Below are 72,089 nucleotides of genomic sequence, written 5' to 3'. Positions count from 1 at the left end.
GGGGTGGGTTTGCCTGGCTTGTGACCGCATGGACACAATCCTCGTCAGGGGCATGCACACCTATTTAGACTTACATATAGAGAGATGTGACTGGAGGGCTAAGTCACTGGACAGACCACCAAGGTCCGCAGGAGGAGGGTCAGACAGAGGGGCTGCAATGCTGGGTCTTGCCATAAGGAGGCACTCTGGGATGATTACTCTACATTATTGTTACTTTAGTAAGCGGCAAAAGACAATCCTTTGGAGCTGGACACTTACAATACGTTTCAATACAAATAATTGCAAACACTCCACTCATAATGAAAGAGACATTCCAAACAACAAGAAGGCAGTAGCTCAGGGAATAACTACTCATGAGGCTGAATCAGTGTCACCAGTTAAGTGTACTGTGAATTCTTGGTGTGCTCTGTAATATCTTATGTGGTATGTGGAATCCCCAAGAGAAAAACTGAGCCGGGTGTTGTCAACAGCTAATTTGAATAATCCTGGGATTATATGACGGGGTTGCCTGTAATAGCAGGGGACTGGACGTGATGATCCAGGAGGTTACTTTCAGTCCTGTGTCCTGCCTACCTTCTGGAAATGAAGCAACTGTGAGACTTAAGTATGTGGATACAGTGATAACCTACAATGTAATATTTAGACCTAATACGAGTGATCAGGGTAGCTTTTCACTTGAATCCTCCTGCCATGGCTGGTGGTGCTTTCCATGCTGCATTTCACCACTGTTGTGACGTATCTGATTGGTGACAGAATCAGGGACCTTCTCTGAGCTCTTAGCAAGAGTTCTGCTGCAAGGTTAATAACTTCTCTTCATTGAATGTGTAAGGGGACAATGCCCCTCACACTACCCCCTTCAATCCAGGAATCTTCTGAAATGGATTGCTGGCTTTAAGAAGTACAGTTGTCTCAATGTGCACTGGGAGAGGGCGGCAGTAATGGCAGGTGGATGTGCAAGCGCCAGCACAATGCTGTGATGTCCATTACATGAATACACTTATAGAGGAAATAAATCCAGTTTGTTTGTATCAGTTAAATTAGGTTGTTGAGATTTCGAGGTTATAAAAATTGAATGAATTGTATAAGTAGGGGCATTGCCAGCAGATCGAGGGACATGATCGTTCCCCTCTATTCAGCATTGGTGAGGCCTCATCTGGAGTACTGTGTCCAGTTTTGGGCCCCACACTACAAGAAGGATGTGGAAAAATTGGAAACAGTCCAGCTGAGGGCAACAAAAATGATTAGGGGGCTTGAACACATGACGTATGAGGAGAGGCTGAGGGAACTGGGATTGTTTAGTCTGCAGAAGAGAAGAATTGGGGGGGGGGCGGATTTGATAGCTGCTTTCAACTACCTGAAAGGGGGTTCCAAAGAGGATAGAGCCAGACTGTTCTCAATCGTAGCAGATGACAGAACAAGGAGTAATGGTGTCAAGTTGCAGTGGGGGAGGTTTAGGTTGGATATTAGGAAAAACTTTTTCACTAGGAGGGTGGTGAAGCACTGGAATGGGTTACCTAGGGAGGTGGTGGAATCTCCTTCATTTGAGGTTTTAAGGTCGGGCTTGACAAAGCCCTGGCTGGGATGATTTAGTTGGGGATTGGCCCTGCTTTGAGCAGGGGGTTGGACTAGATGACCTCCCTAAAACTCTCACTGATCAGTCAGTTTGTTAAAATTTTCTTCCTTTCCTGCCCTGCCCTCTTGTGTAGTGTTGCTACGTTCCATCCCAGAGGCAGTCAAATTGCAGTGATGGGTGAGGTGATTCACATACGTGGACCCATGCCAGCACTCATGCAAATTGTTCCAGTAACTCCAAAGGAGTACAGAGACCATTCTTAAATCATCTCTGCCTGCAATAGGATTACCACAGTATTGGTAGCATTCCCTATCGTAAGCATGGGCAATACAGTGCCAATATTGTAGCATTAACTAGTCATCACAGGCAAAATGCGAACAGTTGTAAAGGTGACCACTGGACTTGCATGCATTCGTAACTACTTGTGTAAGAAGAAAAGGAGTACTTGTGGCACCTTAGAGACTAACCAATTTATTTGAGCATGAGCTTTCGTGAGCTACAGCTCACTTCATCGGATGCATACTGTGGAAATTGCAGAAGACATTATATACACAGACACCATGAAACAATACCTCCTCCCACCCCACTCTCCTGCTGGTGAGAAAACCTGGATTTGTGCTGGAAATGGCCCAACTTGATGATCACTTTAGATAAGCTATTACCAGCAGGAGAGTGGGGTAGGAGGAGGTATTGTTTCATGGTGTCTGTGTATATAATGTCTTCTGCAATTTCCACAGTATGCATCCGATGAAGTGAGCTGTAGCTCATGAAGGCTCATGCTCAAATAAATTGGTTAGTCTCTAAGGTGCCACAAGTACTCCTTTTCTTTTTGCGAATACAGACTAACACGGCTGTTACTCTGAAACCTGTACTTGTGTAAGGAAGGGCTTGCTGGAATAGGCTTTGTTTGTAAGGCTTGTAGCACTAACGTCTCTCAAAACACTTACTCAATTTCCTTTAGTCCTGCAGCTGGGAAGCGTGTTGGGAAACTTCCAGGCTATGTTTGGCTCCTGCAATTCCCATTCACAAACTTGCATTAAATAAATGAGCCTAGCTGGGGGCTATGAGGCTAAGGGAGGAATTTACAAACTGCAACAATGAATATGTAACCCTTCTGCCCATCAGAGTTGGCAGCAACAAGGGCCGGGTTCAATATCTAGGGGATCCATTCCAATAACACAATGCAAACCGGCTCGAGCCCCCACCCAGTGACCTGGGACAAATATATACCACCCCCGCTGGGCGCCTTCAAGAGGCAATACTTCCCCTCTCGCAAACACATAGTCTGAGTGTAGCAAAAAGCCTTTTAATAACAGAGAGAAACAATGTGGCATTATGTTGGGGAGACACCACCAACAGGATTCATAAACACAACCCATGAGCAAAAAAAACCCACCCCAAGCAAATTGGGGCATGCCCCTTTCCCTCGGGTTCTTGAGTCCCAGCACCCAAACGTCTCTTGAGTCCAGCAATCCACAAATCACCCAAAGTCCAAAAAGTCCAGCCCCAGAGTTCAAAAGTTCATCTGCATAATGTTACTCCCCAGTCTGGCTAAAAGGTGCCTGTGTGTGGGGGAAAGGGGTAAGGGGCACCTTACGTGTCCTGAAGCTGGCTGCCCCACAGGGCTCTGCTCAGCTCGCCGTCTCACGAACGGCTCCGCTCCACCACGACCGGCTCTGCTCTGCACAGCTCGCTGTCTCACGAACAGCTCTGCACAGCTCGCTGTCTCACGAACGGCTCTGCTCAGCTCGCTGTCTCATGAACGGCTCCGCTCAGCTCGCCATCTCACGAACACACCGCTGTCTCACGAACGGCTCCGCTCCACCACGACCAGCTCTGCTCAGCTCGCCGTCTCACGAACACACCGCTGTCTCACGAACAGCTCCGCTCTGCCAGCCTATCCACGAACAGCACCACTGCACTCTAGATCTTCCGGCTCCCCACTACTTGACATAGTGCTCAGTGATTTCAGCTCTCAGTGATTTCAGCTCATAGTAGTGGGGGCCTTAGTGCTGGTGCACCATAAGGCCAAAGTGAATGCAGCACAGTACCTGTAGCAAGACTCTTAATAGACCCAAAATTAGCTCTGACATTCCACAGTGGAGAGAGACAGAGGTGCAATTGGTGCTTCAGGCCCTCACAAAGGGGCCCACACCACCAGGTACCAATACCTGTCTCAAGTCTCTCTCCCTTCACAGAGTTTTGGAACCCATGTCCCTTGCCTAGCGAGTGCTACTCAGTTGATGAGGCCAAGTACAGTTCCAAGCACAGTTCCCATAATCAGGGTAATAACAATTTACTCTTCCCGCCCCAATAACAAAGACACTGGGGATCCCACAACAGCCAAAGTGACCATTTGGGCAGTTATGGCCTCATTCTAGGCGGGGTGGGTGTGCCTATGCAAATTGAGATCAGCCCCTGAAGTTCTTTTCCACTACTTGCCACACCTCACCAACAGATGTCAGGGTGGAGCCCATCCTGACTCTGCTTACAAATATAAACCTACCTACCAAGCACTGCGATTAACCTCTGAAACAGGAAGGGCAAAAAATAGTAGTTGTCATTTGTAGCTGCACGAGAATAACTCTATGAAATTGTAACATGCTACAGCTGGTTTTGCTCATAGCCAGCAGCCAGCTGTTTCGTTAGCCGCAGAGTTGTCTCAGTGGTGGTTGCTTAATCAAGCAAAACCTGCTCAAAATTTACCTAGGCAGTACTCCTACAAGTAGAAGGGGCTTCTTAATGGTAATCCAGTAAAAGAAATGTGCAACTCTGGGCTTGTTTAAACAGGAAACGGTTGACAAGAGAGACTGTCAGAGGACATAGTAAATACTGCTCAGGCTGAATGCATGGCCGGGTCCAAGTGCAATGGAAATGCTCCATTTCTGCTCTGAAGGGGGAGGCAGGCAACAGACGAACTGCCAGCTCATCTCTGCGTCCTGGGGGACAGAGCTCTGCACCATGGATTCAAAACATCACATGCTCTGTGCTGTTATGATCCAGTCAATAGCAGAAGTGGGATCCCTACATCTACCACATCTGACTGGTGGGATCTGTTATCTGCACCATCCAGAGGCGACATGTGGGGGTGACTTTGGTGTATTGCATAACTTCAAATGAGACTGCTCCAGACATGATTAAATTGCCATTATTTACCGGGTCTCAGTGCAGTGGTCAGGCTTCCTCTGTTACAGACCTGGGGCCCAGCTCTGTTGCTCAGGGGGTTAGAGCAGTGGTCTTGGACTGCAGGGATCGCAGATTCAAATTGCACAGGGGTCTAGGTAGCAGTCTCTGACTTAGACTCTCCTCGTTGGTTGCTCATCTCTCATCACGTGTCCCCTCGCCCACCCCAGATTTCTGCCTTCCATTTAGCAACAGCTTTATAAGAGGTTTTCAAACTGTAGGTCGCACCTCCCTACGGGGGCATGGAGGAACTTTTGGGTGGGGGGAAACAGCAGTGCCAGGCAGCTCAGGCCAGCCCTGCGTGTCAGAGTTCAGGAAGGGTGCACCCAACCTGACTGGATTGGGGGGGGGTGGGTGCAACCAAAAGGATGGTTTTCCAACTTTTGAGCTGATCCCCCTGCACACGCTTTGAGTTATAATTTTTGGTTGCGCCTCCACTCCCCCCCCCCCCCGGCACACACACACACACATCACAGACAGGCTGAGTGGCCTGCTGAGGCGAATCAGGGGTGGAGGTGGCGCTCCCTCCCCAAGCCGCCTGGTGCCACTGCTCACCCTCCTCCCCAAACTTTCCTCTCCACCCCCCACAAGGGGACACATCCCACTGTTTGAAAACTCTATAGTAGATCCAGAGGCGAAGCATGGGGCAGTCACATGCCCCCAGAACCTTTAAATTGTGCCCCCACACTATCGACAATTACACATCGCCTCTGGCACCATCAAACAGTGCTCCAGCTGAGGGCCTGGGGGCTGTCTCAGTAGAGCAGAGATACAGACTAATAGTTGAGAATCCAGTTGTGTTTAAAGAGCAATTTGCCTTTTGACAAGCTTTAAAGTGATTGAGGCTCTTTGGGCCCAGCCAGCCTGTGTGTAAGCAGTGCACTTACACTAAAGTCAATGGAATTGTACCTGCTTATTCCAGGGCTGAAGTTGGCTCCACTCATCTTGCTGTGCAGACAGAAGAATGAATTCATCTGAAAGTAACCAAAGGAATAATGGCACTTGAAACCATGCACTTCATGGAAAAAAGCTTCATGCACAATGCTGCAAAGGCTGAAAATTCAAGCGGTGCCAGGCACAAGATTCAGGGGAGCTACTGAAATCCTAGGTTCCTAGAACTAGTGTTCAGAATGACATTGCTCTGGGTGGGGTTTCTCAGGCCCGGTCTACACTATGAGTTTATGTCGGATTTAGCAGCGTTAAATCCGAATTAACCCTGCACCAGTCCACACAACGAAGCCATTTTTTCGACATAAAGGGCTCTTAAAACTGATTTCTGAACTCCTCCCCAACAAGGGGATTAGCACTGAAATCGACATCACCATTTTGAATTAGGGTTAGTGTGGACGCAATTCGAAGGTATTGGCCGCCGGGAGCTATCCCACAGTGATCCATTGTGACCGCTCTGGACAGCACTCTGAACTCGGATGCACTGGCCAGGTATACAGGAAAAGCCCCGGGAACTTTTGAATCTCATTTCCTGTGTGGCCAGGCGAGCTCATCAGCACAGGTGACCGTGCAGTCCCAGAATCGAAAAAGAGCTCCAGGATGGACCGAACGTGAGGTACTGGATCTGATCGCTGTATGGGGAGAGGAATCCGTGCTATCAGAACTACGTGACAAAAGACGAAATGCCAAAACATTTCAAAAAATCTCCGAGGCCATGAGGGACAGAGGCTACATCAGGGAAGCAACACAGTGCCGCGTGAAACTTAAGGAGCTCAGACAGGCGTACCAGAAAACCAAAAAATCAAACGGACGCTCTGGGACAGTGCCGCAGACATGCCGCTTCTACACTGAGCTGCATGCAATTCTAGGGGGGAGCCGCCACCCCACCCCTGTCCTTGGACTCCGAGGATGGGATACTCTCTGCCATGACTGAGAATTTTGCCAATGGGGAAGATGAGGAGGAGGAGGACAAGCTTGGGGAGAGCACACAGCACACCATTCTCCCGACAGCGAGGATCTTTTTATCACCCTGACTGAAATACCCTCCTAACCCAACGAAGCCGGAGAAGGGACCTCTGGTGAGTATACCTTTTTAAATATAATACATGTTATAAAAGCAAGCGTTTTTTAATGATTAAGTAGCCCTGAGGACTTGGGATGCATTCATGGCCAGTACTGCTACTGGAAAAGTCTGTTAACGTGTCTGGGGATGGAGCTGAAATCCTCCAGGAACATCTCCATGAAGCTCTCCTGGAGGTACTCTAAAAGCCTTTGCAGAAGGTTTCTGGGGAGAGCAGCCTTATTCCGTCCTCCATGGTGGGACACTTTACCACGCCATGCTAGTAGCAAGTAATCTGGTATCATTGCATGACAAAGCCTGGCAGCGTATGGTCCCGGTGTTTGCTGGCATTCAAGCAACATCCGTTCTTTATCTCTCTGTTTTATCCTCAGGAGAGTGATATCGTTCATGGTAACCTGGTTGAAATAGGGGAATTTGATTAAGGGGACATTCAGAGGTAGCAGTTCCTACTGGGCTCTTTGCCTATGGCTGAAAAGAAATCCTCCCTGCAGTTAGCCATGCGGTGGGAGGGGGGGCCATTGGCACTGAGCTGTTTGCGTTTGGCTAGCAGGGATCTTCCCTGATACCAGCCAGGCAGTGGGGGGAGGGGAAAAGCGATCATCCCAGAGAACTGGATGGGGGTGCGGGGGTTAGTTTGGTTTCTGCTGCTGCACGTTAACAGGAAAACTCCAGCAGTAAATGGCCAACACAACGGGCTTTGCTTGGTATGGGAAAGGAGGGGGCTGCTGTTATGAAGGTTGCAGAAGCCGAAAGAGTATGGCTTACCATGGCCGCCTGCAAGCCGAATTCTGTTGCCCAGCCCTGCAGGTGTGATCTCTAACACCAAAGCCGCAGGCACTCAATATAGGATGCAAAATGCGACCTTGTACCAAAATCACATGTGCTATGTAATGTGAATAGTGTTGTTCACCATGAAAGAGTATAGCCATTGTTCTGTAAAATGTATCTTTTTTAAATACTTCACTCCCTTTTTTTCCTCCAGCAGCTGCAAATGTTTCAAGCCTCCCTCCTCTGTCCCAGAGGCTATCTCAAATAAGGCAGCGAAAAAAACGCACGCGCGATGAAATGTTCTCTGAACTCAGGCAGTCGTCCGGCACTGACAGAGCTGTGCGGAGAGACACAATAGCAGAGTACAGAGGTTTTGGGTTCTATCCTTGAGGGGGCCATTCTGTTTCTCACAAAGCCGCCCCCTGTGTAGCAATGCAGTACTGCGTCTGTCAGCACCCAGGAGACAGACGGTGACGGTTAGCTGACCGGGCTCCATGCTTGCTGTGGTATGGCGTCTGTCTGCACAGGTAACTCAAGAAAAAAGGCGCAAAACAATTGTCTGCCCTTGCTTTCACGGAGGGAGGGAGGGAACGGGGGCCTGACGATATGTACCCAGAACCACCCGCGACAATGTTTTAGCCCCATCAGGCACTGGGATTTCTACCCAGAATTCAAATGGGCGGCGGAGACTGCGGGAACTGTGGGATAGCTACCCACAGTGCAATGCTCCGGAAGTCGACGGTTGACTACATGCACTTAGAGCATTTGTGTGGGGAGACACACAATTCACTGTATAAAAACGCTTTCTACAAAACCGACTTCTATAAATTCAACCTAATTTCATAGTGTAGACCAGGCCTCAGTGTGGGCAGAGGCAAGTGAAGGGTTGGGCCATTGGCTACATCAGTAATCGGAGGAGCATGGATTAAGCAACACAAATAGCAGCCCTGAATGCCTCCCCTTCCGCCTGCAATGCTCTCTGCACCTCACCCCACAGTGCACAACCATTCTGCTCACTTCACAGTCATCAAAGGTCAAAGAAAAATCACCCTCATCAATTTGGTGTTTCTCAACATCTTTCTGCTGGGTTACATGAGTCAAAAAATGATAACTTTGCAAATAATGACTCCTATGGGAAGTCATGGAGAGGAGTAACTCTAGATTGTTTATAAATCCAGCACATTCTTTCTGAAATATTCATTCCTGTTCATGCAACTCTGTTAATACATTACATGTGTCGGTCCTCTAGAGTGGCTTTATGTCGGAACTACTAACCAGGTGTTCAGTGAGAACACACAATCTGGAGATAGTCTTGAGATGCCAACAGGTAATTCATTAATTGTTTCTCTCTGGTGGTATAAAATTCTTAGGATCCATTCAGTTATAGGGAGTCTCATGAGGAAAGCCTGTGTATTGCATTGTTGCAGAGCAATCCATGTGTTCTAAAATGAGCAGATTGCTGGGATATTCATGTGTGAAAGTTCCACATTCTTTGTGGCAAAGGCACTTATCCACTGACATTTTTGGCCTTCCAAATCCTAATGAACCCCTGAAGGATAATCCCATAATTACACATTATCCACTGAATGCCCAACAAATGGCATAATGTTATGCTTATAGCACAGCCTCCTCACATTGAAAGGCAAAGAGATTCCAAGATGTGAGACTCTCTTAATACACCCAATCAGCCATACCGAATGTCATGTTCAGTTGCTCGAGATAGCTATTTTTTAAATCCAAGAGCCACAGTAATACATCAGCAGCCCCGCATCAGCTCTCCCCCCACCCCCACTCCCAGCGCCTCCCACCCACCAGCAGCCCTCCCCACACCTCTGGATCAGCTGTTTTGTGGCGTGCAGGAGGCTCCGGGGGAGAGGGGGAAGGAGCGAGGGCACGGCAGGCTCAGGGGAGGGGGCGGGAAGGGGTGGAGTGGGGGCAGGGCCTGTGGCAGAGCCAGGGGTTGAGCACATTGGAAAGTTGGCACCTGTAGCTCCAGCCCTGGAGTCGGTGCCTATCCAAGGAGCCGCATATTAACTTCTGAGGAGCCGCATGTGGCTCCGGAACCACCGGTTGGCCACCCCTGCTCTGGAGCATGAGAGATTGGTTACAGCTAGAAATAGGATACCAGCTGGGGCGCACAGATGCTCTATGGTGATACAGAAAATCCTCTGTTTTAGATGCTTGGCTGGTGTGTCTTGCTCACATGTACAGGGTCAAACTGATCACCAAACTTGGGGCTGGGAATTTTCCTCCAGATCATATGGGTAGGAACCTTGATTTGTTTCCCCCTCCCCCACCTTCCTCTGTGTCATGGGGTGTATATACCCCATGCTGGCCCAGCAACCAAGGGGTTAAAGCAGGTAGTGCTGGCCAGTGCTGAGTGGCAGCCTCACAGGAGCTGGGAGAATAAAAGAGCTGGGATACAGAGGGGTATGGTGTCTGCCAGAGGAGCAAGCTGGCTAGAGAAGGAAACTTCTGGCCAGCAAGCTGCTGAGAAGCCTTGCAGGGACAACACCCTGAGAAGGGACTTATCGGACCTACCAGCTAGAAAAGCCTACAGCAACCAGGGGAGGTAGGAAGGAGCTCAGGGCACAGCAGGAGCTGATGAGGCCCAAATCTGCCTGTCTTGCTTAAGGGCCCTGATCTGGAGCCCAGTGGGTCTGGGTTTCCCTCTCAGTCCCTTGAGAGACTTAAGAAGTGAGGGGATTTTCAGAGCCCCAAGACCAGCTGATCCTGCCTAGCACAAGGGGAAAACCCCAGGCAAGAGGAACTCACTGGCTAATGGGGGTGCTGTTGCATTGATACACCACCTCACACTCCACAATGTTAGGTGAGAAAAATTAAATATGAAGCAGTTATGCCAACCGAGCCAAAGTCAGGCCAATAAAGGTTGCTGGGAAAGTCCCTGAACGAGATAAATAGAATAAAAGAATACTTGTTTAAGTTGCAAAGAGTAAGAAAAAAGGGGAGGCCTGCCTTTTTGTACCAAATGTGCTGGGAACAGTTTGTTGAGATAGGAGGTACTGTTTTCCACTCCCTGTTCTTGTGTTATGTCTGTTTTTAACTCCTCGTCTCCTGGTTGACACCCATACCGATAAGAAAGTTAGTGAAGCATTACGATTTGCTAAAAATTATCTACAATAAGGGGGTAGAAGTGCGTGCATAATAGAGAAAGAGGATTTTAACTAACATGGGGGGGGTGGGCTGCTTCATGAATAAATCTGTGATGCAACGGGATTGTCTATAAAAACCTATTAGTTTTACTTAGAGGCTGCTGGTTCTCTTTGGAGACGGGCTGCTCTCCATTGTTGTGTGCACTCTTCAATAAAGAGCTTGTGTTTGGACCTTGCTGGTGTTGCCTGTCTCTCTCCGGTCAGACAACGAACCGTGCCGTCTGGGGTTCGAGTCCTCGACAACAAGTGGCACAGATCACATGTGAGGATCTGGACGCATCTCCCCTAATCAATTCCCCATCATTGCAGGGCCTCCACATTGGTGGCACCTCAGTCCCACTGTTTGCTGCCTATGGCACACAACAGCTTAGGGTGAAGATTAAAAATACTTCAGTTTAACTGAGGTCATTGGGTTTGCAATAGGGATATTTGGGTGACATTTAATGACTTGTAATATGCCTGTCAGATTTCAGAGTAGCAGCCGTGTTAGTCTGTATTCGCAAAAAGAAAAGGAGGACTTGTGGCACCTTAGAGATTAACAAATTTATTTGAGCATAAGCTTTCGTGAGCTACAGCTCACTTCATCGGATGCATACTGTGGAAAATACAGTGGGGAGATTTATATACATAGAGAACATGAAACAATGGGTGTTACCATACACACTGTAACGAGAGTGATCACTTAAGGTGAGCTATTAAGCGGGGTGGGGGGGTGTGCGCGCGGGGGAAACCTTTTGTAGTGATAATCAAGGTGGGCCATTTCCAGCAGTTGACAAGAACATCTGAGGAACAGTGGGGGGTGGGGGGGACTATATGTCAGACTATATGATCTAATTGTCCCCTTCAACCTGAGACAATGGACCTCTAATGCAGTCAGTGGCAGCCCACCTGCACAGATCCAGTTGTACAATCAGGGTCTAATGAGTTAGTAATGGTGCCAGAAACACTTCTGTGTCTAGCCCTGGTGTACTTGTTTCAAATATTAACTGGAATTGGGTGAGGGCAGGAACTTGTAAATGATTTTGGTTCATTCACTGGCTTCCTCTACATCCCCCACAAACAAGCCACTTAATTTACCTATTTCATCATCTGTTAAGAAGGAATTACTTGACCCACACAGGTATGCTGGGGGTTGGTTAATATTTATATAGTCTCTGGTAGATGGAAAGCACACTAAGGGTATGTCTACACTACGGAATAAGGTCGAATTTATAGAAGTCGGTTTTTTAGAAATCGGTTTTATATATTCGAGTGTGTGTGTCCCCACAGAAAATGCTCTAAGTGCATTAAGTGCATTAACTCGGCGGAGTGCTTCCACAGTACCGAGGCAAGCGTCGACTTCCGGAGCGTTGCACTGTGGGTAGCTATCCCACAGTTCCCGCAGTCTCCGCTGCCCATTGGAATTCTGGGTTGAGATCCCAATGCCTGATGGGGCTAAAACATTGTCGCGGGTGGTTCTGGGTACATATCGTCAGGCCCCCGTTCCCTCCCTCCCTCCGTGAAAGCAAGGGCAGACAATCGTTTCGCGCCTTTTTTCCTGAGTTACCTGTGCAGACGCCATACCACGGCAAGCATGGAGCCCGCTCAGGTAACCGTCACCCTATGTCTCCTGGGTGCTGGCAGACGTGGTACTGCATTGCTACACGGTAGCAGCAACCCATTGCCTTCTGGCAGCAGATGGTGCAGTATGACTGATAGCCATCATCGTCATGTCCGAGGTGCTCCTGGCCACGTCGGCCAGGAGCGTCTGGGCAGACATGGGCGCAGGGACTAAATCTGGAGTGACTTGACCAGGTCATTCTCTTTAGTCCTGCAGTCAGTCCTATTGAACTGCAGGACTATGGTGAGCAGGCAGGCAATACGGATTGCTAGCAGTCGTACTGTACCATCTTCTGCTGGGCAGGCAAGAGATGAGGACGGATAGCAGTTATATTGCACCATCTTCTGCCGGGCAGGCAAGAGATGAGGATGGCTAGCAGTCGTATTGCACCATCTTCTGCCGAGCAGCCATGAGATGTGGATGGCATGCAGTCCTTCTGCACCGTCTGCTGCCAGCCAAAGATGTAAAAGATAGATTTGGAGTGGATCAAAACAAGAAATAGACCAGATTTGTTTTGTACTCATTGCTTCCCCCCCCTTCCCCCGTCTAGGGGACTCATTCCTCTAGGTCACACTGCAGTCACTCACAGAGAAGGTGCAGCGAGGTAAATCTAGCCATGTATCAATCAGAGGCCAGACTAACCTCCTTGTTCCAATAAGAACAATAACTTAGGTGCACCATTTCTTATTGGAACCCTCCGTGAAGTCCTGCCTGAAATACTCATTGATGTAAAGCCACCCCCTTTGTTGATTTTAGCTCCCTGAAGCCAACCCTGTAAGCCGTGTCGTCAGTCGCCCCTCCCTCCGTCAGAGCAACGGCAGACAATCGTTCCGCGCCTTTTTTCTGTGCGGACGCCATACCAAGGCAAGCATGGAGGCCGCTCAGCTCACTTTGGCAATTAGGAGCACATTAAACACCACACGCATTATCCAGCAGTATATGCAGCACCAGAACCTGACAGAGCGATACCGGGCGAGGAGGCGACGTCAGCGCGGTCACGTGAGTGATCAGGACATGGACACAGATTTCTCTGAAAGCACGGGCCCTGCAAATGCATGCATCATGGTGCTAATGGGGCAGGTTCATGCTGTGGAACGCTGATTCTGGGCTCGGGAAACAAGCGCAGACTGGTGGGACCGCATAGTGTTGCAGGTCTGGGACGATTCCCAGTGGCTGCAAAACTTTCGCATGTGTAAGGGCACTTTCATGGAACTTTGTGACTTGCTTTCCCCTGCCCTGAATCGCATGAATACCAAGATGAGAGCAGCCCTCACAGTTGAGAAGCGAGTGGCGATAGCCCTGTGGAAGCTTGCAACGCCAGACAGCTACCGGTCAGTTGGGAATCAATTTGGAGTGGGCAAATCTACTGTGGGGGCTGCTGTGATGCAAGTAGCCCACACAATCAAAAATCTGCTGATATCAAGGGTAGTGACCCTGGGAAATGTGCAGGTCATAGTGGATGGCTTTGCTGCAATGGGATTCCCTAACTGTGGTGGGGCCATAGACGGAACCCATATCCCTCTCTTGGCACCGGAGCACCAAGCTGGCGAGTACATAAACCGCAAGGGGTACTTTTCAATAGTGCTGCAAGCCCTGGTGGATCACAAGGGACGTTTCACCAACATCAACGTGGGATGGCTGGGAAAGGTACATGAAGCTCACATCTTCAGGAACTCTGGTCTGTTTCAAAAGCTGCAGGAAGGGACTTTATTCCCAGACCAGAAAATAACTGTTGGGGACATTGAAATGCCTATAGTTATCCTTGGGGACCCAGCCTACCCCTTAATGCCATGGCTCATGAAGCCGTACACAGGCAGCCTGGACAGTAGTCAGGAGCTGTTCAACTACAGGCTGAGCAAGTGCAGAATGGTGGTAGAATGTGCATTTGGATTTTTGTGCAGTTTACTGACTCAGTTAGATCTCAGCAAAACCAATATTCCCACTGTTATTACTGCTTGCTGTGTGCTGCACAATATCTGTGAGAGTAAGGGGGAGACGTTTATGGCGGGGTGGGAGGTTGAGGCAAATTGCCTGGCTGCTGGTTACGCGCAGCCAGACACCAGGGCGGTTAAAAGAGCACAGGAGGGCGCGGCACGCATCAGAGAAGCTTTGAAAACCAGTTTCATGACTGGCCAGGCTACGGTGTGAAAGTTCTCTTTGTTTCTCCTTGATGAAACCCCCTGCACCTTGGTTCACTCTACTTCCCTGCAAGCTAACCACCCTCCCCTCCTCCCTTTATTCATTGCTTGCAGAGGCAATAAAGTCATTGTTGCTTCACATTCATGCATTCTTTATTCATTCATCACACAAATAGGGGGATGACTACCAAGGTAGCCCAGGAGGGGTGGTGGAGGAGGGAAGGAAAATGCCACACAGCACTTTAAAAGTTTACAACTTTAAAACTTATTGAATGCCAGCCTTCTTTTTTTGGGGCAATCCTCTGTGATGGAGTGGCTGGTTGGCCGGTGGCCCCCCCACCGCGTTCTTGGGCGTCTGGGTGTGGAGGCTACGGAACTTGGGGAGGAGGGCGGTTGGTTACACAGGGGCTGTAGTGGCAGTCTGTGCTCCAGCTGCCTTTGCTGCAGCTCAACCATACACTGGAGCATACTGGTTTGATCCTCCAGCAGCCTCAGCATTGAATCCTGCCTCCTCTCATCACACTGCCGCCACATTTGAGCTTCAGCCCTGTCTTCAGCCCGCCACTTACTCTCTTCAGCCCGCCACCTCTCCTCCCAGTCATTTTGTGCTTTCCTGCACTCTGACATTATTTGCCTCCACGCATTCGTCTGTGCTCTGTCAGTGTGGGAGGACAGCATGAGCTCAGAGAACATTTCATCACGAGTGCGTTTTTTTTCTTTCTAATCTTCACTAATCTCTGGGAAGGAGAAGATCCTGTGATCATTGAAACACATGCAGCTGGTGGAGGAAAAAAAAAGGGACAGCGGTATTTAAAAAGACACATTTTATAAAACAGTGGCTACAGTCTTTCAGGGTAAACCTTGCTGTTAACATTACATACATAGCACATGTGCTTTCGTTCCAAGGTCGCATTTTGCCTCCCCCCACCACGTGGCTACCCCCTCAACCCTCCCCCCTCCCCGTGGCTAACAGCGGGGAACATTTCTGTTCAGCCGCAGGCAAACAGCTCAGCAGGAACGGGCTCCTCTGAATATCCCCTGAAGAAAAGCACCCTATTTCAACCAGGAGACCATGAATGATATCTCACTCTCCTGAGGATAACAGAGAGAGGTAAAGAACGGATGTTGTTTGAACGCCAGCAAACATACACTGCAATGCTTTGTTGTACAATGATTCCCGAGTACGTGTTACTGGCCTGGAGTGGTAAAGTGTCCTACCATGGTGGATGGAATAAGGCTGCCCTCCCCAGAAACCTTTTGCAAAGGCTTTGGGAGTACATCCAGGAGAGCCGCGAATGCCAGGGCAAAGTAATCCTTTCACCTGCTTGCTTTTAAACCATGTATAGTATTTTAAAAGGTACACTCACCGGAAGTCCCTTCTCCGCCTGCCGGGTCCAGGAGGCAGCCTTGGGTGGATTCAGGGGGTACTGGCTCCAGGTCCAGGGTGAGAAACTGTTCCTGGCTGTCGGGAAAACCGGTTTCTCCGCTTGCTTGCTGTGAGCTATCTACAACCTCATCATCATCATCATCTTCTTCATCCCCAAAACCTGCTTCCGTGTTGCCTCCATCTCCATTGAAGGAGTCAAACAACACGGCTGGGGTAGTGGTGGCTGAACCCCCTAAAATGGCATGCAGCTCATCATAGAAGCGGCATGTTTTGGGCTCTGATCCGGAGCGGCTGTTCGCCCCTCTGGTTTTCTGGTAGGCTTGCCTCAGCTCCTTAAGTTTCACGCGGCACTGCTTCGGGTCCCTGTTATAGCCTCTGTCCTTCATGCCCTGGGAGATTTTGACAAAGGTTTTGGCGTTTTGAAAACTGGAACAGAGTTCTGATAGCACGGATTCCTCTCCCCATACAGCGATCAGATCCCGTACCTCCCGTTCGGTCCATGCTGGAGCTCTTTTGCGATTCTGGGACTCCATCATGGTCACCTCTGCTGATGAGCTCTGCATGGTCACCTGCAGCTTGCCACGCTGGCCAAACAGGAAATGAGATTCAAAAGTTCGCAGTTCTTTTCCTGTCTACCTGGCCAGTGCATCTGAGTTGAGAGTGCTGTCCAGAGCGGTCACAACGGAGCACTCTGGGATAGCTCCCGGAGGCCAATACCATCTAATTGTGTCCACAGTACCCCAAATTCGACCCGGCAAGGCCGATTTAAGTGCTAATCCACTTGTCAGGGGTGGAGTATGGAAATCGATTTTAAGACCCTTTTAAGTCGAACTAAAGAGCTTCATCGTGTGGACGGGTGCAGGTTTACATCGATTTAACGCTGCTAAATTCGACCTAAAGTCCTAGTGTAGACCAGGGCTAAGTGTCCCTTTCCCCCCATTGTCCTATAACCTTGTATAGTGTAATAATACTAAGCCCTTCCGGTGGTCACCCTTTCAAAACTTGTTAACTTTGTTTTAGACAAGTAAGATTACCTCAGCATTTGCTATATTCCCTGTACTTCCTTATAGTTATTAGGGGAAATACTTCAAATCTAGTAAATGCTGAGGTAATAATCTTACTTTTCTGAGGCAAAGTTAAAGGGTGACCAATACAAGTGTTAACTATTGGTGGTTATTGTTTCTATTATGTAAAACATTACAGAACTGGCAAAAAGATGGACATAGAAGAATTGTGTGTATACATTTTATTTACTCCATGAAACTGAATACAGGATCACTCTCGTTACAGTGTGTATGGTAACACCCATGGTTTCATGTTCTCTGTGTATATAAATCTCCCCACTGTATTTTCCACTGAATGCATCCGATGAAGTAAGCTGTAGCTCACGAAAGCTTATGCTCAAATAAATTTGTTAGTCTCCAAGGTGCCACAAATACTCCTTTTCTTTTTGCAAATACAGACTAACACGGCTGCTACTCTGAAACCTGGCCAACATATGTGACTTCAAGATTCTGCTTTTCAGTTAATGCAGGTTAGAGAGCATTTAAAAAAAAAAAATGATTTGCTATACTGTTTGTTTTGGTTTTTTTTAACATGACTTTATTTTTTCTTTAAATCATCTGACCCATCAAATAAAAAATATATTAACACCATGGGGTTCTGACAATATTAAAGTGCTTACCCTAGAATCTGGTGTGGTCATGATGTCAGCAGCATGTATGGACTATATATCCCCTAAATCCCAGCATATAGCACCTCTGTATAAATTTAAAACTCAGCTGTGTATCCACCTCCATAATATGCAGTTATTAGATTGTTTAATCCCAACTCTACCTGCTTGCACAGCTACCTGCTTGCTGTGTGGTATTGTACAAATCACTAGCTTTTTCTCTATATCCATTCCCATCTGTAAAATGGGTATAATATGTTGTTTACCTACCTCACAAAGGGAGTTGGGACGCTTAATATTTGTAGTGATTTGGGATGCTTCTTCAAGGAAAGGCTCTGCATGATAAAGTATCAAGAATGGCTGCTGCTGCTATTATTCGAAATAACTTAGTATGGAATTATACTAAAGCCAGACTACAATCTAGAATACAGAAACCGGTCACCAGTGCTGATGAGGGGGTGGGGGAGGGGAGAGGTGAGCTCAGCGGTCCCCCAAATCTTCTAATATCAGTGTAAATAAAGTGAAAGGGGAAGGTATGGGACCCCCAGCAAACATGATGTATGGGGCCCCTAACTTTCTCTCAAAGGGCCTGCAGGCCATAATCTTTTCACTGCATTTCCCTGATTTTGTGCACCATTGTAACAAGACCATTTCATCTGTCTTGATAAATGAATGTCATTCCAGTCATGTCCTTGGGGCATAATTGACAGTCTGTTGGTGAGAATCAAGCTCATTACTTGAAACATCAGTGCTGCCAAACTAAACATCTGAAAAACACAGAGAATGATCTAGTCTTGCTGTGGAACATGAATAGAAACAGGGAGCGGCTTGATTTGACTAGATTGCTAAACTTTATCTCTACCCTTCCTCTAATTCCAGGAGTTTAGTTTGTCCTTTTCCATAATCAAAGCATGCATCTATTGGCCGTTAACAGCCTCTTAGGGCTCAGTCTGTACTTTGTCAAATCATCTCTATAGAAAGGGCAAAAAATAATCACAGGTGGGATGGTAAAGCCTGGCTAGAATTTTACCCCTTTTTATTTTTCAGTACATTTGATCAACTTCATATAAACTTTCACAAGATGGGATACAACACAAACTTGGCAAAAGAGCAGAGTCCCAAAGCTCTGTCTTACTCACACCAATAAAGTAACTCTGAGCTCACCTCTGCTTGCCTTAAATCTGCACATGCTCTCATTGAAGCAAGCTGGAGTAAAGCAAGCAGGATCTGGCCCTCACTGAGTATGTTATCAGCCCCAAATCAAGGCATCCTAGCTTGGGTATGGACTGGCTTAGGAACCAGCCCAATCCACCTGAGCAGATAGACTTTCAGAGGCAGCTCGCAAAATGCTCAGCAGGTGGGAGGTGGTTCTCAATCTGCAGGCAATGTTTCTAATCATTAAGAAAAGGATTGGTGTGCATCCAGCAGTAATGCAGGCAGTTTGCCCCTCTTCCAAAACCTAAAACAAGTGTCACCCAGTGTGCCCTTGTGGGTTAGTGGTAGAAAATACATTTTTCAGCCAGCAAACACAGCAAGTCACCAGTTTAATGAGGCTCTGGTATTTACTACCCAAAAGTGAAATACTTACTAATACGCACATCATTAATCCCTGCGTTCACTGTCCTGGCAAATGAAGTGTTTTCCCAATAAAAGCAGGCCGATTCACTAACATTCAAATGTATATTATAGGATAAATAGCTCTTCACTCAAGAGCCCCTGACCTTGTCATCTCCTTGTTCAAATCCTGCCTCAAGATTTGCTTCTTTGCAAAGCTGATCAACACTCACCCACAGCTGTCAAATGCCCTCTCCACCCTGATATGGCACGTGTGAGAAAGCTTTCCTCAATTTTCACCTGCTTCTGTGGGTAGCAGGCTGGCTGGGATTTTTCCTGGCCTTTTCACATGTTAAACTTCCCAGAGCAGTGACTGTGTCTAGTGGTGCCTTGTATAGTGCTAAGCACATAATTGGTTCTGAACCAATCACAAAGCCTAGAAACAGACCCTGCACCAAAACAATGAAAACTCCTAAATTAAGGATTGCACCTCTAGGTATTGAAAAATCATTTCTCACGTCCAGAACATCATGAGACTGAAATCACTAAATAAGCATGAGGGTGCTTTTCATTTGCCTTTTGATTTTTGAGTCTTTAGGGTGCAGTCAGGTCATGTTTTGAACTCCAGGCTCTCCTCTGCCGCTAGCAAGGCTAGAAAATGAAAGCTGAGATTCCCATGTAAGCTCAGGACTCAGAAGCTGGAGCTTTAAGAAAAACAAAATCTTGCAAGATTTGTGATAATAACAAGACTTGGCAACAGCTGACATTTGGGCAAAATGTATCCATGGTGAGGCTGAGATGCTTGTATAACAGAAATGGGGCCGACACCTGCGTTTCCTGCATACCCTGAATGTTCAGTAACTTCAGAGGGAGCTTTGGATGTTCAGCACTTCAGACAACCCAGCCCTAGGTGTTTCAGGTTAGGGACCCAAATTTGAAATACCCCAGCTAGTGGACACTTCTGAATATTTGGGCCTAACTAGAGATGTAGTTACCAGGGCCGCCCGGGGGGGTGGGGGCAAGTGGGGCAATTTGCCCTGGGCCCAGCAGGGGCCCTGTCACGGTTCCTTCCCCACTCTGAACTCTAGGGTACAGATGTGGGGACCTGCATGAAAGACCCCATAAGCTAACTCTTACCAGCTTAGGTTAAAAACTTCCTCAAGGTACAAACTTTGCCTTGTCCTTGAACCCTATGCTGCCACCACCAAGCGTGTTAAACAAAGAACAGGGAAAGAGCCCACTCGGAGATGTCTTCCCCCAAAAATATTCCCCCAAGCCCTACATCCCCTTTCTTGGGGAAGGCTTGATAAAAATCCTCACCAATTTGCATAGGTGAATACAGACCCAAACCCTTGAATCTTAAGAACAATGAAAAAACAAGCAGGTTCTTAAAAGAAGAATTTTAATTAAAGAAAAAGTAAAAGAATCACCTTTGTAAAATCAGGATGGTAAATACCTTACAGGGTAATCAGATTCAAAACATAGAGAATCCCTCTAGGCAAAACCTTAAGTTACAAAAAGACAAAAACAGGAATATACATTCCATTCAGCACAGCTATTTTACCAGCCATTAAACAAAAGAAAATCTAATGCATTTCTAGCTAGATTACTTACTAACTTAACAGGAGTTCTGAGGAGAATTCCTGATCTGTTCCCAGCAAAAGCATCACACAGACAGACAGACCCTTTGTTTCCCCCCAGCTTTGAAAGTATCTTGTCTCCTCATTGGTCATTTTGGTCAAATGCCAGCGAGGTTATCTTACCTTCTTAACCCTTTACAGGTGAAAGGGTTTTGCCTCTGGCCAGGAGGGAATTTTATAGTTTGTGACGAAGTGGGACTGTTCTTAATGTTTCCTCTGAATAGTCTGGCAGTGCCTCAGTTTCCCCTATGCAGTTCTTAAGTATCTAGGTGGTGGGGTAAGGGTGTATGATCATTGCAGAGCCCTAGAGGGAAGGTGTGTGCAGGGGTCTGGACACAGGGAATGGCCGACACCCTGTTTCCTGGCAACTGATGGCCTGGGCCCTTCCCCCCGCAAGGTGAGAGCTAAAGGGTTGGAGAACAAAGGAATCAGGTGACCTCCTGGCCCAGGGAAGGGACAAAGCCCAGAGGAGGAGGGGCTGGACGGAGTTTCAGTTTGGGGCTGGCTGGGACATGGAGTGAAGGGCAGATGTGGTTGTCTGGCTCACTGCCCCCCAAAATGGACCCAGCTGAGGGGTCCCATTCTCTGCACCTGCAAGCTCTGTTTTAGACCATGTTCCTGTCATCTAACAAACCTCTGTTTTACTGGCTGGCTGAGAGTCATGTCTGTCTGCAAAGTTGGGGTGCAGGACCCTCTGGCTTCCCCAGGAGCCCCGCCTGAGCGGACTCACTGTGGGAAGTGCACGGAGGGGCAGAGGATGCTGAATGCTCTGAGGTCAGACCCAGGAAGGTGGAAGCTGTGTGAGCTGTGTGTCCTGCAGACAAGCTGCTCACAGGACAGCAACTGCCCCAGAGTCCTGACTGGCTTCATGGGGAGCAGTTCCAGAGCATCGCCCAGGGACTCCGTGACAGTTCTGTATACAGAAAGGTGGTTACCCTTCCCTTTATATTTATGACAGGCCCCCACAAGAGTTTTCAGGGGTCCCCAGGAGAATTTTTGACGGCACTTTGGCAGCAGGTCCTTCAGTGCTGCCGAACACACCTGGAGTGAAGGACCCGCCGCCGCTTCTTCTGCTCCGGGTCTTCGGTGGCGGGGGTCCTTCTGCTCCATGTCTTTGGTGAAGTGCCCCAAAGATCCAGAGCAGAAGGACCCCTGCCGCCAAAGACCCCAGGGCCCCTGAATCCTCTGGGCGGCCCTGGTAGTTACCCCTGCACAGTTGCACCCAAGGGGGTGGCCTGTCACAGAGCAGGGGTGTGGTGTTTGCACCAGTGCCTTCCCCCATGTGGTCAGCTATAGAAGGGAAGCTTTCAACAGCAGATGGTACCCCATAGGAGGCTCCCCAAGTGGCACCTGCCTAAAAAGTGTGAGGATTTAGAGCATTGCCCAGGCAAGTCCTTTTCCTCTTGAGCATTGCCAACCCCCGGTAGTTAGTAAGGTGTTGGGCACCTACCTCATCTCACAGGCTGAGAGTAGAGCTTAGTAGTAAATGCATTTTCTGTCCCATGAATATTTATGAGACTTCAAAATCTCTTCCTGTCTCAATTCTGAACAAAAATCCAACCTCAAACATTCGCAAACCTGAAATTTTCATTTCAAAACATTCTATTTTGATTCCAAGCTTTTGACCACTTTCCGTTAAGCGTAAGTGTCAAAACAAAACGTCCCGGTGAATTGCAAAACCAGGACTTTTGGTTTTGAAGATGTCCGAATGAAGTGTGTTGACAATTTAAAAACACTGATTTTTCTTGGTCCTTTTTTTGGGAACCTATAGGGCATCTGTATAACCCAACCTTGCTTTGCAAACAGTTTCTGTTTCAACAAGTTGACAATTTTGTAACAAAATTTATTGACAAATTCCTGGCTGGCTCATGAATAGAAAGAGTTAAAGAGCATCATTGTCAGCACTTTAAACTTGCACATGTGGTAGCAGGAAAATAAATGATTGAAGCATCAATGTATCCACCTTAACTGCGAAACCTGAAAATACCCCAGAATAGAGCCCTGGATTCTTTGCTGAAATAGTCCATTCTTGTAAGTCTTAGGCATAAAATCAGACTAAATAAATTTTTTTTTTTTTTACAGCACCTGGTGATTTCAGTGTCTTGAACTCAGAAAAATCTGGGTGCATTTTTATGAATACAGTATACCTCTGTGGTTGTTTGTTAATGGCTATGGAGTTAGATCAAAAGGGATGGTTGAAGAAACAAAGCTGCAATAAGAAAATAATGGCCTAGGTAAGGAGCATCCTCATACCACAAATAATTGAGCACAATAGCCTGGTTTATTGTCGTGAGAAGCATAAAGAGAAAACGGACAAACCATTATGGGAGCAGAGGGGAGGGTCGTTTTGAAAAGAAAGGTGGACCAGAGATACCGATTTTATCAGGACCATCCTGATATTAGGGGCTTTGTCTTATATAAGCAACTATACTGCATCCCCACCTCCCCCTCCAAAAAAAGTGTCCCAATTTTCACATTTGCTGTCTGGCCACCCTAGAGGGTTGAGTAAGTGTGGTGAGGCTGCCCAGGGTGTCAGTGAAAAGTGGACAGACTCAGTGATGAGCCTCAGAGCAGGAGGTTAGCTGCAAGCATGCAGGCTGCCTTCCAGACCAGGGGCAAGAGCTCTGCATTTAGGCTTTGCTTTGCCTTTTGAACCCAATGTACCTAGCCACTGTATTCCTGGTGTCTAATCAACACTGTCTTGTTTTGCAAAGGCTGTCCTGTGACACTGCAGACATCTGCTTCTTGCACAGCTCCCAAGAGCTGGCCCTGCTGAAGGAGCCATAGTGAGAAAGATGTGCTGATGCCAGGAACCCGGTCTTGGAGTAGTAGGGCTCTCCCTGGAGCAAAGAGATGCCAGGGGCTATCACTGAGGGGGATAGAAAGGTTAGAGGCAAAGTGCCAACAAGTTCCTTTTGTGTAAACTCTACACCCCTAATCTGGATGAAATGGGCCAGATCCTCCACTGTATAAATCTGTTTGGAGTGATACTGACTTACTGATTTATACCAGCTGAGGATCTGGTCTAATGTTGCTGCTGGCATCTGCCTTGCATTTGCATTCTGAATACTGCTGGCAGATTGTCATGGATTTCCAGGAGGAACAGGGATGGAGGGAACACGAAGTAAAACACCCACCTTCTGCTCCCATATGTCAATAGTTCGGTGCTTTCATGGCTTTGCCATGGGCTATGGCTAGCTCCCTGCGCACAGTCTGAGCATAAATGGGCTGTGCATGATGACCTACTACTCAAAACTTCACATCCTTGCCTTGTTCTTGACTCTTCTCAGGGCTGTAGGCCTGCAGATCCTTCCAGGCTTGTAGAAGGATCCCTCCTGTTCAGAGGTAGCTAAGATTCAGGGGTGGATTCAAGTAGCCCTACAGTCACCTTTAAATCTCCATCCTTCCCACCCCGTAGCAGATGGAGTTCCCTACAACACAACTTAGCACCACAATGGGTATGAAGAACCCCTGCACAAGCTACTCCTCTCTGGCCCCTCACCATTTGCCTCATCCCACTAGTGCTCCTCAGCCTTCTGCCCACAGAATGGGAGTTGGCCCATATACCAATGGCAGGATGCATCTAAGAAGGGATCTACAGTCCAACAAGGGAACCAATTGGTGGTGAAATCTATTGAGGTGCCAGAAAAATTTAGGGCCACCAGGTCCCATCTCAGCTGTGGCCCTGGGAGGCACTGTGCCCCTGGGAGGCACTCCTTTGACTTTTAGTTCCCTTCTGGCTTTGCCTTTTCAAATTACATCTCCCACCCTGTGCCAGCTCAACTGCACTAGTTGGTTCTCTGCCCATCTGTTATGTGAAGGGAGAAGTGGGAAAAGCTGTGAAGGGGATTCTTGCTCTTCCTTACACATCTGCTCAGATGAATAGTTCTTGTTGCAATCCAGCCCCAAGCGTGTTTCTTCTGTCCCTTTCAAATAATCTGAAACAATGCACAAACTTAGAACGTAACCAGTCATTCAATAAATAGAATCAGCCTTTTAATGATCCAATACAAGTTTGCAGCATGGGATGCCTTTAGTGGCTAGGGTTAGAATAATAGAAATGTAGGACTGGAAGGGACCATTCTAGTCCAGTGTCCTGCATGGAGGCAAAACCAAGTAAGCCTAGACCATCATTTACTGATGTTTTGTCAACCTGTTCTTAAAAGCCTCCTATGATAGAGATTCCACAACCTCCCTAGGTAATTTGTTCCAGTGCTTAACCACCCTGACAGTTAGGAAGTTTTTCCTAATGTCCAACCTAAACCGCCCTTGCTGCAATTTAAGTCCACTGCTTCTTGTCCTGTCCTCTGTGGAGAAGAAGAATTTACTACTCTCCTCTTTGTAACAGCCCTTTACATGCATGAAGACTATTATCATACCCCTCCCCCGGTCTTGTTCTCTTTTCTCCTGGCTAAAGAAGCCCAATTTTTCCAATCTTCCCTCATAGGCCATATTTTCTAGAACTTTAATCATTTTTGTTGCTCTCCTCTGGACTTTCTCTAATTTGTCCACATCTTTCCCAGAGTGTGGGGCCCTGAACTGGACACAATACTGCAGCTGAGGCCTTATCTGCTAATAAATCCCAGATTGATGTTTGCTTTTTTTGCAACAGTATTACATTGATGACTCATTTAGTTGTTGATCCACTACAAGCTCCAGATCCTCTCTGCGGTACTCTTGCCTAGGCAGTCACTTCCCATTTTGTGCAATTGCTTCTTCCTTCTTAAGTGGAGCACTTTTAATTTGTCCTTACTGAATTTCATATTATTGGTTTCAGACCATTTCTCCAGTTTGTCAAGATCATTTTGAATTCTAATCTTGTCCTCCAAATTGCTTGCAACCCCAGCATGGTATAATCTGCAAACTTTATAAGTGTATTCTCTATGCCATGATCCAAATAATTTAACAAGATATTGAATTGAACCTGACCCAGGACAGATCCCTGCAGGACCCTGCTCGATATGCCCTTCCAGCTCAACTGTGAATCATTGATACCTAGAGAATAGTTATTTATCAGGGCTTGCTTAGGGACCTCTTCGTGCAATATATTGACTCCTCCATTGTCCTTGTCTTCTGGAAATGAGAGTCCATTTCTGGACATCTATTGCAGTGCTTTGAGTTATGGGCAGGGAGGAGCGGGAGTCACATTTAGGAGCATGACCTAGAAGAACTGTAAAAATTTTGAATGCTCTTGTTTCTGTTGTCTAGCTGGTCTTTAAAAGCATGTGACAACAGTTGGAGTGTCAATCTCAGCAAAGAATGTTCTATCAGCCACGCTTTCTGCATTTTCTTGGAGTTTGTCCATTTTCTGAATAATGGACTTTTTCCTGTTGCAGTCCAGTCCTCGGAGGGTGAGAACAGCTTCAATATGTTCCTTTCTGTGAAAAGCAAAAGATCATTCAGTGTCATTCTTGGGGAGCCCAAACAATGCAAACAAACAGCAAAGCCACACTCTATGGAAATAGCCAAACAGTTTCCATCCCTTAATATATCTCAGGTGTTCTCTGCCGGTCATCCCATAGTTGCAAACACATGGGCTAACACAGAGCATTGCTGAGGGGGATGGAGCCATAAAAACTCTGGGACAATCAGTGATGCTGGTGAATGGGATAGCTTAATGGTCTGGCATATGGGCAGTTGTGGATAAAATACAACATAGCTGCAAGTGCCCAGGAATGTCTTTTTCAGTGTCAGCTGGAAGACTTGCCCATGTAAGGACTGCCGGGTCAGGTTACAATGTAAGTGCTTGTAGAGAGTCAAATTCTGCCACCTTTGTTGAGACTCCTTACAGAAGGTTTTAATCATTGCCTTCAACAAGGCCACTTGCCAGGTGGGTTACTATTTATTATGAGTAAGGCTGGCAGAACTGGGCCCCAAGATTTGCAAAGACAAAACGGGAGTTAAGTGCCCATCTCCTATTGGAAGCCAATGGGAGTTGGGTGCTTACCTGCTCTTTGTGCCTTGAAAAAAAAAAAAAAAAAAAATATCTTTCCCCTCAGATGTTTTATACATTAATGCGAAATCTCCACCTTCATAGCAATAAGCTTTCCTGTGAAGCTGGAGGACTTCTACGTAACAAGTATTTGATTGTTAAATAATGGGGGCAATGATATTCAAGAAATTTACAGGCACTAATTAGATTAGAGCTAGTAAAGACTACTTATGTAGCAGACACTACTCCAGAAATCTGGGTGCAGACAGATGCAGAAACCCATCTGAAAAAAATCAGTTCTAGGGGAAGAATTAATTGAGTCATGACAGCTAGGCTCTAAAGCAAGCCAGGGCTAGGAGGCTCTGTCTGGTTTTCAAAAAACGTGTTTGTCCAAAGATTATAAGACTCAGCAATAGCTGAAGGGCAAGCTAAGAAATAGAAAAGCCAAGTTGATGAATGTTGACATTTACTTGTAGTTGGGGTTTAAGGCGAATTATGAAAATTGTCATAGGCCCTGATCCGGCAGATTTAAGAGTGTCATGTGCTTTAAAGTTAAGTATGTGCAGAAGTCCCTTTGGGCCTCTTTTTTTTTTAAGAGCGTAGATTGCTCAGAACACAAACTGAATCAAAAATATTCAACCAATCTGCTAAATTTAACACTTAAATTAATCCGCGTGCAAATAACGCCCAGTGGTAACCACACAACATAGTGTAACCACCTGCATGTGCTTTACAAACTAACTTTTGTGAAACATACTTTAAGCTTTGCTGTTTGGTGGATATATTGAGGTCATTACACTATTGGTTTTGAAGTATGATAATACAACTAAAGTTCTAGTTCTAGAGAAATAACCTTACATGTAGCAGACTCCTTATTGAGTCATGGGGAAAAAAAAAAAAATCAATTGATAGAGGGGCCTAAGGATAGGAGATCATACCTGACTTGTAGGTACTATGGACAAGCACAGTGCTTCAGATTCACTTTGGTGTAAAAGGAGGGCTCGAAAGCCAACAACAAAAGCCGAGAAATGTATATCAAGTTCTGTTCTGTCTGATGTCGCTTTGCCACTGAAGGCTGGATTGTAACCTTACAATCCCCTGGCCAGGTTTGGAAATCTCAAGCCATAACTTTGCTTTTTAAAAACAAACGACTAATTTCTGCAGCAATCTGGGGCCCCGGAAAAATTCTCAATCTGCATCTACCATTCTGGAGTCATAGCCATAGAGTTTAAGGCCAAGAGAGACCAGCAGATTCCAGTCTGATCTTCTATCACAGGGAACCAACACCACCCAGCCACCCTAACACCAAAGTCCAACAACTAGCATTAGACCACATTATTGTAGCCCTGGCTCCATCCAGCCCCAGGATCAGTGTTCCATCTATATTTATATTTCTAGCATGCCAACCACCATGGCATCTAGTAGCCAGAATAGGATATTTATCTTATAATCCTGAAGGATACATATTCTCTGCCTCACCCTCAGTAGGGTTGTAATCCATACAGGTGGTCTTAAAGAGGAAGTCGCTCCCGCTCTGCCCCAGAGAGGAAGATGCCCTCTTATACAGCTGCCATTCCACACATGGGTTTTTAAAAATCAGCCTCCAATTTTGCAGGTGCAATTTTGCAAGTACAATAAATAGAGGGCAGAAAGGAGAGCATTTCGATGCCAAACTACTGGACTGTGTCAGCAAAAATCAGGGGCTGGGATGCGGCCCCTTCAAAAATCCAGTTAAAATTTTCAAAAGCAGCAACTGACCTTGGAGGCCTCAGTTTTTGGGTACTCAACTGAAGACCTGGACCAAACCCATTTCCTCCAAAGCTGAGCCCTGCAAATTGGCTAGCACAAAGCCTTCAAACAAAACACAGTAAAACATGGGATCTGAAATAACTTCTGTGCACCATAAGGTTCAGCTGATTCTGCTGCTACCAACCTGGAAGCAAATTATATAAATATTCAGGGGCAAAAAACCTGAGCTTGACACCCTGCTCACAGCACTTTACATTGAGAAACCCTCAGATATTAACCCCACATACCTGACATCTGGATAAGCCTGACATATTTCCTCAATATATTCCTTGATTTTGTGTCTGTTCTTCTCAGAAATTATGTTTGCAATGTAATGAATGGCAGAGTTAAGCCAATCCGCATCAGAGCCCTAGAAATAAGTTAGAATAGGTGAAGTCTTTGATCTGTATTTTAATGATAAATGTCAACATTTACGATTCACATTTACAGATAAGTTAACCAACTTGCTCAAGATCATGGAGTGAAGCCACGGCAGTCAGCTTCAAACCTTGTTCGTCTGACTCCTAGTCTCCTTATCTAACTTATAGGCCATGCAGCCTCCCTGTGTGACTATATAAACACATGGCAGTGGATGTGACACTGTAATAATAGCATGTCTTGGGTGTATTGCAATGCAGTGAGTCTGGGAAATTAAGGGGAACAGGGTCCTGAGGTTAGTTTTTCTATTGCATTATTAATTGTTTAAGGCATTGTTAGGCTCAGTGGTTCACAGAGGGTTTTAAAAGCAAGTTGCTTTCAGGCTCCTTCCTTGGAACTGGGAACAGTGGGGAGGGAGCTTGTGTGTGCATAAAGGCTGCTTAGACCGTCCTACTGGAATTTCAGTAAGGGTCTAACTCTGCAGTCACGTGAGTAGGCCCAAGGGGACTGAGTGCATGAGTAAGGCCCACTCATGTGAACAACAGTTTGTAGGTTTTTGCCTGGACTAGGGTGACCAGATAGCAAGTGTGTGTGTGTGTGGGGGGGGGGGGGGGCGGAGAGGAGGAGGAGGAGGAGGAAGAGAATCGGGACAGGTGGTGGTGGTGGTGGTGTGTGTGGGGTAATATAAGGCGCCTATATAAGAAAAAGCCCCAAATATTGGGACTGTCCCTATAAAATCGGGACATCTGGTCACCCTAGCCTGGACCCGCATGATATGGTAGATATCAAATGCCAAACTTTCAGAAAGCTGATTTGTCTGCACTGCCCCAAGTGGCTATTTCCTCTGCCTTGCTTGCCAAAGAAGCACTCCTCTTGGCTCACTAATGAGGAAAGCTGGAAGGTTTGAAAAGAACCTAAAGCAGTTCAGTGCCCAAATCCCTTGAATTTCAATAGCAGTTGGGCTCCCACCTCCCATAGGCTGGGATATTCAAAGGCATTGAAGTGCTTTGAACGTTGGTATCAATGAGCTACAAAGGATGCAGTCAGCAGTAACTCAAGCCTGAAATATCACCCACCCCAAAGCCCCGGCTTCTGCTTCTCCAGACAAGGACAGTTTTCCTAAAAATATCCCACCACTGATCCCTCTGGTTTCTCTCCATCAGTTGTAGTAGAGGTGGGCGTAGTGCTAATGTAGACCTGGCATTTTAATCACTGCCATCTAAGCCTGTTGTAATCAGGGTTCAGAGAGGCAGGGCCTGACCCATATTTTCATTTGGGGTCACTGGGAGCTTTTTGAAGATTAGGTCTGTGGTCCTGAACCAGTGATTGCAACAATGGGGGATTTTAGGAAAACTATCCTAGTGTAGTCACAGCCCTATCGATCGTCTGCTTCTCATGTTGGGTTTCACGCCAGCCAACCTTACATTTTCTGTAATGCAGCTAAAAAGGCCTTGATGATGCAGTATGAGGTTATACATACCAGATCTTTGAAGCTGTTATATATGACCGTGGCTTCTTCGTTCATCTTTTTGCCAACCTCTTCCCGCTTGACTCTCTTCATTCTCTTTCTCGGTTTGATAGCTTGTGTGATGTACTCTCTCACCACATACTTGTGAGCATCACCTAGAAAATCCTATTTATTTTAAAAGAAAATACGGAGGGCAATGAGGTGTGAGTGCAGAGGAGCCTTGGAACTCCTTGGCAAGGTCAGAAGAGGTAGAGGAGAATCCTGGGCTGAGCATCTCTGGGCTAATCAGCACATATGTGAAATGCCAGCCCAGGATTCTGTTCTGACTGCCACTTTTCAGAAGAGCACTCAGTGCAGTGTGTGGATGCTTCTGGGCAGGACACATGGCTCATGTTCTCTTCCATCCACCATCTGTCTAGACATGAAGTGAAGGCAGTGAACAAAAAGAAGCCATATAATTACTCACTATCTACCCAAAATTGATCCATGATTATATGTTGGTGATTTGGTTCTTCAGTAACTAATGGGAACATGTGGGACTGTTTAATAATAGGTTTGGATGCTGCCCGCAAACTTTAAATTTAGAGCTATTGTTACCTCTCCTTGTATTTTGCGAGTGTATAGATCTGTGCAGAGTGTATATGATGGTAGCATGTTAAATTAACTACTGCAATCTTCTTCATATGGCAGATATAGATGTAGAGCAATTATAATTCTACATTTAGGTGGTTAAGCCAGATAATTGTGTCAGGAGTAGTAGAGTATGTCACTGATACCTCCTTTGTATTTGTGAATTGGGCATTGAGTCATTCTATGTTCCATGATCTGTTCTGGGTGACCACAGTCGCACACTGGAGAGTTTTGTTTTCCATTTGTGCAACAAGTATACACATCTGCCATGGTTTGCATGGATGTAGCTTAGGCTTGCTCATGAGCTTCCAGAAAGATCGAAGCAGGGGTCTCCTGCACTGGATCTTTCACAAGGTATTTGACTTCTTGTGAACTCCATTCAGCTTTCCAAGCTTCATCAAGGTTGAAGTCACACTATTAAAGATAAAGCACATGGGCCCAAAAGGGCTCATGACTTCACATGGAGGTGGGGGAGGCCCTGGTAGATGGGGACACATTTGCTTTCCTCCATTTGCTGGACTTCCTCCATCTGTTCACCGCGATGCTGCAACAATCTGGGAACAATGTGAAATTGTACCAGCAGCCAGGGTGTCACAACTGACCAGTAATACTAACCAATGCTTTTGGTTCCTCTTCGAGATGAGTTCCCCTATTTCAGCTGTAGAAAGGAAGTGCTAAAAGCTTATTTCCTTGAAAAAGTAAGGGACATATCTTGCAAACTTATGTAAGCAATTGTTAGTTATATCAATAGCGCCACTGAAGGGAAGGGAGTGACCTTTGCAGGGTCAGCCCCCAGCCTGGAAATAAGATCACCATCTATACTGCTGTAACCTCATGCTAATTGCAATGATAGGAAAAGGATTCATACCTTGTCAACAGGCTGCTCTAAATGTTTTAGGTGTTGGCAAAATTGTACAGTTGTTGACATTATGGAGTCCAGTATTTCACTATTTAACATCCATGCGTGGGTCAGAATTTTCTTAAAGAATGGCTGGAAAAAGACCAATTCGCCAGTGTTATTATAGTAACATCTTTCAAATCCAAATTTAGGTGCCTAAATCCCTTTTCTGGCCCTTCATGTGGGATTTAGGCACCTAACATGCAGATAGATGCTTTTGAAGATCACACTAGGTACCTAAGTGCCTAACTCCCATTGATTTCATCAAGTGCTAGGTGTGTAGGTGCTTTTGAAAATCTTATTCAGTGCCCAAGTACCTTTACCTTAGACTCTAAGTCCCACTGAATTTCAGAGTCAAGCTCCTGAGTGCCTGTTACTTTTAGAAACATATGGGTTATGTTTTCAAGTCCCTTAGGAGCATTAGAGAATATTATCCATAGCCAGTAATGTTGAGGCCCACTCCTGCTTTTGCTGCACACCCAAAGCTCTTATGGAATTCTGCTGGAGTTCTGGGCACACAAGGAATGCAGGAGTGGGTCCGAAGTTAGACACGACCACGGTTCAGAGAAAGACCGCCTGCAGCTGGAGCAGGTCTAACCCTAACATACAGCTATCCTCAGGGATCAGTGCTAGAGCAGTGGTAAACGTCATGGTAAGGAGGCTCTCACTTATAGTACATACTTTGCTTGATTAAGGGGATTAAGTGCAGATGCTGTGTTTTTTTCCCTGCATTTTGGTTTTGTGTAATCCCCTGACTATTTCTTTAGATAAATACATCCCTTTTGCATCAGCTGGCAGATCTTATGGGCAAGGAGAGAAATTGAACAGTTAATCATAGAAACCCGAAGTGGAATGTAAGAGCAACTCACTGAGCACTGTTAGAACACAGTGATAATTGTGGTCAGGCTGTTTCTTGGTATATTGTACAAGGTTCAGCTGGTGTCAGGCGCCACAGCTCCCTTGCCTTCAGTTGAGCTACACAGATTTACACCAGCTGAGGATGTGACTCAGCATTCAGAAGCAAACCTGTTGGAAGCCAGCTCAGAAACTAACCACCTCTATACTCAACTCTTAGCCAGAAAGAAAACAAGATGCGCTCGGGCAAATCCCTCCTGTTAGGGAGGCTGTCCCCAGTGCCTGTGGATCTCATGCTGAATCCTCCTCTGCTTGTCACTCTGAGCTGGGTGTGGTGGATCTGGCTATGGGAAAAGTTCCCAGATATACACACCACCTGTTCATGGTAAAGGTTAAACCTGTAGTGACCCAGCCTGCTCGTTAACTCCTTCGCACCACCACCAGGTTATATCTCCGCTGAAATCCTTATCCATGCTCTGCTCCTCTCTTTGACCATTGCAGGTCTCTTCCCTGTGGTCTGCCCATGGGTCTCCAGACACTGGCATCTGCAGAATTATGCTGCCCACGTGCAGTCGTATCAAGAGACGCTCCATCATAACATAAATGCCTCCACAGGCTGCCAGTGGGTATTCACTTGAGGTTCAAGTTCAATTGCCCTCCTTCTGAAGATTCTCTTGGGACTTGCTGGAGCTTGGCTTTCAGTCTGTTTCTTTCTACGTCTCTCTAAGCTCCTGACCATCCAACTCCTGGCTGAGCCTTCCCCCAGTTAGTCCAAAAATCCCTTCTTCTGCATGCCCTGCCACCTGGGACACTATTCCCATCTCTCTCGGCCTCACCAACTTCATGCCTTTCCAATTCTATCTTTAAAACATGCCGCCTTCTCCTTTGCTAGGGCTCTTGGCTCTGCCCCACTCCTGCCTATGTGTGACGGGCCTGATCCAAAGCTTACTGAAGCCAATGGAAAGACTCCCACTGACTCTAGTGAGCTTTGGATTATGTTGGAGCTGGACTATGCCCAAATGCTTCCCTTTGTTTGCCATGATGTATCTTTGCACCATGGTTTCCTGTAGTTTGTTCTCTGTAAGTTACAGAGTGAAACTCCAAGCTGACAAACTATAGGTAATCCATCAATGTGGCGCACAAGTCCCAAACTTTCCTCATATTTCCCCTCACACTACTCTGCTCCCTCCTGCCCCTCAGATCCCTGTACTCCCCTTCCAGGTCCATGTTCAATTCATAAGCCATCTGTGGTAGATCACTGTACCATCCTCTTTTTTTCCAGCCACATTTATGCCTTCTTAGGCAAGATCTAGAGCCAGTGTGCACATGTGCTTTTCCAGATGCTTGATAGCATGCAGGCTGTAGAAATCCCTTACTGCCACAGAAATAACTGGTCATTTCGGCCTCTTATCCCAGATCTCCACTGTAGTGCTGAAAGATCTCTTAGGTTTTGCTACAACAACACACTTGAACAGAGCCCTGAGGCAGAATAAACTCATTTCATTGTCACTGTGCTGATATATGCCTTTAGATAGAAGTTGGTAATAGATCATGATGGCAGACTTGTCGTGAATAAGTTAGGCTAAACAAAACCCCTAGAAAGCTATTTTTAAACCAAAGGGCCAAATTCATCTCTGGTGTAATCTCACTGCCTTCGCTTGGGTGAATTTCACCCTGGTGAAACCCAAGGGGTTTTAAGATATAGTATGCTAAGAAGCCACCAAATATACTTTTTTGTTTGTTCCTGTGCCTTAAACAATGCATCAATGTTCATAATGAAAAGCCTTAAACCCTAGAAATCTGACTTGGAGTTGGAGAGGTTTAGTACCAAAACAAGACAGGAAGCATTTTGAAATAACCACAATATCCTATCCATGGAAAATGGGATGTTGTCACAGGGCGAGACTCACCCCTGCAGCACCTCCTGCTGGTCTCTCAGGGAATTAGCTCTTCCAGCCTCCGGAGCATCCTCTGCAGGCCAGGGTCCCGCTTGCCGCTGGCCCCCGGTGTCCCTCCCAGAACCAGTGCCCTTTTTACCCAGGGTGCTGCCCCCTAGCAGTACCCCCACAGTCTCTGGGTCTCCCCTTCCCAGGGAACCCCCACCCACTATCCCCACCTCAGTCTTTGGTAACTGCCAGTCACCATTAAGCCCCCACACACACTGGGGCAGACTGCAGTGTACAAGCCAACATCACAGGCAAGGGGGGTTTAGACCTGCTGCCTCTGCCTACCAGCAGGCTGCCCCCTGCAACCTCAGTACCCTGTCTTAGGCCATCTGCCAGGCCTGCAGCCTAGGACTTTTCCAGTCTGGAGCCTCCCAGCTCCTCTGGCCTTCCCCAGCCCTGCTCCACACCACATACCTTCTCAAGCTCCCCAGCAGCCAGGCCCATCTCCCTCTACAACTAAAGGAGACTCTCTGCTCCTGGCCCACTGCTCACTTATAAGGGCCAGCTGATCCCTATTGGGGCATGGCCACAGCTGAGCCTGCTTCCCCCAGTCAGCCTGGGAACTGCTTGCTCCCAGCCACAACCCTCTCCTGGGCTATTTTAAGCCCTTTAGAGCCAGAGTGGGTGACCACCTCACTACAGATGTGTATTGGGGAAATGGCAATAAATCCTGAACTACCGGGTTCAGCTCAAGTCCCACAAACATTCCAAACTCTTCTTACCTGCGTCTTTTGTTTTAATTTATCTAAAACATCCTTTCTGAAGTTCATTGTCACATCAGTCAGGACATTTTCCAGTTCCTTAGTGTCAGCATTAAATGTTGTTTGTAAGCCTCTCCTAGACAGAGAAGTAAAAGCAATGATTTAATGGTGATCGGCATCATATGCTACTACTTTGGACAATTTACCCAAAATAATCTGACAGCTCAGATTTTTCAGAGGAATCTCATTCATCCCCAACAAATTCCCTTCTCTCCACCTGTTAATGGTCACAAAGAATTGCTCCTTCTGTGCAATAGCAGAGATGCCAACCCCCTCTAATTTTTAGTAATCCTCCTGGTTTTTTACATATAATTATGAAATTACGAATTCATGCTTAAATCTACTAATTTTGCAAGCTCACATGTGCATACGCACACAGATAAAGTGTGTGTGTCACTGCCATTCAGGTCCGACGAACACAGCACAGAAGGCCGTGGGGGGTGTTTTTCTCCACTACTTCTGAGCCATGTGCACAGATTGCCCACTGAGGGGCTCACAGGAGGTGATTTTGAATGGGTTGGGATGCTGCTGAATTCCCCACCCAATACACAGGGGGTGTGTTGTGCTCTAACTGCCCGGTGAGGACCCTGCTCGGCTATGTTAACACGCTCTAGGTCAGTGGTTCTCAACCTTTCCAGACTACTTGGACCCCTTTCAACAGTCTGATTTGTCTTGCCTACCCCAAGTTACACCTCACTTAAAGTGCTTGCTTACAAAAGCAGACATAAGTGTCACAGCACACTGTTACTGAAAATGCTTACAGGCTCATTTTGTCTGCATGGAATTTTAGTTTGTACTGACTTTGCTAGTGCTTTTTATGTAGCCTGTTGTAAAACTAGGTAAATATCTGGATGAGTTGATCTATCTCCTGGAAGACCTCTGTGTACCTCTAGGTACCTAGAGGGAGCCAGCAAAGTCCACATGGGGCAGTTTGAGCACAACACACCCCCTGTGGACTGGGTGCTGCATTCACCACCCCAAACCCCACTGACAGTCGCTGTGGCTTGCCTGCTATCCGTCCCTCACTGCACAGTCTGCAGGGGAGGAGAAGCCAGAGGGACAAGAGGAAGATGGGGGCAGAAGAGGAAGAGAGAACGGGAATGTGACAGAGGAGAGGGAAGAGGAGACGGATCATCCCGGGAAGGAAGTCCAGGCCTGGAACTGGCCCAGGTAATTAAGAGCCCAAGGCAGCATAGGAGGGCAGCTTTCCTCAGAGCTGATCCTCTCCTTCTCCCTGTTCGGCAGTGGGGGTTGGTTGGGGCATTGCCCAGGCCCCACCCCGATAGTCATAGATAGGGAGTGGAGGGTGATTTTTACTAGGGTGGGGAGATGGAGGGAGAGAGAACCTGGATTCTGCAGGGTGGGGGAGGAGAGAGAAGTCCAAACAACCTCCCTAATTTTTTTTGTAAATGTCCCTGAAAGTTTCTGAACAAGATTGCCATCTATGCAATAGTATCACTACTAGAGGTGAGCCATAGATGAACAGTTCTGATCTGTATCTAGATATTGGCCACCGGCATTTCTGTAATCTGGGGAAGTTCAAATGTAGGGTTTTGATTCAGGTCCATTATGGTTTATTTGCAGTAGAGCTCACTGACTGCTAAGTACTTTCCAAGCACTTAACGAGGACAGTCCCTGCTCTAAGGAGTGTATAGTCTGAGACAATGAAACAGAGGTCAAGGCCAGGGGAAGGCAGTAACAATAAGCAATTTATGGTAATACAAAGAATAAATTATGCAGAAGTCAACTTGATTCCCTATATGCAGCATCTCTTATCAATACGGAATTGAACAATGAACTGTAAAAAGAGGTGTGCCTGTATAAAATGATGTGACTTTGTTTAAAACACATAAACTGTTAACTTTGGAATGTATTAACGTGACCAGAATGGAATGAGTGACAAGTTCAAGGAGAAATGAAGTTTGGAAATTTTGGTGAAGTCCGAAGCAGCCTAGATAGGCTCTGTCTGGCGTTAAGAAAATCCTCTTTATATTTCCCACATTACACAAGAGCAATTGTGTAAAGCTCTCTTCAGCAAATTGAAGTAGCAGCAATAAAGTATTGTGGCTAACCTCAGAGCTGTGTTAGAAAGGCTGCTTTTCACCTCAGGCCTTCTCTGCACACAGAGCTGTACTAGTTTGACTTCCGGTGATTTTTTTTTTTTAAACCAACTTCAGTGAACTGAGGCAAAAGCCTGTGGAAACTGGGCTTAGTTTGTTGAGTTTAAGTTGATTAGCAACAGGGTAAAGCTAAACTAAACAAAGCCCCTCTGAAACTGAAATTAGAGTGTCCACATGGGCGTTGGACCTTGTTTAACTAAATGGCTGCAAGTATCAGAGAGAGAAATGTGAGATATAGAAACGTATTTGTGGAAATGTGTATACATATTTATTAGATATTTGGGGTGGGAAAAGGCTAGTGTAGACACAGGCTAGGTGGAATGGTCAGACTCTCATTTTTGTTTCCACTCTGTAGTATTAAGGGCTGACCTGCTGCGAGCTAAGCCAATGACAAAACCCCTACTGAGTGGTTTTTCAGCGGGAGCAGAACTGAGCCATTAGTCCCAAAGTTTCATATTTGGATGCCGAAAGCTGGACACCTAAATCTAAATTTCAAAGCACCCAGACAGGTAGCCTGATATTTACAGGTGCTGCGCACTTGCAGCTTCTCACATCCAGGTGCTCAACGTCTCTAAAATCATGCCATTTAAGTGCCCAAATAGTCAACCTAACTTTAGCAATCCAGCACCCCAGTCCTGCAAACACCTGTGCACATGTTTAACTTGATCCATGAATAGTCCTGCTCATAGGCGCTGATTCTGTGGATGCTCCGGGGCTGGAGCACCCAGGGGCTGCAACCAGCAGCCAAGCTCCCAGCCCTCCCGCCCCAGCTCACCTATGCCTCCCCCTCCTCCCCTGAGCATGCCACGTCCCCGCTTCTCCTCCCAGCGCTTGCTGCCTCAAAACAGCTGTTTCATGGCGTAACAAGCTGTGGGAGGGAGGGGGGAGGAGCGGGAACACGGCATGCTCAGGGGAGGAGGTGGGGAAGAGGTGGGGCTGGGGCGGGGATTTGGGGAAGGAGTCCAATAGGGACAGGGAGGGGGCGGAGTTGGGTCGGGGACTTTGGGGAAGGGGTTGGAATGGGGGCGGGGCAGCGGTGGAGGAGGGGCAGAGCTGAGGGCGAGGGGGGTCGAGCACCCACCAGCGCCAGGAGAAGTTGGTGCCTATGGTCCTGCTGGATCCAACTCATCTACACAGAGGTGCTGGAACTAGGGGTGTTTCAGCACCCCTTGGCTTGAAGTGGTTTCCATCACATACAGGGTTTACAGTTTTGTTCAATGGCGCTCAGCAACCCCCACGATACAAACTGTTCCAATGCCACTGCATCTACATCAAGTTAAGCAGGTGCTTAAGTGCTTGCAGGATTGGGGCCCAACGTTGGCAATGCTGCCCTTCACTTCGCTGTCATAAGAAATCCTTAGCATGGAATTCCTTAACAGCTAGTGTCACTTAGAAATAAGAAAAGGAGGACTTGTGGCACCTTAGAGACTAACAAATTTATTTGAGCATGAGCTTTCGTGAGCTACAGCTCACTTCATCGGATGCATTCAGTGGAAATAAGAGTACTGACAGAGCTGATTTTGTAAAAAACATAGATACTGCTTTAAAGACCATAAGAAAAGGAGTACTTGTGGCACCTTAGAGACTAACCAATTAGTCTCTAAGGTGCCACAAGTACTCCTTTTCTTTTTGCGAATACAGACTAACACGGCTGTTACTCTGAAACCTTTAAAGACCATGGCGTACGAGTAATTACTGGAGAGACCATGCCATCTAGAGGCTTTCTGATGTTAGTGCTTAATGTGGATTCTAACAAAAAATGCACGGGAGACAATGGAAGCTGCTGCAACTTAAAACTAGGCCTGTAACGTGATTAAAAATTAATCGTGATCTTAAACAATAGAATAGCATTTATTTTAAATATTTTTTGGATGTTTATTACATTTTCAAATATATTAATTTCAATTACAACACAGAATACAAAGTGTACAGTGCTCACTTTATGTTTATTTTTTATTACAAATATTTGCACTGTAAAAATCAAAATAGAATTTTTCAATTCACCTAATACAAGTACTGTAGTACAATCTCATTATCATGAAAGTTGAATGTACAAATGTAGAATTATGTACAAAAAAACCAGCATTCAAAAATAAAACAATGTAAAACTTTAGAGCCTACAATTCCACTCAGTCCTACTTCTTGGTCAGCCAATCACTCAGACAAACAAGGTTGGTTACAATTTGCACGAGATAACGCTGCCTGCTTCTTGTTCACAATATCACCTGAAAGTGAGAACAGGTGTTCACACGGCACTGTTGTAGCTGGTGTTGCAAGATATTTACATGCCAGATGCGCTAAAGACTCATATGTCCCTTCATGCTTCAACCACCATTCCAGAGGACATGCTTTCATGGTGATGATGGGTTCTGCTTAATAATGATCCAAAGCAGTGACATGTTCATTTTCATCATCTGAGTCAGATGGCACCAGCAGAAGGTTAATTTTCTTTTTTGGTGGTTCGGGTTCTGTAGTTTCCACATCAGAGTGTTGCTCTTTTAAGACTTCTGAAAGCATGCTCCACACCTCGTCCCTCTCAGATTTTGGGCAGCACTTCAGATTCTTAAACCTTGGGTTGAGTGCTGTAGCTATTTTTAGAAATCTCACATTGGTGCCTTCTTTGTTTTGTCAAATCTGCTGTGAAAGTGGTCTTAAAACGAACATGTGCTGGGTCATCATCCAAGACTGCTATAACATGAAATATATGCAAAAAGAAAAGGAGTACTTGTGGCACCTTAGAGACTAACCAATTTATTTGAGCATGAGCTTTCGTGAGCTACAGCTCACTTCACGAAAGCTCATGCTCAAATAAATTGGTTAGTCTCTAAGGTGCCACAAGTACTCCTTTTCTTTTTGCGAATACAGACTAACACAGCTGTTACTCTGAAACATGAAATATATGCAGAATGTGGGTAAAACAGAGCAGGAGACATACAATTCTCCCCCCAAGGAGTACAGTCACAAATTTAATTGACACATTATTTTTTTAACGAGCATCATCAGCATGGAAGCATGTCCTCTGGAATGGTGGCCAAAGCATGGAAATGTTACAAATGTTTAGTGCATCTGGCAGGTAAGTATCTTGCAACGCCAGCTACAAAAGTGCCAGGCGAATACCTGTTCTCACTTTCAGGTGACACTGTAAATAAGAAGCAGGCAGCATTATCTCCCGTCGATGTAAACAAACTTGTTTGTCTGAGCGATTAGCAGAATAAGAAGTAGGACTGAGTGGACTTGTAGGCTCTAAAGTTTTACACTGTTTTGTTTATGAATGCAGTTATGTAACCAAAAAAAAAACCAAAAAAAAAAAAAGATTGCACTTCAGTACTTGTATGAGGTGAATTGAAAAATACTATTTCTTTTGTTTATCATTTTTTACAATGCATATATTTGTAATAAAAAATAATAATATAAAGTGAGTACTGTGCACTTTGTATTCTGTGTTGTAATTGAAATCAATATTGAAAATGTAGAAAAGCATTCAAAAACATCTAATAAATTTCAGTTGGTATTCTATTGTTATAAGTGCGATTAATCACGATTCATTTTTTTTTAATCGCGATTAATTTTTTTGAATTAATTGCACGAGTTAACTTAAAACCATATTCCGGGGGCCTATTCTGACCTCATTCACTATGGAGTGTGACTCGATTGATGCTATTAGTTACTCCTGATTTCCAATGGTGCGAGTGAGCTCAGAATTGATGTGTGATACATCTCACGTCTCCCATCACCTTTAGGGATGTGGAATTTGAGTTCTCTGTGGACCCGGGTAAATCATAAACACCATGATATACCTGAAAGGGGTTTGTTTTCAAAGGACCCCAGATATGGGTGTTTGGAAAAGTTGGCTGTACAAATCCAGTAGGATGAAATTCACCCCTGCTGCACAGGACCAGTGCAAAACCTCTTATGCACTGTGTGGGGTGGGTGGGTGTGGCCAGGTCATGCAGGAGAGTCTTTATACCACCTATGTGCTCACAACTGACCTAGAGGCAGGGTATTGGAGAGGCTGTGGGTCCCCTGGTCCCAGTGCCTCATGGAAGCAGCAGCTGTTATTGCTGCCCAGACTGGAGTAGCAGCCCCAGAGTGTGAGGCAGCCCTGGTCCTGTGCTGGAGGGTAGATTTCATCTCCAATGACTCCATCCGCTTACAGCCTGAACCCTCTGGCTTTCTATGTGTCGGGTGAATTTCAGCCAAACTGCAGCATGCTGATTTGGCAGTTAGACATGTGCTAATAGGCACGTGCACAAATCAGGGGCTATTAGCTCCTTTGTAAAGTGTTTTGTGATCTGCTGATGTACAGCCCTATATAAAAGCTAGGCATTATTATTGATCTGAAAACCTGGCTCTAAATCTACCTTTGACATACGCAAATCCCTAAAAATCACCACAGCCAGCAATTATGTTGAGAGTTTCTTTACAGGCTAAATGTTTTCTATGGCATTGTTCTAAGGCCAAAGGGAACAGCCATCAGATTATGCTGCTGTTTACATGCTCTTTGTTTTTTAAACCATGACCATGTGTCTTTGAAATCTGCAAATTGGCTGGAATCTAAACCCCTTTTCTGAACACCAAACATTTCTGTTACTCTATCCCCCATTTCTGTTACTCCATCCCCATTTCCCAGACAAACTGAGCTTTCATCTGTGTCCCTAACTCTGAGCTAAATTCTACCCTGGGAAATAAGCACTGCTATGCAAATCTGGAGTAACTCATCCAAATCCATCCCTGGCATAAATCCATTGTTGTCCTGCAGTTACACTGAGGATGATTCTGGCCCACTGACTCTGGTGGGGCATAATTTTTTCCTTCTTTCTTTGCTAAACAATAAGATCCAACAGACATCCTCCCCCACCCCCACCCCCAAAAAAATCATAAAGATGTTATAAGGGAAATGCAGACTTACATCAGATCACGGAAGCTGTTAACGTAGGCTACTAAATATGGCACAAACAACAAATCCTCTCTCTCTTTGTACCACTCCACAAATGCCTTCCTGAATCTGCAACAGAAATTTCAGAAGTCATTGTAAATAAAACAGGGTAGAGTTCTTAATGAACTCTTTAACTAACAGAGCTGGAGTGACCTTGCTGCATGTACTTGGGGATAAATAGACAAATTCACTGCTTGCCCATGCTGTTCTCATGTGCATGTGTGTTAGAAGAAGATGTACCGTAGATAATCATTGTTTGGCTATGTGCTTGCTTGAATCTGAAATCAGCAAAGCTCAGGATGGATTCCAGAAATTTTTCCCCATGAAAGGGTATTGGAGAAAATTCTGATCTTTAGTTATGAGTGATTAAACGTGTCATTGATAAGTGGGCTTGTAAATCATTTCTGTAGCTTTTGGAGCAGTGTAACGCATACCTACTTTAGCCCACAAGAAAGTGCTTTAGCTCAAGGCTCATTTACAACAGAAACCAAATATGAGCAAGGCAAAACACCTACAATCACACCACTGACAAAATATGAGGGAATCAGGTCTATATTTCCTATATAATGCACCTTTAAGGATTCTGGTATGTACAGAGACAAGCAGCCACTTTGCACCGAGGTCCATACAGACTTTGGGAGGAGACACACAATGCACACTCTCATGGAGACTTTACTTTCGTTCTTTCTTGTTTTATTGCTCTGTTAGTTTTAGATTGACTTATTCAGACTGACAACTTCCATTTGCGTATGCTGTCTAAGAAAGCGCATACGTTAGAGAGTACATTCCAGTGAGTTATTCAGTCAGGTGCTTATCTTCCTTTGGGATTCCGTTTATAGGAAGGAAGTTTTTAAAAAAATAAATAAAAAGGAAAGGAACATCCTTAGCTCAATCACTTTTAATGGTGAAACCAAAATACTGCTCTTCTTAAAAAAATCTCAGACAAACTGCTGGTGTGAACTCCCCAGGATTTCCCTATGGTAACTGGGAGATTAGAGATGAGACTTTGAGGGGTAATTATTGTCTTTAAAATATTTTAAATACCTGTCATGCATCACAAAATGCTACAATTTCACATATTAGAAAAGCAATTTTCAGTCTTCCACACTTGATTTTGTAAAATACTTAATAGCAAACTACCCATCTGGCTCATTCCTGAGGTGCTAAATTTCACCAGTTAATGCACAATTATTTTTAGTCTCTGTTTGAGTTGATTCATGCTGAAAGGTCCTTCTCTTTTTTCAACTTCAGGGTGCTGATTTGAAAACTGGGAATACTTAAATACAACAAACCATGGACCATAGGAGGTTTAGACCTGTCCCAAGATGAGGAAATAACTTTTTCATCTATGGAACCCAAATCTTTCCAGGGAGTGTCCCAAATCCATGGGATGATCTAGAGCCGTGCTTCTCAAGCTATCTGGTGTGGGGGACCGGCATTTTTTTCCCCCAATGTACGCGCAGACAGGCAGCCGATGGCTCGTGGACCGGCACCAGTCCGCGGACCACCACTTTGAGTAGCACTGATCTAGAGAACTAAAGATGACACAGGGACCTGAACCTCAGAGGTATTAAAATATAGGCATTTAGCTATAACTCCAGTGGCTACTCCCATGCAGAAAGTACATAATTCCAACTAAGGGGCAGAATAATTTCCACTGCTAGAACTGAGTGAAGTTAAGTGAGATTCAGAAGTCAGGCTAGAAATGAGTTGTGCATATTCTGGGCCTGATCCTTTGCCCATTCAAGTTAATGGCAAAGATCTCATTGGTTTCAATAATGCAGGATTGAGGCCCGTGTCCCTTATTTGGGCATGCTCAGTACTGTGTTTAATTGTTGTCCAGTACTTACATACCACAGAGACAACTGGAAATCCAGTTAATACTGACAGATAGAAAACCCCTTTTCAGCCATTCCTGTTTACAGAGCTGACACGAGATATATGGGAGACATGCTGTATGGGAGACTCATGCTCCCATCTGTCTGTTTACTATTGTGTATGTTGATTGTTTTGGAAATCTCTCAGATCCTCTGTTAAATTTGTCAGGCTCACAAGAATTCATATGAATCCTAATTTTCCTAGAAACTAGCACATGGGAGCCCGGTACTAGTGTTTGGCCCACAGTATGGATACTACTACTGAGCGTTGGCACCAGGATACTCATTTTGGAAGGACTGTGTTGCCAGAAGCCGCAGTGACCTTGGTATGAATTCTCTCAGTTCTCTTATGCTGATCTCAAGAGTTACAGTTTCCAGACTTTCCAAGATTTTGCCAGATCCCTTCTTATGCTGTCCAATGAGCTAGAAAAGAGTCAGATGAGAATCCAGTGAATGGAAGAAGAACAGCAGAAAAGCCTTTGTCCAATTAACTTGTGTAAGCTGGGTCAGCACTAATGTTAGTGATCTGCATATCTAGGGGGAGAGCCCCATGACATTTATCAGACTTATTTTGGCACTTTCTTTTTAAAACAATAATCCAGACTGGACCAAGAATTTATGGTGTGCTAATTCATGTCTGATGTTTCAACGTACTGTCTAAGCAACCCAAGACGAATTATCAACAGCCCTGAAATGCCTTGATGCAAATCTCTCTCTTCGCAGCCCTTGTTTAAAGCCCAGTTCTCTGCCCAGCACCCAGCGTGAGTAGCTGGTCTGAACACTGGGGAGATGTGCATGGATCAGTGGGAGGTTTCCTCTCTTCCAGCTGGTGGAGGGCAGCTATGGAGCTCTAACTTAAGAGTCAGAGTAGTGATCAGGGAGCCACAAAAGTGGCTTGAAGCTGCCTTGACCCCAGCTCACGCAAGCTGTACTGAGAGCAGGTCAGGCGCCTTTTTAACTCCAAAATCCTTATTTGTACTTGAATCACTTCCTGTACTGACTATTGTAATTCATTCTCTCTATCTTCCCGTCCCCTTTCTCCTCCCTCTCCCCCAACCCCATGGTCCATCCTAATTCCTAGTCACACAACTTTAGCTGTGTCTGGAAAGTTAGACAAGCTACAGTATTGCTCAAATGCCGTCCACGACATCCTACCCATCTGCTAATCCCATTCAAATCTGTCTTTCTGGTTATCAAAAATGTGCAATATTCTTCTATGAAAAGTGAGTCATGGCAATAGAATAAAAATCTTTGGTATTTTCCTCCCTAGTATTATTTAATTGAAATGATTCAACCCTTTGAAAGTCATGAAAATGAATCCCAAACCCTCCTGGCTTTATTATCCTGCAGCCCCTGAAGCTAGTAGGAGCTTTTGTTTTTTCATACTGTTTAAATTGGAGTGGCTGTCACTCTACCAGCAGCATTTCAGAGGTTGCAGCAGCCCTGGAACAAAGTAGCTCTTTCAATGGAGAGGCTTTTCTAACAAACCATTTAAAAAAAAAATTCTAATCAAAGAGATTTAAAGACTTTAAAATCAGTTGCCCATTATGTCTGTGACACAACTGACAGCAGGTTTAATTTGCAGCTAAGAGGCGAGTGGTAGAACTAAAAGGTGTAATAAACGGCATTTTTTCCCTTCCTAATGTATTCTGTGAGTGTGTGACTAACTTAAATGCTCACAGGAGGCAGCACCTACATACCAGAATGGAATATTTAATAATGTACTCTATACAAGCTCATCAAATACCATTTGAATATCCAAGGACAGCGACGAGTCGTACTCGGTTTGCGAGGTTTCTGGCTGATTTTCCTCCCACTTTTTTGTGGTCTCCAGCTTCAGAATGTTATCCAAATAGCGCTTTATTTTCTCCTAAATGTTAAAGGGGAGCGAGGGGAGAGGGATGGAAAACTACAGATCAGCATTAATAAAACAAACAGAGGTAAATAAACAGACACTGTGTAGTGCACATCCTGGGAAAGCATCGTGCAAGAGGAGCTTGGAAAGGTTCACGTATTGCTCTGCAGCAGACGTTCCTGGGGCTAGACCTTGCCACCGTTGCTCATGGGGGTGAGTGCTCACTCCCAGAATGGGTGCTTTTGGCTGCTGTTCATGAGGCTCATGCTTACCAGTGTGAGTAAGGGAGGTACAATCTCTCCCTCCTGCTGACTTTTATGTGGGGGCAGCAATTGAGACCCGGAATATTCACTACAAAGCAAATTTTTCTTATCATCCTACAAATCACAGGCACCTAGCTGGTGTGCCGCGTTTAGCTATTAGTCACCTGTATAAAACTGACGTGCAAAAAAAAAAAAAAATCCTATGTTCAAACCCTTTACCATCTTTATAGAACCCCAGTGGAAATCAGAAGACCGTTACCGTTCAAGGATCATATTCGGCACTCAGTTACACTCAATCTGAAATCACTCCACTAATTAGAAAGAAGATACAGATTTTCTGCAGTGAAGGTAATTAATCACTGGAACGGTTTACTTGGGGCTGTGGTAGATTCTCCATCACTTAGTCTATGGATCAAGACTGGATGTCTTTGTACAAGATATACTCAACTGCAAGTTATAGGCTTGATGTGGGATCAACTTGGTGAAATTCTATGGCCTGTATTATGCAAGAAGTCAGACTAGATGATCTAACAGTCCCTTCTGGCATTAAAATTTGAGTTACTCTGGTTTGACACTGGGAGGACTGGACCAAATTCTGCTTCCTGAATATTAAATCTGTCCTCCTGCTGCTGGTGAAACAAAACAGTCCGTAGGAGAAAGGGTTGGAAATGCTGATTTTAATCATAAAAAGCCACATCCTGATGCCCTGACTCGTCCTGAATAATGCCTTGTTCCGTAAGCAGTCCCACTGAAGTCAGTCGGGCCCACTGATCAATTAAGATCCTGTTGAGTGGAAAGACATCAGAATCTGGTCCCCAAATGTTAGTTTCAAAAGCATTTCACATTCTGACATGCTGGGGAGCCCTACACACCAAGTGAGCCAAGATACCTGACTGAGCAAAATAGGCGCAACTGTCTCAAGAATTTCCACTTTAGGGCTAGCCTACGCTAGACAGGCTTTGCAGTTACACTGATAGAGCTATACCAGCAGGGCCCCCTAGTGGTGAAGATACAGCTTACACTGGCATAAGGTGATCTTTTGCTAGTGCACTTACACCACCTCCCCAAATGACACAAACTATACTGGAAAAAGGACCCTTTGGCTGGCATAGTTGCATCTACACACAAAGGGAAGGTGCTGGCATAGCTATATTGGTTAAGGGTGTGGATTTTTTACACTCCTGACCAACACAGGTATGCCAGCAAAACTTTGTCGCATAGACCTGGTAGAGTTGATCAGTCTGTAATGAAGCTTGTCACTGCGATAAGTTCAAAGCACAAGTGGAAATTTAAAAACCATAAATAAGCAACCTCCACTGATCATATTTTTGAAATATCTCATTTAAATGAATCTATTATATTTTCTAGGGGGTTTCTCTTAAACTTGGCTAGGTATGGTTGTGAATTGTCCCTGTGTCTGTATAATGTATGACTTCACTGGAGTTACTCTGCGTTCACATCAGTGTAATAGATTGGAATCAAGCAGTACATTTAGACAGCGCACTTCCATTTCCTCTTTCTGTTCATTTAAGGCCAGGTTCTGCCTGGTGCTGCGTGCCCCATATCAATAGGAGTCAAGGATGCTCAGCTTATTGCAGCATCAAACCCTGTAAGAGAAGTGCTACCTAGAAGCTCTCGCTCCCTGAGACCTGGCAATGCAGATCTGACAAAGCCTGCAAAGGAGAGACTGATGATGGATTGTAAAGGTCAAAAACGTTATTTGCCGTTCATTAATTTATCCCATGGAGAAAAGGGAGATTTATGTAGGAAGTGATTCATGGAGGCAGCTGCTTAGCACCTCAAGGTGCAGAACTTAGCTGCCCACCACTGGGCCCTGGATAGGAATCCAGTGGCGATGGTGGGCCCGGACTCTCCTACCAACTTCAAAAAACGGGACATCAATAGGAGCCTTTACTTTGGTGAAGAATCCAGCTGGGGAAGGCCCTGAAGCCCATGCAGGTGCTGAAAGACTTCCGTGTGATCAGACTTTTTTCTGGTATACCCCGAAAGGGCTGGACGGAGACGTGTGACCCAGCCGGAGGGCTGAGCCTCAAAAGAAGGGACAGCCCTACAAGAGACAGCTATAACTGACAAGGGGGCACATCAGGGAAGGAGACAACCTGCTGTACTCCCCCCTGACCGCTAGGCAGCCCTGGTGGTGAGTGTTCCCCTGTGGAGACATCTGAATATTCTATGTAGGAGGCTGGAATTATTTGCTCCTGTATAAGCCAGACAACAGGGCCCAAAGTCTTACCTCTAGAGAATCCATGTAGTCCTTTTTCAGTTTATCCCAAGTTTCTGATGGTAACAACTGAGGGAGATTCTCAGTCTTTACCTCCGCTTGGAGATCAGGGTGTCCCAGGAGAGTTTTGCTACAAAATTTAAATGAACACATTAGGTTGCCTTGGAGAGTAAGTACATGGAATATTCATGTTGCATGAGCTACATAATTATCATCTTGTGTGAAATTTACTTAAAGCTTAAACTATGTGGCATGCTTTCAAGCTTTAACAAGGAAATCATTCCTCGCTTTGAAATTGTAATTCCTCAAACTCGTAGTGATTCTGAAGGCTAGGTTTCAGCCTAGCTTAGAAAGCATGAAACCCCCGGTGTTGCTTGGACATGAAAAGTTATTTTTTTAAAATAAACAAAACCCATGAAACTGATTCATTTAACAATGAGTTGTTGGGATTTTTCTAGAGCTTGTTCCAGTAACATTGGTTTTTTTATGTTTGTTTGTTTTCTTTGGCGTTAGCTGGTTACGCTATGTCTCTATTTCCTTGTGACGATAACAATGAAAGATCACTGCTCAGGTCATCTGGGTGATATTCTGAAGGGCAGTGTCTGGAAATCATGCAAAGGTACAAACAAGTTTGGACTTGAGAAACATTTCCTTGCATAGGGAAGAAGTGGGTGGATGCTGAACTAGAGGCTGACTTTAAAGGGCATTGAATTGATAAACTACTTTTCCTTTACGACTCATTTCTCCCATGAGTTACCATGCAATACCTGGCAGCTGATTAGTGGGAAGGTAAAGTACCACTTTGGGGTAGAAACAGATGTGTTGCTTACTCAATAGCAAAAAATCCATTATTAGGTGCCATTATGATTCAATATTGTACAATATTCAAATGTGCTATCCACCAACCCATCCATACTCTGCACAAGCAAAATCAGTTTACAACTCTGTCTTCTAAATATGGGATGAGAAGGAAGAGAAAATGTTTGTAACCTCCTTGAATGTGGAACATGAATTACTAACTATTCGCTAGAGCTATATCTGGAAGACAGCTGCAATGACAGCATCTCGTAAGGGGCCTTATCTTGTACTCAAAACTCCCATAAACTGCAATTAGGTCTGAGTACGGAGTGCAAGATCAGATTTAAGTTGAATGAAAACTGCACTGTATCAAGTCTGGATTCTGGCAGGCTAATGCAGAGAGAGCTTATTAGGAAAGAGTTGGTAGTATTGCCCTGTCATCTGGCCAAATTTGTGGGTTGGGAATGTATAAGATGTCATTAGCTGTACAAATAGTGTGTACTCCAGCATGCTGCATGAATGTGTCATTCATTTAAAAGTACACCCAAGTTAGACAGCACCTTTCTGTCTGAATTTTTTTTACCCACTGCTGTTGCAAGTAAAGACTCAGATGACTGTATATGAAAGAGAAATGTATTTTGCTTTTTGATTTTTAGTTTGTTTGCTTTAGTTTATTTTGACAGGATGTTTGGCATAATCAGCTTCAATCTCCCTTCTGTGTAATCAGATTCCTCTGTTTATGTGGGTTTTACACACAGTAACGAGAGGGAAAATATTTCTTAAAATAAGAAAAATGCAATTGTAAACTCACAAAAACTGGCAAGGGGACTCAGGCAAATGTAGTATCTGAAAGTGCTCGATACTTATGGCTAGATTTCAAGTTGATGACGTCAGTTTAAGTAAACAACTTTATATAAAATGAAATTTAAATCACCATTTTCAAACAGGGAAGCATAAAGCTAAGCTCCTCAATCAATAGTTAAGCACTTATATATATATGTGGCCCAATCTATTCACCTCTTTTGCAACTGCTTTTGTGTTTACTTCTGTGTCATTGGAATGTGCTGGTTGGCCTGCCCTCTCCTTATTCAGGTTCCCCCTTAAGACCCACCCTCATCTGCAGTGATGCCTCTGTGAAATTAGCCAGCCACTAACGGGTAGGTAGAGAATCCATATAAACCAGCATATCATAAACAAGTCCAGCTGACTTGTATATTGTATCCTTTTCCCTCCACCCTTCATGTATTTCTATTGTCTTTGTAGGGCTTATCTACATGAGCAGCAATGCGCATTAGAAAGGTGTGACTTCTAAAGTGCGCCAATGTCTTGTGCACCAGCTAGACATGTGGACCCTGCTGGGACTCACTAAAAGTTCCCGCCTGTGTGTTAACATTGAAACAGAACTTTTTAGTGTGCACCAGTGAGGTCCAGGTGGGCCAGTTTGTCGCACAACATGTTGGTGCGCTGTAGACATCGCTCCCCTGTAGTGCACATTGCTGCACCATGTGAACAAGCCCTTAGACTCAGTAAGCTGCTAGGCCCAGCCCCAATGTCATCTTACGTAGCTGTACTCTGTATACCACCAAGCACATTTGGGTTACTACTGTACTGTAAATAATTTTTAGAGGTGCTGAGACCCCACACCTCTAAAGTTATTTATTTGAGCCAATTCCTCTTTTCCTTTGGGCTAATGCCATCTAGTGGCGTCCCACATAGCCATGCTGAGGGGGTGGCCATCAGGTAGGATGACCATATTTCCCAAAGGGAAAATAGGACCCCGCGTGGGGCTAGCCTGAGCCCTCCCTCCCGCCATGTGGGGCTGGCCAGAGCTGATCACCTGAGCTCCCTTCCCCGGTGGGGTTGGTGTCGCTGCTTCCCCGAGCCCTGCCTGCCCCCCGCCCAAACCCTTCCTCTCCTCCTGCCCAGGGTTGGTGTCACCACTCGCCTCCACCCCCGCATGTTCCTCTGTACCCCACTTTTCGACAAAAGTGGGCATTTGTCCTGCTTGCTCTTGCTAACTGATCAAGTTGGCAAGAGCAAATGGGACAAATGCCCCTTTTGCCAAAAAGGTCGGGACGGCTGGGACAGGGCTTAAAAAAGGGACTGTCCCGGCCAAACGGGGATGTATGGTCACCCTATCAAGGGACAGGTGGCCGTGTGGATTCTTTCTAACCTGCATCACAACTTAAACAGGTGCAGCTCCTCCACGCTCCATGCACTACGGCTGGAAAGATCTGCTAATAGAGGCTGCACTTCGCAAAATGTTTCCATGGGGGGGAACTGAGCTTTCTTAGAGCTGAAATATAACATTGGCAAGTGGAACTTATGGGTATCGTGAGCACTGCAAGTCAGCGACTAAGAGAAACAAGGCAATCTAAATGTACAGTGGATGCATGTGGTAAGCATTTTACGCACAAGCCTTTGCCTCTATCCTTGATCAGATTGGTACCTGCCGTTATAGGTCAAGTGGTTGCATCTGTCTTATTCACATGGCAACCCAAGAATAACTAAGTGTCTTGAAGTGCCTTGTAGATATTCAGAGCTAAATTACTATTTGGAGGAGAGAGAGTTGGCATGGGGAATAGTAGCTTACCTATAGTATGTGTTAACAACCCAATCAAGTAATGCGTAAAGTTCACTGAATTCCAAGGGTCTCTGCAAGAGACGCTGCAGGTGTGAAGAAATGGCACTGTGAAAGGACTCCACGTATCTTCCACAAACTTTATAGTCATCTGGGTAACACTTTTGTACTGACTGCTTGATTTTCAATAAATCTTCACTAACATATTTTCTGAGGAACCCTAAATGGATAGCGAGCCAAGAATCGTTGTCCTCTTTCAATGAAATAGGCACATTACAGACTCTTTTTTCAGCACTCCCTCTGACAGCTTCCTTCCACACGTCTCGCCATTTTCTGGGTCTGCCAACGCAGTCCGATTCTGAAGAGCCAGGAATCTGTACATCAGCATGAGCTTCTTCTTCCTTGGAGATTAAGGTCACCATAGAAGTCAACAAACGTTCATCTATATCGGACTGATCAAGTGTTTCCTCCACAATGGATTTGATTGAGTTAGCAACAGAGTTACAAAGCAAATCCACATCCTTGGCTTTCCGGGCATATTCTGTAGGATTGTCTTCATATTTCTTGGCCTCTTTTTCAGTTATAATTTCATTCTCCAAACACCTGATGCTTGCAAATGTCTCCAAAAGTTGCTTTTTCTGAATAAGTTCATTTATTTCCATGACTGCAGAGAGAACATGGGTTGGGGAGAGAGCAGATTATGAGTTTACTTTTAGATATTTAATGTGCCTATTACAACAGTAAAGACCACAGGAGAGAGCAGTGTCTGAGTCACGACTGCGGGGCTGCTTTGTCTCTCTACTGCATCCTGCATGAAGAGTGGCATTCCAGCTGCACGTATGTGACAGGTCACCTTTAATCTCCTTAACTCCTGTTTGACATAGAGGAGAAATACCGTTCAGATGAAATCACTGAAATATCAGAGCCATGTCTCTCAGGGTATGTCTACACTGCAATGAAAGACCCGCAGCTGGCCCAGATCAGCTGGCTCAGGCTCGCGGGGTTGCGGGGCTACGAAATTGCAGTGTAGATGCTTAGGCTGGAGTCTAAACCTGAGTCTGGCGGCACAAGCCTATTTCTGCTTAAATATATTTCAGGCTGAGATCTTATTTGTGGTGATATTTCTGGTTTGTACTCTGTATTTTAAAGCAAATATGCATCATATGGCATTGTTCCTATAGTGGCCACTGTAAACCGGTCTGGCTGCACAGATTTCAGACTGAACATAAGACCACTGCATCAAGTCATCCGAGGAGGCAAGATCTACTGGAGAGAGCCCTGGACTGAGAGCTGGGATTAGATCCCTGTCTCCCAGCTCTCTGACTGCTATGCTTGTGACTTGGGGCAAATTGTAACTTTTTTCTGGGCAAGTGTTCTCCTATTTATGTTTATACAATGCCTCGTACAATGGAGCCCTGATCTCAGTTGAGGCCCCTATGTGCTATTGTAATAGAAATAATAATATTTGCATGAGTCTACTAAAAAGATCTCAAAGAATGGCTCTGACTCATCCCCACTGTAACTTCCTTGAAGCCAAAGGAGTCCCACCATGGCTGGCCTGACCCAGTCATTTTACAGACCTGCACATAACTACTAGGTTATGTGCTATTACTAGGCTATTACCAGCAGGAGAGTGAGTTTGTGTGGGGGGGGGCGGAGGGTGAGAAAACCTGGATTTGTGCTGGAAATGGCCCAACTTGATGATCACTTTAGATAAGCTATTACCAGGAGGAGAGTGGGGTGGGAGGAGGTATTGTTTCATGGTCTCTGTGTATATAATGTCTCCTGCAGTTTCCACAGTATGCATCCGATGAAGTGAGCTGTAGCTCACGAAAGCTCATGCTCAAATAAATTGGTTAGTCTCTAAGGTGCCACAAGTACTCCTTTTCTTTTTGCAAATACAGACTAACACGGCTGTTACTCTGAAACCTACTGGGTACTGACTATTCGCTGTAACCCTGGTTTCCAAGTAGTGTATGCTGTTACCCAGTCTGGAAGGGATGGGGGAAATCCATGTACCTTTCATTCTCAGTTTCCGGTCACTTTAGGAGTGGGTGCCTTCTTTTACACTCCCACTCAGCTGAGTTATCAACTGTGCAGATTTTGAAAAACGATGATAAAAGTGCCTTGAAAATACAGTTCTAAGGGACCACAAACAGCCAGCATTGTACCACGCCATGCCATAGGAGTGAGGGCAGTTTGCTAGTAATAATTTGAACCAAAATTTTGTTGGGTGATGCACCATTTGGACTATGATAATCGTGGAACACTAGAGTCCAAAAAGGGGCTGATCCCAATTAAATTTTCCATTTCCCACTGTTGCAGCAAGAACTACAGCTCATTAGTCTTATTTCACTTGCTAACCAGACATAGAGAGCGTACAAAACTGCCTTTCTGGATGCAGCAGAGATCCTTGCTGCTGTGTGAGAGACTCCTACCCTGGAGCACCTTCCAGCTCCCAGAGGTCACTGGGAATTTGAGCCCACTAAACAGGAGCTCTGGGTGTGGTAATGTGGCTAAGGGAGTTCAGTCTAGTCAGTTTATCAAAGAGAAAGTTTGAAGCAATTTGGTCACTGTAAGTACCTAGGCAGGAAAGAGAGATCTGATACTAAATGGCTCATTAATCTAGCAGCCAAAGGCCCAACACGTTGAATGGCTGGGAAAACTGAAGGTCGACAAATTCAAACTGGCAATAAAACCCACTTTTTTAAAACAATGAGGGTGATTAACCACTGGAACAGCTTACCACTGAGTGTGGGAGATTCTCCATCACTTGTAATCTTTAAATCAAGACTGGGTGTCTTTCTAAAGGAGATGCTCTAATTCAGACACAAGTAATTGAACTCAGTGCAGGGATTACTGGTGAAATACGACACAAGTTTATGCAGGAGGGGAGCCTAGATTATCATAATGGTACCTTCTGGGCATGATCTGTGAATCTAGGCCATGAGGTATGCAAAGCTGACAAGATGGGCTTAGATCCATTTTACAAAGCTCACGCTGTAACAAGGTGAAGCAGTTTAAGCATCTTCACCGGAACAGATGACACAGTTGGGACACAGCCCTTCTAACCAGTCCATATAGTGGCATCAACAATGGCCTCTGGGTCTTGCCTAGATTAGAAATGTGGGTCGAGGTTAGGTCAGGGTGTATTAATTCATCTCAACCTTTTTCCTAAGCGGAAACACTGTGATGCTTTTCCCTTGGCTAAGCAGTTAGAAGTGTTGCTTAGTCAGATTGAAAGGCGGTGCTATGGGTCCACTCTAGGAAAGAGATATGATTAGGTAAAGGTCAGTTACTATAGACCCATTTTTCTAGTGTAGACATGGCCCATGTGAGTGCACATCCTTATGACCTGGCCTGAAAAAAAAAGTGAAGCAGCATTACTGTAATAAATAGCAAATTAAAGGGATGTATCAAGACAAGTGTCCCTGTTGAGGATCCTTCGATGCTAATAAAGTAACATCTGAGGGAGCCACAGAACATCCCATTCATGGGGTCTCCCTTGGTATCTGGGAGACCTGTCCTCTGTGCTCAACCTTTAAAGACTCCAAGAAGACCTTGCAAGGGATCAGACTATTCTCTACCCAGGCAAGTCCATTTCATTCAATGCTCTATTGTGCGCGGGGACTTGCAGAGTCTACTTTGATTGAATGTTATTAGAATCCTAGCAAGTGTTTTTACAGTGGGTTATATTTCACCTCTTACCTGAGAGAGGTTCTCGCTGAATGGACTCTGCCCCCGTATTCTCCCCACTCTTGTCCACACTGGTGTCGGTCATATTTTTAGCACTGCTGCCCTCTTTTTTTTTTAAGCCTTTCAGTGTAAAACCTTTGTTTCTTCTCAGGGTGCCAGAGTCTTCACTTGCTTTGTCATTGGCCTGACTTGGTTTACTTCTCTTGAAGCTTAAGATTCTATTGAGAGCACTTTCGGGGCTCTTTGCCTCCTGCTTGTCCAAGGGTGAGCTATTGAGTTCAGAAACAGAATCAGTTCTTTCATCCTCAATGCTTTTTACTGGGGATGCTGGTTCTGCTGGAGATGCCATTTTTTCACTGGGCTCAGGTGTCTCCTTATTTTCATCTTTGTCTTTGGCTGGACTTCGTTTACTTCTCTTGAAGCTTAACATTCTATTGAGAGCACTTTCAGGGCTCTTTGCCTCCTGCTTGTTCAAGGGCGAGCTATTCAGTTCAGAAACAGAATCAGTTCCTTCATCCTCAATGCTTTTTACTGGGGATGCTGGTTCTGCTGGAGACGCCATTTTTTCACTGGGCTCAGGTGTCTCCTTATTTTCATCTTTGTCTTTGGCTGGACTTCGTTTACTTCTCTTGAAGCTTAACATTCTATTGAGAGCACTTTCGGGGCTCTTTGCCTCCTGCTTGTTCAAGGGCGAGCTATTCAGTTCAGAAACAGAATCAGTTCCTTCATCCTCAATGCTTTTTACTGGGGATGCTGGTTCTGCTGGAGATGCCATTTTTTCACTGGGCTCAGGTATCTCCTTATTTTCATCTTTGTCTTTGGCTGGACTTCGTTTACTTCTCTTGAAGCTTAAGATTCTATTGAGAGCACTTTCGGGGCTCTTTGCCTCCTGCTTGTTCAAGGGCGAGCTATTCAGTTCAGAAACAGAATCAGTTCCTTCATCCTCAATGCTTTTTACTGGGGATGCTGGTTCTGCTGGAGATGCCATTTTTTCACTGGGCTCAGGTGTCTCCTTATTTTCATCTTTGTCTTTGGCTGGACTTCGTTTACTTCTCCTGAAGCTTAACATTCCTTTGAAAACAATTTCGGGGCTCTTTGCCCCCAGATTGTTCAAGGGCGAGCTATTCAGTTCAGAAACAAAATCAGTTCCTTCATCCTCAATGCTTTTTACTGGGGTTGCTGGTTCTGCTGGAGATGCCATTTTCTCATTGAGCTGAGGTTCGCCTTATTTTCATCTATCTCATCTTATTTTCATCTTTCTTTGCAATAACTGGTTTTTGGAAGGAGGAGGAGTAACTAGTTAAACAAAAAAAAAACAGACAAGAGCAGAATTAAGCAGTAAGACTTACATGGGATCTATGTAATGCTGGGATATTGCTGTGTCTCTTGAGTCACCCTTAGGCAGCAACTCTCTGTATCCCCCACTTTGTGGAACTGACAGAGGAGGCAAGTCTATAATAGCCTTTGTTGCACCCCAGCGTAACCACAGTTGTGAGGCACCTCACTACCACCTGCCCTGCGCATGAAGCAGTTTTGTCTATGCCTGCTGTGGATCAGGTCCCTGAAAACAAGAGCCCCTGGCAGCATGAACATGGCCTTTCAGGCCTCCACAGACTGCTCCCTCTCTGTACAAGTAGAGATAGGTACACACCGACCTCCAAATACTCTGAGCGTTCCCTGCATGAATAGCCCCTTGTCCACTAAACTCTCACAGAATTTAGAGTGAGGCCTGCTGCTCCCAAAGGAACAGGACACACGAGCTTGTAAGAGACAACTCTGGACCAGGTATTTGTTTACCACCACAGCTCACAGATGTATTTATAGTGAAAACAAGAATAAGTTTATTATCAGAGACTAAAAAGAAAAGGAGTACTTGTGGCACCTTAGAGACTAACCAATTTATTTGAGCATAAGCTTTCGTTGCATCCGATGAAGTGAGCTGTAGCTCACGAAAGCTTATGCTCAAATAAATTGGTTAGTCTCTAAGGTGCCACAAGTACTCCTTTTCTTTTTGCGAATACAGACTAACAAGGCTGCTACTCTGAAACCTATCAGAGACTAGAGATTCAAGTGATAGTGAGTAAGAATATGAAAACAAATGGTGACACATAAAAACAAAATCATAACAGGCTTTCTAGATAATAACCTTAACGGCCAAGTTACCCTCCTGTCTCAAGAAGCGTATCTCACCCAAAGTTCTCTCCAGAATTTTCAACCAAGTCTGGCTGAGACTCCTGTTTCACAAAGCAAGAGCACTTCAATCCCTGATGGCAGCCCTTATACTCCCGCAGTGAAAGGGGCCTTTGTTTCCTCTCATCCCCAATATACCTAAGCAAACTTTTGCTATGCACCTCCAGATAAAGCTCTCTTCTTCCCCGTTGTGCTTCATTTCCTGTTAGATTATATCTAAGGTTCTTTCTTACAATCCTTCATTTGCATTCAGTTCAGACTGGTGATAGGGGACCCACTGTGAATGAAACAATACTCAGTTTACATGTAAATGGATAGGCAACTCCTGTCTGACAGACAACCTGTTTGTCACTTTTCCTGTTGACTAATACCTTGATACAGACTTTAAAAACATATTTTCTGCATATACGCACAACTCCTTACAGAGTATCTGTACATACCCATGTCACAAAGATATTGATGGCCAGTGTGACACCAGCTTTCATTTAAGACTTCACATGACATTCTTGGTGAACCAGAATGTACAGACGAGAATCAGGTGATTCCTGTAACCTTTCTGCACCCCTTGCCACTTGGCATTAAGAGGTTCTTGGGTCCCATACCCCTACCTTCAGAGCCTGGCTCTTTAGCACAAGTTGTGCACATGCATGCTCTTAGGTCTAGAGGGCCCCAGTTCAATTCCTGAGAGCCGCCCTCTTGCATACTTTCAGGTATGCCATGCACTCTCAGTACCTAAACTGGTACCATTGGTTTCCCCCTCCAGCTGAGTTTAAAGCAATTTAGGGCAGATCTATGCATTAGCCAGATCTGCGCATTCACAGCCTATAACCCAGGCATGTTAGCTTTGAGCTTGGTTGCTGCTGCCTTGTTTATGCACAGAGATCTGCAGACATTCAACATTGGAATGTGGCTCGCGATGTGGATGGTCAGTTACAGACATCACATAGCAGTGACTAAAGCACACTGAAAAGCCTCAGTTTTCACCTCTAGTTCCTTAAATAAGAAATCAAAGCATAATGGTTTCTGTGCTCTGAATTGTCATGGTTACAGTTCTGCAGAGGCTACAAAATGCAATGAACTTTTATATAGCACACACTGTCTGAAAGCAATTCAAAGTCAAACAAACCAAGGCCAGCCTGGGAACAGCTTGGTGATTGATTGGATTTTTTTATTTTTGTTTTTTGGTCTCACAGGCCTTATCTACACTAGAAGCATTTAAAACCAGTTGCCCACAATTGCTAATGTTAGGAGCCCAAGTGCAGGCAACGAGCCAGCTGCTGACATCTTTTTCAGAGCCATTTCATCTCATTTCTCTTTATGGTAGAGAGCTAAATTGTGATTTTTATTTTTTTTTTAAGTCTTGCGCTGAGGAAGCCCTGGTGCAAGAGCAAGACACCATGCCCCTGTGATGCCCCCTAGGGGCACAGTGCCTCCCCAGCTTTCTCAAAGGAGGTTTGACTTCTGTATCTGGATGATTACCAAAGCCCATTTAATGCTCTGAATGCCCCACTACCCAGCCTGGGAAGGTCCCTAGTTGCCTCCTCCGTGCAGACAGTGCTGCCACTGCCTCTGTGAGTCAGGCCGGGCTGTGATGTGAATGCCTGGGACCTCAAGTCTCTGGCTGGCTGGGAAGGGAGGGTCCCGACTAAAGCTTTCTTCTTCCCACAGATGCTGCTGCTGCTTGACATGGAGGCAGGGCCTGATACTAATGTGGCTCCCTGGCCCTAAGTACTTCTAAACTACCAGCAAATTAAAGCACCTCTTCAAGTCTGCTGAGCTGGGATGGCCATGGAGTGAGGAGGTGGAGCCAATGCTCTTCTCATTTTCTGCCTCCTGCCTGTTCCTGAGACAGTGAGCCTGCAGCCCCAAGGGCCTGGTAGCTGGCATAAGTATGTAATGAGAGTCCTTGCTTCCCCTTCCTCCTTTGCACAGCACTGTCATCCAAGTCACAAATTAATGCACATTGCACACTGTTTCCAAAAGACCCTTTTGGAGAGTGCTCCCAGACGGATATCCCCAAAAGGCGATTGTATTGCACCATTAGCTGTACAGGTGTGTACAGGGAAAGCCATGCAACCCCACATTTGAAAGAATAGACACAGCATACAACCCTGACCCTGACTCTCTTTCTAGAGGGCTTGGGGGACACCCAAAACCTTTGCAAAACTGGCAGCTCAGCACCTGATTAGAACCACTGGAAACGATGATCCCTCCACATTGTGCTGAAACTTCCAGCCAGCTACGTTTCTCCAGCCCACAAGAGCTATGGTTTAAATGTTGCTTCTGCGAACAGACCAACGTCCAGGGACGATACTGGAAGTAAATGCCACATCCCAGCCTTATGAGCTGCATGCGGTTAGCTATCAAACGGTAGGCAGTTCCACAGGGAGTGCACAAGAAGGAAAAGCTGGAGACTTGCCTCAGAGGACTTCCGCAGAGACCAGGGACCAGAGAACAGCCTGTGCTCTAAGGATCGGAAAGACAACAGTAGCAAGTAGAGCGATAACAGACCAATAAAGGCACCAACCGGCACAGCGCAGGTGTAGAAAGGAAGGCAAGTTCAGCGGGGCCAGCACGCAAAAGAGAAAGGCCTGGCCTACATCTAAAACTTAGGTCAACCTAGCTACATTGCTCAGGGCTCTGAAAAATGTCACACCCTGCCTGCTGTCATTAGGGTGACCAAACCCCCTCTGGGGAGACAGCTAGGTCAATGGGAGAATTCAGATGTTGACCTAACTACTGCCTGTCTGAGAGCTGGATTAACTCCAGCGATGGAAAAATCTGTTGTTGTAGGAGGTGTCTACACTACAGCAGCACTGTAGCGGTGCCATTATAGTGTGGATGTACCCTCAGATAGTGATCCGTCTACTGTGAGAGAAATAGACTCTATTTTACTAGGGCTAAAGTCCTACTGAGCTGTCTGGGTGTGCACGAAAAGTCTCACTCAAGATCTTAAATTTCATATCTTTGCTGTTATTTCTGAATTGATTCATTTCTATTGCAATAGGGTCAAAAGGCCCAGATCAGGGCCTCTCTATGTTGCACAAACACAAAGAAAGGCAGGCCCGAGCCCAAAGTGCTTAAACCCTTGTTGTTGCTGCAGCTGGGGGCTTGAATTGGGCTGGGCTTCACTAGGTCAGGGACCTGGCACTTTTCGGCGAGGCATTCATCTAGTTCACCAGGCTCACAACTCTCAATTAAAAAAAAAAAATCTTGTGTCCTCATGGCTGGGGTCCGGGGCGGGGGGTGAGGGGGGGAAGCAAGCTCAGCATGGTGACTGCTCTCTGCAATGGACAAGTAGGCGGACCCATGATTCTGCCCTTTCCCAAGGCACCATCCAGCAGAGCTGCGCCAGTGCAAGGATAGGGGATATGTAACTAGTGTCTGTTACAGGGCTGTTGTAGATTGCATCTCCTCTGGAGCCAGGGAAAATGGTACCTCTGAGTCACACTTCCTTCCTTGCTTGGGTCACTGGCCCAGTAGGAAGGAAAGTGGGAAGTGGCCGGCCAACCACCCATAGCAAACTGCGTGGCTGGAGGGAGGAGCACATGTTGAAGGAGGGAAAGAAGTATGGGGCAGGCACTAGGAAACTAGTCTGTTTCCTAGTGCCTGCCTATGCATATGGCTGGATTGGCCTGGAGTCTCTAGGAATTAGAGATTAATCTTTAATTAAAGATTATGTCATGTAATGAAACCTCCGCGAATACCTCCAACCAAAATTGGCAACCCGAGGCTGGAATACTAACTGCATCAGAGCACCTCTGTAAATAATTCTCTTAATAAAGAGCCAGTTTAGTTTTACGAGTTCTCACATGTTGCTACCTAGTACAGCATTTTTCAAATGCAGCCACCGTGGCCGCATGCAGCCACGACAGGGTTTTCCTGTGGCCAGGACAGCCTCCTGGACAGAGATGGGGGAGGGGGCAAAGCCGCGGCCCCTCCCTGCAGCCCTCTACCCCGAGCTTCAGGCGCGGGACTCCGGTGGCAGGCTTCAGCACAGAGTGGGGGAGCTTCAGGAGGGCTGGCCTTACTGGGCACTGTGATCAAGAGGCAATGAGCAGGATGAGCCTGGGGTGTGAGGCTGAAGAAGGGAGCTTAGAGCAATGGCGGGGGAGCAGCAGGGCCTTGGGGCAATAGGGAGCCCAGGGATGGTGGTGGGCTAGGGAAGGCAGCAGGGGCTAGAGGTGATGTGTGGGGATCGGGGGGAGGCAGTAGGGACCAGATGCATCAAAATACAGCTGGTGCAAGATTTCCAAGGAGAAACTCAATGCCCCGTGTTATGCTAGAGGCCAGGCTAAATGTTCACATGGCATTTCAGAGTCCTGGGACTACCCTCTACAGTGGTGGGCCACCACAGGAAAAGCCAGATAAACAATGCCTGTCCGAGTAGGCCCTCTGGAGAGCATGTCTAATGGCTCCTTCCTGTGCTCTACAGATAGCTGGGAATGAACATGGCAGCCTCTTGCTGCTTTCAGGTTCCCTGCAGGGCACAGGGGGGTTGGCAGTGGCTCCCAGAGAAACTCACCTGGTTTAGCTGGCAGCAGCAGTTCCTTGCTTTCCTCAGAGCCTGGCAGCTGATCCCTCTCCCTACAGTGAGGCTCTCCTCCTCCTCCTCTTCTTCTGGATTTCCAGAGGGCTTTATTGAAAACAGCCTGTACGAGGAAGAAAAGCAGTGTCTCCCAGGCAAAAATCCCGTGCAGCAGTTTGCTTCACCTGTCTGGGCACGGAGAGCTGTTTTCACTTTCACTCTTGCACTGATAACAAAATAAATGTTAGGCCCTGGGGAAATTCCAGGAAAAGGAGAGTAATGATTTACAATGCCCTGGAGTGGATGAACCTATGTACCTGAGTCCAGAAACACTCATCTGGCTGCTGCCATGATTCTTTTGAAGGTCACTGTGTGCAGCAGGGAAAAGGGAATCTTCCCTTAGCCCCAAAATGAACCGTGCAAGTATATTTTTCTGCCCGAGGCTTGTGTGGGCCCTGGGCAACATTCTGACCTATTACCACTGTGGCCGTGCAATCCCAGGCAAGTCTGCAAGAGGAGAAAAGAATGTGGCCCGCTTTTCTTTGGTGTTGACCCTTGTGGATTTGAACCCCACCACAAATGGGGTCCAAATGCATCTCCAACCAAATCTCAGTTGAAACTGGTGTATTTAACCAACTGTCCTGCATTCCCTTGAATGATTCACTGGCTTGTTTTGTGCAATGAAAGGATAAACCAGGAGAGCTGTGTGTGTGTGCAGGTAGTGGTAATACTTTGTTCACCTCTTCTCTCTGTGCACAGGTCACGGGTGTGTCTGCCTGTGTGTGCAACAATGAGCCTCAGTCCCAGCAATATACTGACAAATGGGAAGGAGTTCAGAGAAGAGCAGCAAAAATATACCGGATTGCTTATGGGGACAGTTAGAAGAGCTAAGGATCAGTGTAGTCACTTGGCTAGTTAGTGATTTTTAAGTGCTTTAACCCTTTCAAGCCCAGAATGGGCTGAGATCCAGTCTTTCTCTCTGTGATGATTCGGTGGTTGCAATCAATAAAGCCACAGGTTATTTCTGCAGTGCCATAAGTGTGGGTGGTGAATATTCACATAGAACAGGGGTGGGCAACCTTTTTGGCCCGAGGGCCACATCGGGGTGCAAAACTGTATGGCAGGCCGGATAGGGAAGGCTGTGCCCCCCAAACGGCCTAGCCCCCAACCCCTATCCGACCCCTCCCACTTCCCACCCCCTGACTGCCCCCCTCAGAACTCCCGACCCATCCAACCTCCTCCCCCCAGTTCCTTGTCCCTTGACCGCCCCCTCCCGGGACCCCCCCTAACCGCCCCCTGGGACCGCACTCCCTATCTAACCCTCCTGTTCCCCATCCCCTGCCCCCCCAGAACCTCTGCCCTATCCAACCGCCTCCTGTTCCCCATCCCCTGAGCGCCCCAGAACCTCCGCCCCATCCAACCGTCCCCTGCTCCCTGTCCCCTGACTGCCCCCCAGGACCTCCTGCCCCTTATGCAACCCCCCGCCCTGGCCCCCTTACCATGCCGCTCAGAGCAGCACGTCTGGCAGCCGCGCCCCCCAGCTGGAGCCAGACACGCTGCCGCACTGCCCTGCCTGAGCGCGCAGCCCCCCACCCAGAGCACTGCCTGCATGGCGGTGTGCCTGTGGGGGAGGGGGGACAGTGGGGGAAGGGCCGGGGGCTAGCCTCCCGGGCCAGGAGCTCAGGGGCTGGGCAGGAGGGACCCGTAGGCCGGATGTGTCCCACGGGCCGTAGTTTGCCTACCTCTGACATAGAAGACAAGGTCTCCGCCCTGAGGCCGTCACAGTCTGCAACATGGTGGCCTGAGGTACTAGATCTAAATAATCTACTTGCTTATTTTACACTAAAATACTGAGCAGTTAAAATAACCGTGCGAAGTCCAACACACCAGCAATGCTCTACAGCAGCTCCCATGCAGAAGCTGGGATGCGGTTTCCTCCTCAGTTGCATGGCAGATTTGGATGCTAATTTGAAGAGGAATGAGTGGATGGCAAAGGAAAAGCAAACACTGGTGATAAGCCAGTGATGTGATGGAAGGATCCAACCTAGGCCTAATGGGAAAGCTCTACAGGTACCAATATAAAAATAGTCCTTGTCGGCACTTGGGATTAGCCCTGATCAGCCTTTGGTGTCCAGCGACCCCTATAGCTGCACCAGTGCAAACCCCAGCTGTAGACAAGGCTTCGGTGTCCTTCTCATACCCTACTGAGCGTATGCTGGTGCACTCAGTAAACTGCTGTTCAGCCCTGCAATCTTGAATCTGGAAAACACATACTCCTGAAAAGAGTTTACCATCTTGAGGCATAGGCACCAACTTCTACTCCCGCCGGTGGGTCCTCAACGCCTCCCGCTCCCTGCCCCACCCTAACTCCACCCCTTCCATGAGGCCCCGCCCCCATTCCAACCCCTTCCCCAAAGTCCCCACCCCAACTCCACCCCATCCCTGCCCCTATTCTGACTCCTTCCCCAAATCCCCGCCCCGGCCCTGCCTCTTCCTCGCCTCCTCCCCTGAGTGCGACATGTTCCCGCTCCTCTCCCACCCCCCAGAGCAGCCAAACAGCTGTTTGGCGGCGTCCGGGCGGGAAACGCTGGGACGTAGGTGGAGGAGCAGGCACGCGGCGCGCTCAGGGGAGGAGGCGTCAGAGGAGGAGGTGTGGGGGAGGGAGAGGGGAGCTTGGCTGCCAGTGGATGCAGAGCACCCACTAATTGTCCCTGAGGGTGCTCCAGTCCCGGAGCACCCACGGAGTCAGTGCCTATGTGAAGCATCACCAAATTACCTTCCACACACCAGCCATGGCATAATTCCCTGTCTGCTCTCTGGGTGCAAATGGTGCAGGAGATTTATTGTCAATATTACTTGTCTCTCATTACATGTGATTTCTGATCCTCCCAATCAACGGTTGCCTCTTACAGTGAAATGCAATGACTGGATTTAAACTGGGGCCTCCTTCCAATCAAACCAATTCAGAGGGGAGAAAAGAGAAGAAAAGAAAAGTAAAAATGGTTTGAGAATAAAGGGCTGAGAGAAAATCCACGTGAATCTGTAAGGATAAGGCCTTTTCCAGTAGCCATATTGTGAGGCCTAAGGTCTTTGTGTGCAGCCATATTAGGAGAGCAGCGGCCATTAGCTAAGAAGCAGGAAGTCACATCCTAACATTCCATCTAAATTACATTAGAACAATGTAATACCGGGCTGTTAAGAAGGTGCTCCTGTCCTAATAACACCCACCATCACCAGATAAAGAAACAGATCTTAAGATGGTTAAAGAAAACTTAGTTTGATACAGGGTGGATTTGATTTAAATCATGATTTAAATCTCTAGTCAGGAAAACTCGATTTAATCATGGATTGCTACATAAAAGTGCATTCTTGTTGGTTGTTATAACCTTAATACATGTTCTTCACAACTGAGAGATAGATGTAGGTTTCATTTTTAGAAGGTACGCACTATACATTTTTAAACAATGATTTATTTTGAAAACTTTTCAGATTACCGGTAATTTTACAGCTATATCAGAAAATGAATGAGTGTTTGGTTATCTCACTTACCAAAGGTAGTTGAAGCAGATATTTATGAAGTCACTGGGAGGTCAACAGTCTCCAGTTCAACGGGTTATTCATTTGGAGGATTTTCTTACCATGCTGTATTAGGAGGAGAACATCAGACAGACAGACATTTAAATTGTTTTATTTAACTAAAACAACATTATGTATTCTGGATTTTTTTCTTCAACAGCAAACATATAATATTTTAACAAAACAAGCATATGTCCCTCGCTTCTCACATTTATCTCCAGACTTCTTCTCCTTGTCCAAATCTAGTCCACCCCCAACAATCTTCTATCACTGCACTTTTTGAAACTTTGCACTTTTAGAGAGAGGGAAGGGATTGACTCTGCGTACACAAATTTGCAGAGGGGCAATAGAGTTGAGGTCTGTTATTTCTCACCTCTATATACTATTTATTTATTTATTTAAAACATTTTTGCTGTTAACAAGCATGTTACCTCTGGAGACACAAATCCACAGTTTGAAAACTGCAAAACTAAGCATCTCTGATGGTATCTTCTAGACTGAGCACTGAATCCCATGGGGTAGATAGAGAGATTAACCTAAATAATCTATACAGAAGCCTCTGGAACCCCATAAGATTGGATCCCTAATCCATGAACTATTGGAACTCATTTACAAAACTTTTCTTTCAGAGTAGCAGCCATGTTAGTCTGTATCCACAAAAAGAAAAGGAGTACTTGTGGCACCTTAGAGACTAAGAAATTTATTTGAGCATAAGCTTTCATGAGCTACAGCTCACTTCATCTTAAACATTACATGAATATATTGTCTCATCCTATAGAATTAGAATTTATAATCCCTATTCCATGATGAGATATCTTTGAGCTATAATGTATCTTAATTAAAACTATCTTTAGATAAGTTTTTTCCTCAAAAAGCATTTTATCAAAAAAATCCGATTTAAATAAAAAAAATCTGATTTTTTAGATTTAAAAAAAAACCACATTGATTTTTATCCACCCTGGTTTGATAGAGTTCTGTCTGGCAAGAAATCAATTATCAATGATTGTGGTTGTGAAATCCTCATTTCTTTATTTTGTCTTTATGGTCCCCACTTTATTGTTTGTCTGATCTCTGTCTGGTTCTTTGATTGTTTCTGTCTGTTACATAATTAATTTTGCTAGGTGTAAATTAATTAAAGTGGTGGGGTCTGAATGGTTAGAGAATGTTGTTACAATATGTTAGGATTGGTTAGCAAAATTTTAGTAAAATAATTGGTTAAGGTATAGCTTAGCAGGACTCAAGTTTCACTATATAAACTGGGGTCCAAGAAGGAGACCAGCAGAAGGAACAGAAGAATAAGAAGGAGAGACCTGGAAGAAGAAGGAGAAGAACTCACCTCTAAGACACAGCCTAAGATCAAAGTTGCTAAAATTCCTCTGCATGACCATGACGTGCAGCAACTAGAATCCAGACGAGACTGACCTTGCCTGGCCAACAGGGAAAGTCCATTTGCATGATCAGGACTGGTGATCATAGCGTTGTATGCTTAGCATGTGTATTCTGTTTGGTAATTGTTAATAAATAGAGAATAAGGATATTACTGTGTAAGGCTGTTTTACGGGTAAAAGGTCCTGCAAACCCACAGAGAGTAAGCCCTGAGCCCTAGGAATTGGGTAAAGATGAATGCCCCAAGAGTGTGTGAGTAACAGCGAATTTTGTTCGGGTAACAAATCCACCTCTACGCTGGGCTGTACTCAGGGACAGAGACTTTGTGCCAGTGCAACCCCACAGCTATCTATCTGCAGGAGCAGTTTTTATATCATGTGAGAATTCTGCAGACCGGCTTTGACTGAAGGGGAAACAATACATAAAGAACTGACTTTTGGCTGCCACCCGGGAGCATGAGCTTGAGTGCTTTGTTCAGATTCTGCCGTATTGTATTGTGCAAAAATACCAAGACTTTCTAATTCTCCCTCATCAAAATGCCTCCATCACATGCACAAGGTGTGATTAGTGCAGGGTGCTACTGGCAAGGTGCTGCTGGTATCCATGTAGCATAGTGTTGGGTGCATCAGTGTTGTGGGAGATGAGAGAACAGATACAGACACCATGTGCTTCTGCAGATTAAGGCTATATCTACGCTTAAAATGCAGCACCACTGTAGTGCTTCAGTGTAGATACTTACTACAGCGATGGGAGGGTGGGTGGTTCTTCTGGCATTGTAGGTAACCCATCTCCCCAAGAGGTGGTAGCTAGGTCAACGGAAGAGTTCTTCTGTTGACCTAGCACTGTCTACACCAAGGGTTAGCTCTGCTCAACCACATCTCTCAGGTAGATGGATTTTTCACCTCCTTGAGAGATGTAGCTGTGCGGATGTAACTCCGAGAATGATCTCCGACCCGGAAGTCCTTCAACATCCAGATATGTAGAAGGGTGGCAGCCTGGCAATGACACCGGGCAGAGTTGAGGTTGGTTATGTGACCTTTTACACTTTCATACTTTCTGATATTTGAGCTGGGTTTTCAAAGTGTAACCTTAACTCCCAGAGTCTAGGCTTTCTAACACTTGTGTCTTTCTGGAGGGTTTCGCCCTGAAAATGACTGTAGAAATGGCCTTGTGGATTTCCATGGTGACTGTGTCTGACTACAGATCAAATTGTTCAAGAGTACTAATAAGGAAATGTGTGTGTGTGTGTGTGTGTGTGTCAGGAGGATGTGGGCGGGGGGAGGGCGGTTCTAACTGCGAGTTCACCCTTGGATCTGAAAGCCCAGCTGTATTCTTCCTAGCTCGTGCATCTTCCCTACCAAGAAGTGTTCTGCAGGCCAAATGCTGTTCTGCCTTACACCTGGGCAACCCCTTTCCCTTCACATCATGCCTTCACCTGTATCTTCAGTGGGGGTGGCAAAGCTATACAGTACTCTGTTAGTCCAGTAATTGAAAACTGGTGAACTGTTCTGTTGATGACTGACCAGATGGGCTAGCTACCAACACATTGTTTCTGTGGGTGTGTCTACACGGTAGTCCAGGGGTGTAATTGCAGCTCATGCAGACATGTTATACCAATAAAATAAAAATCAGCAGGATCTTATTAAAGGGGAAAAGGCAAAATGCCACATTTATTGTGAATACAGAAAGAATCATAGTAAGTAGTTAGTTATAGCTATAACATTCCATTCAATCTCATATTTATTCACACATTCATTCATACACACACACACACAGGTTCTGCAAGGTTGTTATCATAGTTACCAGCCTTAGAGTTGCTCATGCCAAGCCACTGGCCAGGTGGCCTGGACATGAGGAGGGAGCAGGGCCTTGTCAGATTCTCATCAGATGTTCCTGGAAGTTGGTTTGCAGAATCAGACCCCAAAGTTCTCACTTTCTAGAGTCCATTTTTATAGGAATTTCTTCCTATGCCAGTCTATGGGAATTGCTTCATCATGCTGTTCCTGAATCAATCAGCAGATGGCACATTCCCGACGGCTCCGTGCTGCCAGATGTTATCTTGTTCTTTGGTTCTCCCATTCTTGAGGCTGTTGGGTGGATTCCAGTCTGCCCTCCGGGGGGGGTCCTCTGTTTATTTCCACTTGACGCTTTCTTCAGCCGATGGACACTGGATTCTTAGGCTGGCACCTCCCTGATCATTCAGTTATTATCCACACCAAGCATCCATCCACATACATCCTCTATCTCTATTTTAATCACAATTGTTAACAAAGCGAGATGAATACAACAAAAGGGCAGGGAGTCTCTGGGGGCTGTTTCTGTTGTTACAGAGTATTGCTTCGAGTCTCTCTCTGTGTGAGTAGTTGTTGTTACAAAGAATTGCTTTGAGAACAGACTCTGTCTTAGAATGTACTAACGCAATTAGCAGCTTGCAAGTTTCACTCATAGAGGGAGAGAAACAGTCCCAAAAACCAAGAGACCTCTTAATTAGTAATACCCTGGAATTTGAACTATGGGGAATCAAACTCATTTGTGATTTTAATACAGAACTTCTTTAATATGATCCAACAGACACACCTGAGTTAGTGTTAATCTAACTAGCTCAGGTGCCCGAGCAGTGACGCTGTGGCAGCACAGGCTTCAGCATGAGCTGTACAAGCCCGCCTGAGCCCTGGGCTAGCTGCAGCCCATGCTGCTGAGATTTCACTAGTCCAGTACCCAAGATAGCTGGATTGCAGTTCATGTACACCAACCCAGTCAGACCCTGTGATTGTAAAAAGAAAAGGATGACTTGTGGCACCTTAGAGACTAACCAATTTATTTGAGCATAAGCTTTCGTGAGCTACAGCTCACTTCATCGGATGCGATTGTAGAGTAGACATAACCTTAGTAGCAGTCCTGGCTCAGCCAGGCCATCAGGAGTCAAAAGCACTATGAAATCTTTCTGTCGCTAAAGTGACTACATAAAAATAGCACTTTCTTTACTTGACAGATGTGCTCCATGAGCCTGATTCAAAGCTGGCTGAAGGCAATGGAAAGATGCCCTCTGATTTCGGTGGGCTTTGGAGTCAGTAGAACCGTACTTGAAATAACTGATAGACATTTGCGGCTTTAACTCCCAACTGAACAAACTTTTTTGGCTGGGATTTATTAAAGGAGAAGGATCCAGGCAACGCAAGAAAGCTGGTCATCTAGCAGACAGTGGCTGCTACACTCTACTTATCACTTACAGCAGGCTAACGTGCTACACAGGGCTTTCAGGAACGTTGTCTGAGATCAATACACAACACCTTGTTATTGTTTCATTATGATCTATTCCTTTGTCCATAGCTGTTGACAGGGTATAAACACTTAGATCCATCTCAGTCTATAACATTAGTTTCATTAGATGACAATGTGTGGACATGTCCACAAACCTACCCTGTGAAGAAGAAGGTGGTCTTGAGGCTGCTGTGATCTGTAATTTGTTTGAATTTTTCAATACCCTGCACATGCAGGACAGAAATAACAATTTTTATGCTTCATGTTCTTTTAATCTGATCGTCCCTCCCCCGCCCCAAGTAATTATATTTCAGAAATATCATTCTGAACATGTCTCTTGCAAAGAGCTTTGCAAAATTAAATGTCAGCCATAAAAATAATTTTAACTAGAGCTGGCCAGAACATTTTTTTCCCTCGACAGAAAATTTTACATTTTCAGCAAAAAACCAAAATATTTTGACAAAAAGTTGTAATCCCGGTGCCTCATGGGCCTATTCCCTCTACAGGCCAGGCTCCCTGGTCAGACTACGTCTCCCATGATGAACCAGGGTGTCCCCTCTTGGTCAGTTTGGTCCGGGAGCCCTGCCCATAGAGGAGAATGGGGATATGAGGAAAACAAACTACAACTCCCATGAAGCACTCTGGCGACATTTCTGAATCAAAATATTTTGGGGCTTGCGAGTTGCTTTTATGACAAACAAATTTTCTGCAGAAAAGCTTGTTTTTGTCAAAAACCCTATTTTCCATTGGAAAAACAGGTTTATTGATTGAATTTTATGTTAACCAGCACTCATTATAACCCCTACAAGCCATCTGCAATGTACTGATTTACACAGAGGTAACCTCCAAAGAATCCCACAAACACCCATAGTAGTACCTGTGGGATGAAGAAATGTACTTCTCCCTAGAATAGAGAGGCTGTTGGTATAAGGCTGGTGTACGATGGCTCCCAGCTGTTTTGAAGTCCATCATAAATTCTCTAGACCAAATTCTGCCCTCATTTATCCCACTACTACCCTAGCTGGAGTTAAGTACTGCTCTGGCTTGTAGAGGTGTGCTGGCCTAGGTGTACCAGCAGGCAGAATCTGAACCTCCATTTGTTGTTTTATACTTTGTGACAACACACACAATTTCTCACTCCCAGATGTAAGAGAAAACAGCCACGTTTTTGAAAAGGTGATAGAAATGTTACACGTTAAACCCCAGAAATAGGGACTGAGCTGAACATTTACTCAAACCTGGGGCAGTTTAAGCAATTCTGGCCAAAGCTGCTGCTCTGATGGTATGGGAGACTATGGAACTAAAAAGCCAGAGACCTCATGAGTGCCAGAAAGGAACACAGGCTTTCCACCTGACTCCACTGAACTGGTACCTACAGGAGGTTTTTATCTGAAACATTTTCCAAGA

The 72,089-nt window shown here is 45.7% G+C and overlaps 1 protein-coding gene across 1 annotated transcript; it reads right to left on the bottom strand.

Annotated features, from left to right (window-relative positions):
• Positions 1 to 24,777: 24,777 nt before the first annotated feature.
• Positions 24,778 to 57,007, bottom strand: EXOC3L4 (exocyst complex component 3 like 4). Its single transcript, XM_074957173.1, has 11 exons — positions 55,754 to 57,007; positions 52,058 to 52,709; positions 48,679 to 48,796; positions 46,054 to 46,176; positions 44,629 to 44,729; positions 42,403 to 42,498; positions 35,335 to 35,449; positions 31,782 to 31,904; positions 30,296 to 30,448; positions 28,686 to 28,807; positions 24,778 to 26,095 (listed from the first exon to the last, which is right to left on the bottom strand). Exons 1-11 carry the CDS (start codon positions 56,940 to 56,942, stop codon positions 25,933 to 25,935), a joined length of 2,955 nt encoding a protein of 984 aa, XP_074813274.1. The 5' UTR covers positions 56,943 to 57,007; the 3' UTR covers positions 24,778 to 25,932.
• Positions 57,008 to 72,089: the final 15,082 nt, after the last annotated feature.

Source organism: Natator depressus, chromosome 6 (genome assembly GCF_965152275.1).
Source record: "Natator depressus isolate rNatDep1 chromosome 6, rNatDep2.hap1, whole genome shotgun sequence".
In the NCBI taxonomy this organism is placed as follows: Eukaryota; Metazoa; Chordata; order Testudines; family Cheloniidae; genus Natator; species Natator depressus.
This window is presented reverse-complemented; position numbering and strand designations above follow the sequence as displayed.

Bases quoted from the DNA above. Each gene is read 5' to 3' on its own strand.
- EXOC3L4 (XM_074957173.1), bottom strand. From the start codon at position 56,942: ATGGCATCTCCAGCAGAACCAGCAACCCCAGTAAAAAGCATTGAGGAT. The intron at 44,730-46,053 runs GTATTTGATGAG...ACTCTTTTCTAG, and splicing joins TGTCCTTGGATATTCAAATG to CTCATTGGACAGCATAAGAA. The intron at 35,450-42,402 runs GTAAGTCTGCAT...TTCTCTGTCTAG, and splicing joins AACAGCTTCCGTGATCTGAT to GAGAGGCTTACAAACAACAT.